This window comes from Meriones unguiculatus, chromosome 14, assembly GCF_030254825.1.
Source record: "Meriones unguiculatus strain TT.TT164.6M chromosome 14, Bangor_MerUng_6.1, whole genome shotgun sequence".
Lineage (NCBI taxonomy): Eukaryota > Metazoa > Chordata > Mammalia > Rodentia > Muridae > Meriones > Meriones unguiculatus.
The window spans coordinates 89,023,501-89,083,690 of NC_083361.1; the positions used below are offsets into that span (position 1 = coordinate 89,023,501).

General features: G+C 40.3%; 6 protein-coding genes across 7 annotated transcripts; 5 read left to right on the forward strand and 1 right to left on the reverse strand.

Moving 5' to 3' along the window:
• The first annotated feature begins 4,357 nt into the window (after positions 1–4,357).
• On the forward strand, positions 4,358–5,505 carry LOC110558311 (olfactory receptor 52D1-like). Its single transcript, XM_021653157.2, has one exon. The coding sequence runs from the start codon at positions 4,444–4,446 to the stop codon at positions 5,416–5,418; it is 975 nt and encodes a 324-aa protein (XP_021508832.2). The 5' UTR covers positions 4,358–4,443; the 3' UTR covers positions 5,419–5,505.
• Positions 5,506–10,840: 5,335 nt separating this feature from the next.
• Positions 10,841–11,764, reverse strand: LOC110558312 (olfactory receptor 52P1-like). The gene has a single exon (XM_021653158.1). It carries the CDS (start codon positions 11,762–11,764, stop codon positions 10,841–10,843), a length of 924 nt encoding a protein of 307 aa, XP_021508833.1.
• Positions 11,765–17,480: 5,716 nt separating this feature from the next.
• Positions 17,481–23,734, forward strand: LOC110558310 (olfactory receptor 52P1). 2 transcript variants are annotated; one of them, XM_060366295.1, is made up of 2 exons: positions 17,481–17,497; positions 22,762–23,734. In XM_060366295.1, the coding sequence occupies exons 1-2, from the start codon at positions 17,481–17,483 to the stop codon at positions 23,732–23,734; spliced, it is 990 nt and encodes a 329-aa protein (XP_060222278.1). The 2 variants fall into 2 exon arrangements, with proteins under 2 accessions (XP_060222278.1, XP_021508831.1); XM_021653156.2 differs by lacking the exon at positions 17,481–17,497 and having other exon boundaries at positions 22,753–23,734.
• Positions 23,735–35,169: 11,435 nt separating this feature from the next.
• On the forward strand, positions 35,170–36,129 carry LOC110558346 (olfactory receptor 56B1). The gene has a single exon (XM_021653190.2). It carries the CDS (start codon positions 35,170–35,172, stop codon positions 36,127–36,129), a length of 960 nt encoding a protein of 319 aa, XP_021508865.1.
• A 3,106-nt stretch (positions 36,130–39,235) lies between these two features.
• On the forward strand, positions 39,236–42,773 carry LOC110544790 (olfactory receptor 52N4). Its single transcript, XM_060366296.1, has 2 exons — positions 39,236–39,415; positions 41,678–42,773. Exon 2 carries the CDS (start codon positions 41,726–41,728, stop codon positions 42,701–42,703), a length of 978 nt encoding a protein of 325 aa, XP_060222279.1. The 5' UTR covers positions 39,236–39,415; positions 41,678–41,725; the 3' UTR covers positions 42,704–42,773.
• Positions 42,774–57,011: 14,238 nt separating this feature from the next.
• LOC110558347 (putative olfactory receptor 56B2) lies at positions 57,012–58,144 on the forward strand. The gene has a single exon (XM_021653191.2). The coding sequence runs from the start codon at positions 57,185–57,187 to the stop codon at positions 58,142–58,144; it is 960 nt and encodes a 319-aa protein (XP_021508866.1). The 5' UTR covers positions 57,012–57,184.
• Positions 58,145–60,190: the final 2,046 nt, after the last annotated feature.

The following is a 60,190-nucleotide window of genomic DNA, read 5'->3' on the forward strand; positions in this document are numbered from 1 at the left end:
TGGGAGCCATCTGTACTGCCAGTGACATGGTGAATTCAGATAAAGAATTCCATAGATTATGGATCAAGATCCAGCCCTGAAAACACTGACGGTCAACAGTACAAAATAGATCATCCAATTGATGTATAAGATGCAATTAAGTTTGAATAACTATCAATTTGTGATTATTCAGATAGCAAAAAGAGTTATAGACACCAAAACCTTTAATAAATCTCTTATGCCTCTTATTTATTTGACGGTATATTTTACAAATAGCTTTTGAGCCTGAATTTACAGTAACAGTGAAAATAAATGTTTTCTTAAATTCCAAAAGCAAATACTCATCAAAATATGTTTCCCCAAAGTATAAAGAAGAAAACTCTATGATAGCATTCCTTGAATTTGGAGACTAGAACACCTTAATTTTACTATTATTTAAAAATATATATGATTCTTAAATTAATATTATTTTTGAGAATTTCATAGATGCATATAATGTATTTTAACAATATTCACTCTGTTACCTTTTTAAGCACACAAACAAATATTTATGTAATGTACTCATCATGTAGAGACCCTAAAGTTTAAGTGTAAAGATCATCTTACTGGTTTTTTCTTATTTTGAAACTAGGGCCTTAGTGAAACCAACAATAAACAAAATACTAGATATGGATGTAAAATACTGTTATGTCAAGTCAAAAAATAGCTGCAAATCATGTGTTAAAAACACAAAGTCGTAAAAATTTGCCTATGAAAATTTTATTTTTGTAAAGAGTTTTTGATACAATGATTCAATATGGCAAAAACCAAGAGAATATTTAAAGATTCATATTTTTAAACTTCTATATTACTTTCTATACTAACTTAAGGTTCTAAAATTATTTTAAATATGCATGTATAAAAATAGAAATGTGTAATTTGAAATGTAGTAAGATAAGAATATAATGAACAAATGAAACTGTAAATTCAGAGCTATCAACATTGGTTTTTAAAAACATGTCCAGTTAGTTCTATCAGTATATTACTAAGACAGCATATATACCACTTTGAATTTGTAAACCCAATAAATTATTACAGCTTTTGTCATAAACATAAGATTTCATAATAAACCCACATTTTGAATTTAACTTTTTTCTGTCGTCTGTTTCTTTAATGTGTTGTGCATGTGTGTGTACATGTGTGTCCTCAAGTGATCCACGGCACATGTGTGGAGCTCAAAGGACAGCTCTCAGAACCTGTTCTCTCCTTTTACCGTGTGGCTACAGGGGACTATCTCAGGTCGTGATGGGTGGCAAACACCTTCACCTCTGAGCCTTCTCACTGGCCCCTGAGATTTTATATTATTATTATTTTGTGTGTATGTGTGCATGATATGTGGTGCACAGGCTATGATGTTTTTGTGTGTGTTTGTGAGCATGTGTGTATGTGTAAATCGGTGGACAGTTCTGTGGACTTAGTTCTTTCCTGTCTTTATGTAGTGTCAAGAGTTTGCTCAGGTCATCATGTTTGTGCTTCTGTGATAGGTCCGGTAACCCCACTGGCTCACTAAGTTGGAGTGGGAGACAATTGTTTCTTTGATCTCCCATTGGCGACCTATGACATGAATAGATGTTTGTTCCTGTCACGCAACACATTGGTGCCCAAATAGAGTCCAACAGAACCAACAAATGAGTCAAGGAGGAGTGGTTTTTTTGGCCCATGTAGGGAGTGGTAGGAAGTCAATCGAGATGTATTCCTTTAGGGTAATGCGAAGATGGGGACAGTCCTAAGGCAACGGCTTTTCCCCCTGTGGCATGGGAAGTTGCACCTCCTTGCTGTGGTGGCAGCTGCGTGTTCCCTATGATGGGTGGCCTTCCACGCTGAGCTGTCTGAGGGTGGAGCAGCCTCGGGGGTGGGGCCCCACAGTGGCCGTCTCCCTTTGCCTAACCTAGGGCAGCATGTCTGCTGGGTGAACGGGGTCCGCTGTGGCTGTATGAGGACATGGATAAAATGGCTGGTGGACTAAATGTCCTATTGCAGTCCTTGAAAGTAGCACAACTTATTCAGGACAGGATTAAAGGCAGGCGAGAGCAGCCGTTATTTAGCCTCTGTTGTGGCTCATAAGGCATGAGACCTAGGTTCATCTGCCTTTTTGGGCAGGTAGGAACTATAATGAGAAAACCATATGAATGTTTTCCTCTCTGCTAGGTTCTGATGTGGCAGGAAAGTGGGAAAATGGGTGGTTGAGGTAGTTGGAGATGTAATTTTGTTGTTTCTTACAGTCGGCAGTATGTGAGGGAAATGATGTACGAGTCAGATCTAGGCTAATGAGCTTTTCCTGGAATCCAAAACCTTTGAATACAAGTGCATAGCCGGATACCGAGGAGAAAAATACCATGGAAGTGATGCTTTGACATACAATGACATCATTTGGCTTTACACTGAGTGTTATAAATTCATTTAAGAAGGAATGGCCTTTGTGCTGGTTGTGTTTAAGCTTTCCAGATATCTGAAATGATTAAGAATGCATGAACTAAGATACACTTTTAGGTTATTTCTAAATAAGTTTACATCATTGCCTATTCATCTGCCTATTGATTAATTAGACGCTTAGCATGTGCCATTAATGTGTCCAGCATTGCACAGATGTTTGCAATACAGGATGTGAGAATTCAGGCTTGGGGTTTTATCATTAGTATGATTGTCCAAAGATAAGAACTCGGGTAAGTTGTTGTTTTCTAAAGAGTCTAGAATCCTCTTGCCTACAACACAAGATTTTCTATTTAAGGAGCTGCATTAGGGATGTTAATGGGAAGAAGCAGAATTAGAAGAAAAGATTAAGGATTCATTTGGTTGCTACCAGTCACTGGCACCCACCTGCCATTGCTACTTGTCAGGATCACCTTGTAACACACATCAGATATATGACAGAAGCCAGGATGCTTGAATGGTTTCGGAGTGTTATTAAAATCGTTACTTTCTGCTGGAGAAACTATAGCTCCTATTGTACATTGTGAGGGTGTGTGTTTATAGTCAAAGACATCTGTATTTACGGACGTCAAAGGGCATTCAATTATTCCCCTTTGGCTTTTGGTTTTGTCAAATAGTATAAAGAACAAAGGATGCCATTCTATCATCTTGAGCACTCATTATCAAATTACTTCTCAGTGTCAAAAGAAGCTATAAATCTCCTTATTCAGCCAAAATCTTGAACACAGTGCGCTGCGTCATTTCCAGCACTCAGTGGTAGCTGGAGCCTTGCAGTTCTTATCTGATGTATCTGCTATTTTGAAACCTTCGTCCACTTTCTCCCTCCACCTGGCTCCACAGAATCACCATTTCACTTCCTCTATGGATTTTGTATCTTTTCCTCCCAGATTTTACATATAAGTAAGATCATGAAATATTTTTTTTTCTGTACGTGGCTAATTTTATTTAGCATAGTCTTCACCAAATCTGTCTTTGTTGTGGCAAGAGTTAGGATTTTCTTCATTGAGACTAGCAATGTTCAGACATAAACAAACTGTAGTTTCTTTCACTATTTGTTCATTGACTCATCATTAGATTTGATCTCTCTCTTCAGTCAAGACAGACTGAATGCCCAAGATCAACCCAGTCTTATCTTCTGGGAGCGCAGGGTCAGTTTTAGGGTCAGGGTCAGCAAAAGCTATGGTGCCTTGTGGTTCTGTGTTGCAGAGTGCGGTTGTCAGGGAGCTAATTCTGGGCCCCCTGGAGGCCTTTCCTTAGGTGATTTAAAGAAGCACATTGTGGCTCCTGAATGCCCGAGAGGAGAGTGGAACGTTGCAGGGCCATGAGCTTGGATGCCTCACATTCAGGTAAGATGGTGGAGGTGACGGTAGGCTCTACACTCACAAACCACTGTACCACATCGCTCCATTGCTCACCGAACTTCAGCCGCAGGGTCACCCAGTGCCTCCATCCACCTTCATCACCGTTGCTAAATTCTCTCTCACACATACACAGAAACCTGCTGGATCCCACCTCTGCTAGAAATGGATATTCTTTAATTTTCAGATGAAGAATTTTGTATAAACTTTGAAGTGTTCTTAGGTTAATTTTTTCTACTGTTGTTTTTAATTTTTCTCGATTGTTTCTGAGAGAAAATGTGTCTTTTGCATTTTGTTCATTTTCTGACCTGGTTTAAGCTGTGATCTTTAGCTACAATGTATACATTTCATCAAATAGTCACCTACATTTAATAATGTGTTAACAATGAATCAATAGTTTTTCTCATTAAAATAATTTCTCACAACTCCATTCTCTCAGACACTGAAGCTGTCATGCCAATGCTGCACTGTTACAGCACATCGCAGTATAGTGGCATGCTGCATAGCATTATTTCACGTTGTTTTGTGTATTTTAATATTCTACTATTTTTCCATTTTAAGCACATGAATTTTTTAAAATTTAACCCCAGGTAGTTTCTCTGTTGCTCCCTTTCAGGTACCTCACCAGGGTGCCCCCATGATGCCTTGCAACAGCACTGGCCAGCCTTCTTTCTTCATTCTTGAAGGCATTCCTGGGATGGAAGACAAGCACAGATGGATATCTATCCCCTTCTCCTCCATGTACTTCATCACTGTGGTGGGGAACTGCACCATTCTTCTCACCATCTCCATGGAGCGCTCCCTGCACAAACCCATGTTCCTGCTTCTCTTCCTGTTGGCACTCACAGACCTGGGCATGTCTACAACCACCATTCCTAAGGTGCTCTGCATCTTCTGGTTTAGACAGAGTGAGATCAGCTACAGAGGCTGTTTGGTCCAGCTGTTCTTCATCCACTCCATCTCAGCCATGCAGTCATCTGTCCTGATGACCATGGCCTTTGACCGTTATGTGGCTATCTGTAAGCCCTTGCGTTATTCCACCATCCTTTCCAATCGTCACATTGGGCTCATTGGCCTAGCAAGCTTGGTACGAGCGATCCTCTTTATTCTCCCCATGCCTGTCCTCCTCCAACATATGCCCTTTCGTGCCAGTCGAGTCATCCCCACTACCTACTGTGAGCACATGGCTGTGGTGAAGATGGTATGTGTGGATACCACAGTCAACCGGATATACGGTCTGGTTGTGGCCTTGTTGGTGGTTGGGATGGACATCTCAGCTATTGCTTCCTCCTATGTGCTCATCATACGAGCTGTCATGCGTCTCTCTTCCAAGGAGGCCCACCACAAAGCAGTCAGCACCTGCACCACACACATCTCTGTCATGCTCGTCTCCTACACCCCCTCTCTTTTCTCTTTTCTGACTCATCGCTTTGGGAAAGGCATTCCGCCTCACGTCCACACCATTCTTGGCAACCTCTACTTCCTTGTACCGCCAATGCTTAATCCTATTATTTATGGAGTAAAGACTAAGGAATTCCGGGACAAAGTTACCAAATATTTATGTAGGAGGAAGGAGCCTATAATTTTTTCTCACAGTCAAAAACTTGTTTGATAATCCAATATTTGTATTGGGAAGCAATGGTAAGTATCTAGGGGAAATTGACTAATGGTAGGAATATATTGAAATGTCAGATTAGCAATCAATGTATTGACTCTTGGATAAAGAAGCTAAGACAGGAAAGAACTTCTTGGTTTCAGTAACTCAGAGGCAATGCAATTATCCCCTACAGAATAAAATAATGATATCTGCTCTTAATATTTAACAGTGTTGAGCAAACTACTTGTGATAACGTATGTAAAAATACTTCAAATGACACCACACAGTCTATCCATGTAAGAGAATGCGCAACATTTTCATTCAGAGTATCACAGAGCAAACTGTAACTTCCTCATTCGCAATATGTGGTCAAACACGATAATATATACTTTTCCAAGGCATTCACAGTCAAGCCAGATGTGAGATTGTGTGTGTGTGTGTGTGTGTGTGTGTGTGTGTGTGTGTGTGTGTGAGTGATGGAAAGGAGGTTGGGAGTTAGAAAAGGTGTTTGAAAGGAGTGAAAAGAGTCAAGGAAGTTTGAAGATGCATGCAGGGTCATTGTTTTATCATCACAGGCAGAAGCCTGACACTTGGCCACAGGATTTGCTGCTTCCTTTTGACCTTAGGAATACAAATTGGAAGCAAGCTCAAATTCCAAGAGAAACTTTGGAGGAAAGGAAGACTATTGGGAAACTCTTATTAGAATGAATGGAATGATAAGGGTATTAATTTCACACTTGCGAAAACTTCTGGAGTCAACATTTCTACTTTTTACAACCAAATTGAGTGTGTGAGAGGACCTTCTCTTTCTCTTTTTAAGGAGCTGTTTTTTAAAATTTATTTTTAATTCACTCACATTGGTGTTTCTGCCTGCATGTGTGTCTGTGTGAAGGAGTCCGTGTCCCTGGAACTGGAGTTAAAGACAGTTGTGAACTGCCATTTTGATGCTGGGAACTAAACCCAGGTCCTCTGGAAGAGTGGCCAGTGCTCTTAACCACTGAGCCACCTCTCCAGCCCTGAGAAGACTTTCTGGTGATGGAACAATGCTGAGAACACCTTAAGAGCGAAAGCTGTGGCAGTCGGCTTTACACTGGAAATCATGAGGATTGCCTGACATGTAACAGGACTTTTCAGCTTAAATCAGGATAATCCTGCTTTCACAGAACATCTAAGGGACATCTTGGCATAAACAAAGGCTTCTGCACATGGAAATACATGTGATCTATTTTTGGAAGAAAGAGAAACAGCCTTTCTGGAGGAGAAACAAAAACGTCAAATGTGTGTTCGTGTGATTCTAAATCTACATGAAATTCACAGAAGAAAACAGCATTTGGAACATTTGTCAACCAAAATGGTGCCAATTTGTAAATTAAGATGTGACCTTGTGGCCCTTTTTTCTTATGTGCTTTTTTGTATAGGAACATTTCTGTGAAGTATCCTTCCATTGTTTAGGCTTTTGTTTTGGTCATCTTTATTTAGTTTGCATAAAGTTAAAACTTAGCTTTGACTTCATGTCCAATTTTTGGCAACGCTCGGGGAGGAAGTAAATTTGATTTGAAAAGATCCTTGTAAATTCTAATGCAATATTGTAAATTCTTTTCTTGTAAACGATACCAATTTTAGTTAGGGACCATTTTTCTAGCCTGTATCTTGGTTTAGAAGAAAAGTAATGAGTAAAACCAATTGCTTTAAGGGGGTTATGGCTGCACTGTCTGGAGCTGGCAACTTGTGAGCTGAATTGTCTGTCTCTAGACAATATGGAAGTCTGTGTGTCATGTTTGCACCAAGATCATATGCATATCATCCCACTGTAAAACAACTTCAGAAATATGGGGACAGTTATTTGTGCTCATTTCTCTATGTGTGTGCGTGTGTGTGTGTGTGCTGTCAGTTGTGGACAACAGCTTCTTTTCTCAATGGGGAGTGCTGCTCATTTGTGAGCCTTCATTAACTCAAAGCAAAATGGTTAAAAATATTTATCCACTTCATCTTTGGTCTAGCCAGGCTGCCCCACCCAGGGAAAGGGATGGAGGAGCATGTACCAGAGTCCATGTCAGAGACAGGTCCTTGTCCCACATGGAGACTGAACTGCCTGTCAGCTACATCTGAGCAGAGGGTCTAGGTTCTCTCCATGCATGGTCTTTGGTTGATGCAACAGTCTTCACAAACCCCCGCTCCCCAGCCCAGATTTGTTGACTTTGTTGGTCTTCTTCTGGAGCTCCTGTCCTCCCAGCGACCTTCTATTCCCCAACTCTTCCATAAGACTCTTTGCACTCTGCCTGAATTTTGGCTGAGAGTCTCAGCATCTGCTTAGATCCACTAGTTTGTGCTCAGTTGGTAAAGGAGGAGGGCTCCGCCTTTCTGAGGACTAGGGGATGGGAATGGGAAGAAGAGGAAGAGTGAGACCAGGAAGAGATGAGAGAGGGGGATATGATCAGGAGGTAAAGTGAATAAGTAAATAAGTATATATAAAATAAATAAATAAATATATTTGTCTTGTTACACTTGGCTGCAACTTTTTAACAACTCATTAAAAAAGCAACAGAGAACAAGGCACTGGCTTTTGAGATGACTTACAGTAAGTTACGTTGTTTACCAAGCTCTCCTGCTTTCAGAACACTACTTAAATGGCAAATAAATTTAGTTTACATTAAAAATAAAACCTGCAGGCTGAGTGCAGACTCAAAATTTACTCTGGGAATAGCAGTTGACTCATCCCATGGTTGCCCTACAGACTTTCCTGGAACTTGCTGTGTAGACCAGGCTGGCTGCAAACTAAGAGATCCACCTGCCTCTGCCTTCCCAGTGCTGAGCTTGAAGAGATGTACACTCTCATCCAGTCCCACACATAAAAATTAGTTTCTAATTTTTAGTACAAAGCAACTAATCTTTGTTAAGAAAAATCAGAAACCATAACTCTAGTTCATTCAGGATGATTTAGAAAGTGTTCTTTAGGAAACAAATAAAGTAAATAAAACAGTCCTAGAAAGGGTTTCTATAGGTCAAATAATTGTCAGTCTTTACATATTTCTGAGTCTTATTTTTCATGCAATGGGTAATAAAATGTTATTGTTATTGTTTTTCATTACATTGCTACTAAAGAAATACATGTATTTGACAAGGCAGTCAAATGTGCTAGAATATTCAATATAAAAGTGTCCTAGCTATATATGTATATACACTATATATAATTGTATATATACATATATGTATATAGATATATATATACACTATATGTATGTATATATAATAGTTCTGTGAGAAAACCTGAAAAATTAAAACTAAAAGATGAGTAAGAAGACATAAATTGAATATATTTGTGAGTGGAAGAAAATTTTACTGATTTGATAGGCCAAGAACTTAAAAATATTAATACCATACATGATTTTTCTCTTCTTTTTAAAGGGAGGAACCACATTCATACCTTTATTTTTTTTTACAAAATAAAATATAATAAGATAAAACAAAAATCATCACATTTAAAAATAAAAGCCAACAGAAAAATAAAAATGCCCCATGATAAGGTACAAGAAACAGAGACTCATTTGTTTACACATTTGGGAGTTCCCTAAGACACTAAATTGCAAGTTTTGTAGTAGCTTTCAGAGGAACTGGCGCAGACCCTGTAAGCCCTGTGATTTCTGCTTCAGTCTTGGAGTTTATATGAGCCTTGTTTGGTTGTTTTAGAGGGCCTTATTCTCCTTGTTTTCTCCAGTCCCTCTGTCTCTCCCATTCCTTCTGCTTCCTCTCCCACTCAGGTTCCCGGAGCTCTGAGGGGCGATTTGATGGGGACTTCTCATTTAGAAGACATAAATGAAATATTTTAAAATTAAATGAAGTAAATAATATACAAAGAATAAAGGGTATAGCACTACGTGCTTCCTAGGACCCAAATATAAAATCTTCACTAGAGTATAGAAGATTTTGATATTAATTGTGGACTGTTGATATTAGTAACAGTGCAACAGAGTTGTCTTAAATGCAATTTAGTTTCCAGGCAATCCCATTTTGATTTACTCAAACACCCCAGATTTCAATCTGCTAAAACTTAAGCAATGCTTAGACAAGTGATAAATAGAATAGATTGCAATTTTTATAAAGTCTCTTCCCATTTAATTCCATATAAATTTTCTACCACTTGCTCAGATATAGCATTAATAGGAAAATTATTTAATCTTGTTTTTGTATGTTTTTAAAAGATTAGTTCTTAAATTTTAGCAATACATAGTATCATGACGATACTGATGCCCACTTTAATGTAACCAAAACTGTTGATTAGATAACCTAAAAAAAATGTAATAACTAGAAGTGGATCAGTGATGTCTGGGCAGACAGGATAGCTTGGGGAATCACTGTTTTGGTAGGCATCTTGAAATCTAACCGGAACCAAGAAAAATCCAGGGGAAGGTTGTTCATACAGAAAGGCTTCTCTGCTCTGTCCGAAAACAGTTGAAATTGCTATTAGAATTTACAGACTGTTTTACTCTAAGTAAAGAAGAAATGTAGACAAGTCAAATGATGGCTAGAGATAAAGATGACAAATGTCTTACTCATATTTACCCATTTAAGAATTTCAAACACAATATCACAGGTTGAAATTGGGTTCAGAAAAGTGAGGTCCTTTATCCCAACTTTAAGCTCAAGGATCACATCTGTTTCACTTTATACTATGATGATGATGATTAAAATTTGTTTTTACCTTCCATACTTTTATCCTGCGCAACTTGTTTTAGATATGACATTTTATAATTGTATTTTTACATTGATCCATCATCAGAAATTTTATTCATACAATGATTTAAAACACAGCAACAGAACAGTACTTCTTCACATAATATAATTGCTCTCTATGCAGGAGCTAAGCCTTTCTGGGTGAGTTTATGTGAGGCTAATGCCATTCCAGAAGCAAATAGTTTTCAACTCATGCATTTACTTTAGGGTAGAGGTCCCTTTTATAGGAGTATTTCGAATTATGAATCTAGACACTTGACTTAGTTTGCAAAGATTACAAACTTAGTTTACAATTCAAATAATGTATTTAAATAGTTCATGAATCCCAACTGTGCAGGGCGTATATACACACATTATCACAATCATCTGATATGCTTGGGAAAAATTCCACATTACTAGCAAAAAAAAGTCACAATGAACTGAATGAATAATTACATTTCGGTTTCCTGAGAAGTTGTTATAAAGTAGGATCCAATGAAAAGCACAGCAGGATCCTTTGAGCAAAAAGATAGTAATTAGAAATAAACAGAATGAGAACATGGAGAAAATGACAGGAGACCAGTCTCTTGTGGTCTATTCTTTCCATTACTTCCACAGTTTATCTGGCGATATTACTGGGTCTTGGATGGTTGTGAAAGGTTTTCTCAGATATCCTCGTCATTTATTTAGCTGAAGGATCATTATCAGTTCTCACATCGTATGAAGCTCATCTGCACAAGCATTTGGCCACCTTGTCCCGTATCTCCTTCATTTTTATACCATAGATAATCGGGTTGAACATTGAAGGTACGAGAAGGTAGAGATTGGCGAGGATAATGTGAGCGTGAGGTGGAATGTTACGTCCAATGCGGTGGGTGATAGATGAAAACAGTGCAGGTATATAAGTGATGAGAATGACAAAGATGTGGGCTGAGCAGGTGTTGAGGGCTTTGAGGATGGCATCTCGAGAATGGAGGCGTACCACAGCCTGCAGGATGAGGACATAGGAGAAGCCAATTAGAAGCAGATCCAGCCCCACTACAAGCAAGATCACGAAGAGCCCATACATACGATTGGGTCTGGTGTTACTACAGGCCATTTTCACCACAGCCATGTGGTCACAGTATGTGTGAGGAATGATCATGTGACAGAAAGTCAGCCTTTGGAGCAGAAGAGGCATGGGCAGGATAAGGATTACACCCTTGGCGAGTGCCACAAGTCCGAGGCGTCCAACGAGAGAATGGCTCAGAATCGTGTTGTAGCGTAGTGGCTTACACACAGCCACAAAGAGGTCAAAGGCCATTGCAACAAGTAGGGCTGATCGTACCACTGAAGCTCCATGGATGAAAAACATCTGTGTGAAACAGGCATAGACACCCGTGACTCGGTCATCAAACCAGAAGAGGCAAAGGACCTTGGGCACAAGAGCTAGAGAAGAGATGAGGTCAGCCACCATCAGCAGGGCCAGGAGTAGGTACATAGGTGTGTGAAGAGTGGAGTCTGTGACAACCAAGATGATAGCACCATTGCCAATGAGGATGGGCAAGAGCATGGAGGTAAATGGAATAGAGAGCCACAAGTGCTGTGACTCCAGGCCAGGCACACCCATCAGAGTGAAAGTCATGGCGCCGGACTGGTTGAAGATTAACATGCCAGAAACCAGTAGTAACTATTAAACAAAGTTGTGATACCTGCCAATGAGACAAGGGTTTTGGTTGTTTTCAGTGATTTTAGTTCCACTAGTTTTTTAAGTTGACTTCCAAAGAAAAATGTCATTAGGTCTTCTTACAGTCATGAAATTCACAGCCAAGTTTCAGCCCTATCGCTAAGTCCTTTTATTGCTTCCATAATCAACTTTTATGGGTCTTGGCCTTCCGTATAAAGGCTGTAGAGAAGGTCTTCATTTAGCCAGGCATGGTAGCACACCTCCTTTAATCCTAGCCCTCAGAGAGGCAGAGACAGGCATATTGCTATGAGTTCAAGGCCAGTCTACCAAGTCACAAAGAAACACTCTATCCCATGTCCCCCTCCCCCCAAAAAGTACTTAATTTTCATCTTTCACAGCTCAGAAATACTATGCTTTAACCCTGCCCACCCCACCTACGACAGCAAGATTACTTGGCAGGTAAGGCCTGCTTGCTGTGCAATTGTGATGACCTATTTTAGCTTCTTGGAACACATATAATGATGGAACCAGAAAAATGACTCTGCAGAGTTTTTCTCTTACCACTACACATATACCCACACATTCAACAAATAAAATCTTAAAAAATGTCTGAAGTTCTGAGTAATAATAGAAAATAAAACCATTTTTATCCTTGAATGAAGGCTGAGAGAACCTGATGGAATCTCATGATATTTTCATTTATATTCATTGTATATACAGAGAGAGTGAAGGGGCGGGGGAAGGACTGAACAGTTTAGGAAAACTATTGCAGGCAAATGAACGGAACTAGAAAAGATCATCCTGGGTGAGGTCACCCAGACCAGAAAAACACACATGGTATGTACTCACTCATAAGCAGATATTAGACCTATAGTACAGGACAACCATAACACAAGCCACAGACCCAAAGAAGCTAAGTAACAAGGAGGACCCAAGGGAAGGTGCTGAAATGTCACGCAGAGGGGAAATAGAATAAGCAGCAGAAGTGGGTGAAGAGAGGGAACTAGGCAGGAGATGGAATGGAGAGGGAAACAATAGTGGGAGTCAGATATGGGGAGAATGGATGTGGGAGGTGAGAGGGCTGGGAACAAGAAGGGAAACTGGGGGGGGGGGAGGGGCATGTCTTTGACAAGCTGGAGGCCTGCAACAGGGTAGACTCATAGGAGGACATAGGTGTGATTCTAGCTGAGACTCTTTAACGGGGGAGGGGTGCACATGGAGACTGAAGTGACCACCTCCTAGCCAGCAGGACTAGTTGGGGGACGGGAACAACAACACACCCACAAAACTTGATCCAAAAACTACCCTGCCTACAAGAAGTGCAGGGATAAAGAGGGAACAGAGATTGAGGGAAAGTCCAACCAATGATTGGACCAAACTTTCACCTACCCCACAGTAGAGAGCCAGCCCCTGACACTGTTAATGGTGCTCTGCTATGCTTGCAGACAGGAGCCTAACATGGCTGTCCTCTCAGAGGCTCCACACAGCAGCAGAAAGATAGAAGGACCTGGAGGCACAAGAACCCCTGAAAAGGACCAACAGAGATAGCTAACTGAGACTCAGGAGGTCTTACAGAGACTTAGACACCAACTAAGGAGCATGCATGGTCTGGGCTTAGACCCCCAGCACATATGTGGCCAATGGGTGCTTGGTCTTCATGTGTGTCACCTGGCAAGTGTGTGTGTGTGTGTGTGTGTGTGTGTGTGTGTGTGTGTGTGTGTGTGTGTGTTGTGGGGGGCTGTTTCTAACATGGACTCTATTGCCTGCCTTTGGGTCACTTCCTCCTTGCAGTACTGCCTTGCCTGGCCTCAGTGGATGAGGAAATGCTCAGTCCTGATGTGATTTGATGTGCTTGGGAGAGCTGATACAGAGAGAGGAGGGCTCACCTTTTCTGGGGGGAAAGGGAGAAGGGAAGGAAGAAAGAGGAGGGGGGATGAAAGGACAGGAGGGTGTGGGTACCCTTGGAATGTAACATAAATAAACTTAAATACAATCAAAATTAAGAAGTATTACTTTGTACACTAAGTAAAAAGAAGAAAAAGAAGTATATGTAAGCCACTATATTAAAATATGTTTCTTATGTTTTGGTGGCCTTTCCTTAAAAAGTGAATAGCAACCTTTACATTATTTATTGTTTTCCATCTTTCACTTTGTTTATTCCATCCCTTTCTCTTTGTTTCTTTCTTTCCTTCTTTTCTTCCTTCTTTCTCTCCTTTCATGTCTCCCATCTTGCCTGCCTTTCCTCTCCCTCCCTCCCTTCTTTCTTTCTATATTCTTTCTTTTCTCCATTCATTCACTCCCTCCTTCCTTTAATTTTCTTCCTTCCTTCCTTCCTTCTTTCTTTCTTTCTTTCTTTCTTTCTTTCTTTCTTTCTTTCTTTCTTTCTTTCTTTCTTTTCTTCTTCTGTTCTTCCTTTGCTCTTTCCTTCCTTCTTTTTCTTTTTCCCTCCTCTCTTCCCTCTCTCCCTTCTTTCTTCCCTCCCTCAATTCTTTTTGTTTTTTTCAAGATAGATTTTTCTTTGTGTAACCCTGGCTGTCCTGTAATTAGTTCTGCACATCAGTCTGGTTTTGAACTCACATTGATCCACCTGCCTCTCCCTCCTGAATGCTGGGATTAAGGAAATATGCAACTGCCGCCCAGCTCCATCTATTCTATTCTTCCATTCCATTCCATTCCATTCCATTCCATTCCATTCCATTCCATTCCATTCCATTCTTTTTCGAGACAGGGTTTCTCTGTGTAGCCTTGGCTGTCCTGGACATGCTTTGTAGACCAGGCTGGCCTTGAACTCAGAGTTCTGCCTACTTCTGTCTCCCTGAGTGCTGGGATTACAGGTGTGTGCCACCATGCCCACATTCTATTTCTTTTTTCAAAAGAACAAATACTCAATTTGAGCCTATAATTTTTGCTCATTGTTTACACATTGGGAAACTTAGTGTTATATTGGTGCAAAGTGATAGACTTTTTCTGAGATGTTGCAGCCATGAAGATGATTTAATGGTTCTTACAAGAAGTTTGTGTTAAGAAGAGATCTGTACTTTCCTTGGATTTCTAATAAGAAGCTAATATTTACAGCAGGGTATGAGATAAAGAAGGGAGAAGGGGACCAAACCCAGGGAAATCCTTGCCAGAGGAAATAATACTGTCACTAATATTTCAAACATGTTAGACCGAATATCATGTGCCATGTACTTAGAAGGGACCTGGCCTGCTTGATAAGCAGACATTGAAAACAGTTTATTCTCATGCATGCCACAAACACGTCACAAAAGGGTTGCCAAGGAGAATCTACAGATCCTACACACCACAGGAAGATGAAATGGAGGCATTTATCTGGCCATGGAGCTTGGAGCTCCTTTGTTATACTAGAAGCTCACTGCTGAGGTATAGGACAGTTTTTGGACTTCCTGACAAGACTTCGTGACTCTGAATTTGCTGACACTGTCATCTGAGCAAACTGTATACCTGTTGAGATTATATTTTGGTGGCCTTTCCTTAAAAAATAAACAGCAACCTTTATATTGCTTATTGTTTTCTATCTTTCAGTTTCCTTTGTTGAAACTGAAAGAATACATAAAATTTAAGTTGTTAGATTCTCAAATCTTTAAAAATGATCTCTAGTCAGAGTATTTGGACTATGGGCTAAAAATTCAGCACAAAAGTAATCAACAAGGCATGGATAAATATCTTTATTGATTATAGAGCTAAAAGGATATGAACACATAATGGGAATAATAGTATGGATACAGAAATGGGAGGTCCTATTAAGAAAGAAAAAAGTTATAGATCACGTTATTCTGTTTCACCTTAAATTTCTTGTGAGTAAAACAATAAGCTCAGGCCGTAGACTGATTATGAACAGTCAAATGATGGAAGCTTTTATGCATTTCGTTGCTAACAGACTATAGATCGCAAAAGTGGTGTATGCGTAAGATCTTGTTCTCTACTGCCAAACATTTACTTCCCTTTCTTTTCCAAATCCAGCCCCCACAGAATTCGCCAGCCGCCATTTATGTTTCGTGGGATCACAAAGTGTCTCACAGGACAGTTTTTGGACTTCCTGTTTGTTCCTTGTCTCATCCCTCTTCTGATGTTTGTCCCATTTGCCTTTCTGAATGAGGATTGATCATCTTACCCAGGGTCCTCCTTGATTCTTCTTTAGGTGTACAGATTTTATTATGTTTATCCTATATTATATGGCTAATACCCACTTATAAGTGAGTATATACCATGTGTGTCTTTCTGCTTCTGGGATACCTCACTCAAGATGATGTTTTCTAGTTCCCACCATTTGCCTGAAAAGTTCATGATTTCCTTGTTTTTAATTGCTGAGTAGTATTCCATTGTGTAAATGTAACACAATTTATTTCATTCCCCAGTTGAGGGACATCTGGGTTGTTTCCAGGTTCTGGCTATTACGAATAAAGCTGCTATGAACTTGGTTGAGCAAATGTTCTTGTTGTGTACTTGAGCATAGTTTGTGTATTTGCCTAGGAGTGGTATAGTTAGTTATACAAGCACTTGGGAAATCTGGCGTTTCTCAGACAATTAGGAATAGTGCTACCTCAAGATCCAGCTGTACCACTCCTAGAAATATATCTAGTTTTTTTTTATCATTTCATTTGAAAATTTAAGGACTATGCCTTTTTTTTTTTTTTACAACTTATTCATTACATATCCCAATTGAAGCCCCCTTTCTCAACTCCTCCCAGTCCCACTGTCCTTCCCTCTTCCCCCACCCCCCTCCTACAGACCACTGAAAGGGGGAGTTCTCCTTCTCTGCCAACTGCCCATAGCTTATCAAGTCTCATCAGGACTGCCTGGATCCTTTTCCTCTGTGGCCTGGCATGGCTGCATTGCCAGGGGCACGTGATCAAAGAGCAGGCAATGGAGTTATGACAGAGGCAGCTCCTGCTCCCCTTACTCGGGAACCCACGTGGAGACTGAGCTGCCTATGGTCTACATCTGCACAGGGGGTCTAAGTCCTCTCCAGGCGTGGCCCTTGGTTGGTGCATCAGTCTCTGCTGGACCGCCTGGGTTCAGGTTTTACCTTTGTTGGTTTTGTTCTATGATGTCTTCTTCTGGCCTCGTCTGGAACTGCATGTGTGAGGTGTACATATATTCACTGGCAAAACACATAAAAATAAAAATTAAATCAGACATGCTCTTCTCTGGGTCTACAGGGCTGACCCTGAGTGCAGTGCTTAGCCTCACATCCTGAGCATAACATTTTAGCTTTTTATGGTAGCCAACCATGCTTGGGGAGACTGTCCTGTTCAATGGCTGTAAAGGCCTGAATGGTCATGGCTGCATTACGCTGTTGTGAGACACTAATCTTGCATATACACCACAGGCAAACCAAGGAGACCAACACCAGAAGGCCTGCTAACGCTCCCATGCCCGCCCATTCATGGCGGATGATTCATGGCTGCAGCAATCCATGATGATAATCCTGTGGCTAGTCCTGTGTCCACTCTGGTAGAATTTACTGTGATAATGGCCACTCTCAGCTGCTCCATTGTAGTATCGAATTCTCCAGTCCAATTACCTAAAATACAGCTAGACAATTGTTTAGACAGATTTGCAGCACAGGAAAAAAGAGAAGAGCATGTCTGATTGCATGCGGGTTGATGCCCCAGGTCCCGCCTCTGAGAAAAAGGTATCAGATGGGTCTGATGCTCTTTGGGTGGATGACACCTAAATGAACATCAGTACAAAGTCCCAATTTATTTCTAGTATCAGAGATCAGACCTCTACTCTTGCCTGATGTGTCTAAAACAAAAAGGGGGAACTGTAGAGAGCTGCGTAATGCTGCGCCTTAAAGATGGAGCTGGTTTCCGCCTTCCACCTTCCTGATGGTGAGTGCTCTCTGTCACAAACAACTCCACATTTGGCTAAGGCTGAGGATCTGGCTTGCTTCCATGTATGTGGACCTATCTGCATTGCCCACGTGGCACGCTGGGGTTGGCTACCCAGAGGCTATTTAAGCTGTGGGCTGGCTTTCCCCAGGGTCCGATGATTGTTCAAGGTTCCTGAATAAACTGCATTGAAAAAAAATAAAATAAAAATTAATTAAAAAATTAATACCTCAGTGCTCTGTCTCTGTCTATCTGTTTCCCCACCCCCTGTATTTCTTGTGTGTATGTTTTAAAGTGTGGCTTGTTTGAGGTTTTGTTTTCTTGTTGGTTTTCTAAAGAAAGAAAGAAGGGTGTGGAGAGGTGGGACAGATAGGGGTGGAGTTGAAGGGAAATCATGATCAAATATATTGTCTGAACAAAAGTTTTCAGTTAAAACAACAACAAAGAGCATTTCCCACTCTCCAGGGGACATGATAGGGTTCCCAGCATGATTTCAGAAGGCTCACGCAGTCTGTGACTACGGCTCCACTGCATTTTATGCTCTCTTCTGGCTTCTACAGGCACACCCTGCTTGTGCACAGGAGACAGACACTGTTTCTGGTGGTTTGGATGAGAACGGCCCCTATAAGCTCACACATTTGAACTTTTGGTCCACAGTTGGTAGAACTATTTGGAAAACATTAGGAGAAGTTGTCTAGTTGGGAGAGGTTTGTCACTGGTTGTGGGCTTTACGGTTTCAAAAGGGATTAAAATTATAGACTAGTTTGGTAATTTTTACTCTCTCTCTGAAGTTAGAGGAGTACCTATATCTTATTTAAGAGATTTAAAGTACCCCAAGTCTGTTAGTTACATTCATTTAAATTTGAAAAAGGTTTTGGTTCATTTGCTAATATTTACTCAACAAGGTTTAGAGAGGAAAAACTCACTAATGCCTATTGTAGAATTTAGTGGTTAAGACCTTATTCTACAGTATAATATTGCTAGAACATGACGTTGTCTTTTGTCAGTTCAGTTTTACAGGTTGAAGGAAAGAAAGAAACCTAGCTATTCTTAGATAAATTTTTTCACGTTTTATTATTTGTCAAGTTCTGTGGAATTCCACTTGGCATTTTTACTGAAGTCAGGTTGTTTTATAGATGTGCGAGGTGAGTTAGATTTTCTTCACGCTATTATGCTTGTAAGACAGTGTCTTATTCTGTAGCACAAGATGACACGAAGCCGTGGCCATTGCACTGCCTCAGCCTCCTGAATGCTGGGTCTACAGATGTAGGCCACACCCACTTCTTACACGCTCCATATCTGGCCACCTGAGCTTCTCGTTATGTTTTCTTTTAAAGTACATTATGACCTATGATTTCTACCTATTTTCCTTAGGTTTCAGTTAACATCACATAGTACATTCATGTTTTCTGTCTGATATGTCTCTTCCTTCCTTCCTTTTCTCCTTTCCTTCCTCCCTGATACAATGAAATAAATTAGGACTATTATTAATCTTTTTGGTTTCTGTCCCAAAACTTTTCTCTCTGTGTGTCTGTGTCTCTGCCTGCCTGCCTGGCTCTCCACCCCTGACACAAACACACACACACACACACACACACACACACACACACACACAGAAAGAGAGAGAGAGGTCGGACCTAGTACAGCTGTGGTCAAAGCTCAAGATAGCTAAGTTATTTTTAGGATGGTAAATTACAAGAGGAATATTTGGACAGCTGAGATAGACCACTTGTGGTGCTTAGCAGAAAGAACTGTAATTCCACAATGGCTGTCATAGGAGCCTTTTTCAAGAGGTTGGGGTCTAGATTATGCTGGAGCTGTTTCTCTGGTATTAGAACTTTAAAATTCTTGTTTGTACTCTGAAGGGTATTTGTGATGTATGGTGGGGTAAATTATATTCATACTAAGGTTCTTTCAATGTATTATTCATATGAAGGAGTGCTGGTGGCAGGAGTGATGAGTCCTGTAAAAAACTGGCTTAGAGGCTTAAAGCAAAAGATCTCTTGGACAAAATATTTTACTGAGATGAGCAATGATGCTATAGGTATCTGTATAGATTCCCAGCAGGAGGTATACAGAGATGCAGGTCTCCAAGCAACAATGCTATTTTTTTACCTTAAACAATATGTATATAAACCTTAAAATACACACACACACACACACACACACACACACACACATATCCAGCAGAAGGTATGTGGAGATACAGATTTACAGATTTACTGATGTTTAATGAATAAGCCTTCTCCACTTTTTTTATTTCCTAAAATAATTCCATGTGGTAAAAACACCATTAAAACAATCACATAACCTACATTTTACAAACGAGTATAATTTCCTTTTGAGTTTTATCTCCATCTTGCTATATCTTTCACAGGTGATTTAAAGAAGAAAACAAATGGAGAGGCATCTCACAAAGCAAGCAACACTGAACAGAAAAGGCCAGTCTGGAGACATTATAAATAGGAAACAGAAACCATAGCAGAATGGGACAGATAATCACAGAGTGGAAAAAGAAGGGTAAGCGTGCCTTAGGATCCCAAGGGAATGGAACTGCATGAGAAATGGAAAGAGATTAGGGCCACATGATCACAGCACTGGTAGCCTCCATGGCTCTAAAATGTCAGATGCTCTTTGGTAAATAGTAATTGAGATGTGGGGAATTAAAAAGCAAAGCAAAGCAAATCAAAGAGACATAAAATTGCTAAGGGAATAGATTATAATTTTGTCTTCCCTGCCTCTAGCTTCATCTATACATTCTGACCTGGTCAATGAGGATTGAAAACATGATGCTTAATTTCCAAGGAAATACAGAAGCTCCCCAGATGGCAGCAAGCTTTAAACGCAGTGCAACTACCAAACTCCCCTGGGCTCGTGAGGTCCACTTCCTCAGTATAACAGCCTCTGAGCCTTCCTTCAGATCACTGAGGAGGTGTGCAAACAAGAGAGGCTCCTTGATTTTCTGAGGCTACAGGATGCAGAACCTTCTCCTTCATGCTCTTCCAGAGTCATGTGAGTTCTGGTGGGAAGAAACTCTAGAAATGGGGATTATCTATCCTTTGAAAAAACTCTGTCCTTGCAACTTGTCATGAGAATTTGCTTCAAAGCACAGGGAATGAGGAATCTCTTGAAAAACCATCTTTGTGTTGTTTGATTCAGAGTTATAACTAGCAGCTTCTTTTCGGAGTTCTAGTTTTCCATTAGACTGAGCCCTCTAAAACCAGCACAATGGGGTGACATAGATGTGATACATACTCTCCCTTGAATATAACCAAGTAACAGCTAGGAAGTGCTAATCATGTCAATAAGGGCCACAGATCTGATCAAGTGCCGAAATGTCTTCTTGATGTGTTTCTCCTAGAGAAGACGAGTATCTAGCTAAAGTGGATTGGACATGTGGATCTTTGGGAACCTTATGATCTCATACACCAGTGTGTTAAAAACCCTACAGTTTTAAGCACACTCTCTGATGTATGCCACAATTATCTCTCTCTTCCCTGAGTCATATGCTTTATTGACATAGATCAGTGATTAGAATGGTTTTATCACCAAGTTCCATTTCTTTTGGCAATCCCCGAGTCTTTAAGAACAACAACTGAAAACTATGAATAAGTGATCTTTCCCTACATGCTTGGATTTCTTGGCTTAGATTAGTTTTTCTTTTAATCTCTTTATATTGCAGCCAAGGAACACCTGAGGAGTAGAACAGTCTCTTCTGAGAACTTGTTTTTTTGAGTGACTATAACCAAGCAGCTAGTTGGTTCATTAAAGACTAGGAGAGTTTGTACATCCCATTTAACACGTACACAGAGTGAGGAAAAGTTGTGGCAAAGAAGTGATTCCCTCCTGATTCAACTCCCCACATGTCCTTGTCCTTTCGTGCTGACTTTCATGTCTTCCCCAGTGTCTAGAAGAGGGCCAGTTATATACAGCTTTGCACATCGCAGCTGAATAAGTACACTGAGAATTCTAGGCAGTGAGTCTCTTGTTCCTGTTTTGAAAACTGTAAGGCAAAGTGAATTTTACAGAGATGAGTCATTATCGTCTGGATGCAAATTTTAAGGTAATCTTAGAAAACCACTTCTTATCATTATGGAATGACGAGAATGGTAGAATTTGGTGACTTTCCCCCAAATAACCATGTACTGTAGATAAAGTAACAGCAGAGGGTTGATGAAGGGGGATAAAGTTGAAACTTTCCTTTCAGAAATACAACCAAGTTTAAAAGCGGGTTAGCTTCCCCGTATACAGGGAAGGCAAGGCACCTCACAGAGTTTCTGGTGAGAGTGGAGCAGTTAAGTGTTTAAAGTTCTGCGGACATTCATAGCAAAGTCGAGTTACATATAAACAGCAAGAAAATCAGTTAAAACACAGAATCTTTGAGTATTTAGAGTAGGCTAACATATAGTCAATTATAGAACCCTTCGTCACATTCTGTTCCTTTTATATTTTATTGGAAATCACAGAAACTAAACAGACAATGTAGATGTGACAGATTATGTACACAAACATCAATAACGATATATATCTGTATACACACTGTGTGCATGTGTGTGCAAACAAAAATACATACGTTCTTACACATAAAAAAAGTTACGGATTCATGAAGAGCGCAAACTACTGGTGCAATTTGAAAACTAGTTATTAAGAACCAGATTCCAAATCAGAAACTGCTTTAACTTAGATATGAAAAATGATGTCCATCTTGACTAGTGAGCTGGGTTTTCAGGACTGATGGCCCCAAACTGATATCTCCTTACACTGCATGCGTAGTATTCAGCTACATTCCCAGAATAAGGGCTGTGTTTCTTTCCCTGGAGACAAGAACTGTTAGCTAGGCTGCAATCGTAGTTCACTTACTCAAACACTTTATCATAGTTACCTATTTTGTTACCTCTCATATGCTATGCATTATGCAAACATTTTGCAAATAAATACATATATTCTCTAACTCTAGAAATACATATTATGATTTTTATGACTGCCATTTTAAGAATAATAATTTTCTAAACATTCTATAGCTAGTGAAAGTTATTGTGATCTCATTCATCTATCTCATGTTGTCTTTCCAGGCAATATGGTGCGGTGTGGGGGTTTCTGACCAGAAAGTGTCCAGCACCATAGCCAGGCCATGGAGTCTGCTAACCACACGGACCTGGATCCTTCTATCTTCTTTCTCCTGGGCATCCCAGGTCTAGAGCAGTTCCATATGTGGCTCTCACTTCCAGTGTGCTGTCTGGGCACAGCCACAATTGTGGGCAATATAACCATCCTGGTTGTTGTTGCCACAGAGCCAGCCTTGCACAAACCCGTGTACCTCTTCCTGTGCATGCTCTCGACCATTGATTTGGCTGCCTCCTTCTCCACAGTACCCAAGCTACTAGCTATTCTCTGGTGTGGAGCTGGGCATATCTCTGCCTCTGCCTGCCTGGCGCAGATGTTTTTCATTCATGCCTTTTGCATGATGGAGTCCACAGTGCTGCTGGCCATGGCCTTTGATCGCTATGTGGCTATCTGCCACCCTCTCCGTTATTCTACCATCCTCACTGACACCATCATTGCCCGCATTGGGGTGTTAGCTATGACGAGAGGCTCTCTGCTCATGCTTCCGTGTCCTTTCCTCATTGGTCGTCTGAGCTTCTGCCAAAGCCATGTGATCCCACACACCTACTGTGAGCATATGGCTGTGGTGAAGCTGGCCTGTGGGGACACCAGGCCTAACCGTGTGTACGGGCTGACGGCCGCACTGTTGGTCATTGCGGTTGATTTGTTCTGCATCGGTCTCTCCTACCCCCTCATCGCACAAGCTGTTCTTCGCCTCTCATCCCAAGAAGCCCGGTCCAAAGCCCTGGGTACCTGTGGCTCCCATGTCTGTGTCATCCTCATCTCTTACACACCAGCCCTCTTTTCTTTTTTCACACACCGCTTTGGCCACCATGTTCCACTCCACGTTCATATTCTTTTGGCTAACGTCTATCTGCTCTTTCCACCAGCTCTTAACCCCATGGTGTATGGAGTGAAGACCAGGGAGATCCGTGAAAGGGTTGTCAAGGTGTTTCAGTGGGGACGGGGAACTGGGCTCCAGATATCTAAGTAACTATGGAGTATAGAGTCTCTACACAGAAAATTTAAAAAAACACATGATTTTGCAAGATTAAGAAATTCTCAGTATTTGAAACTGGAAAAATATTTAATGTTAGGACAAGATCCTCTGTAAACACTTTTATTCCTTTATAACAACTATAAATCATAGCAGAGGGGGAGGTTTCTGTGCTTCTCTTTGATCAGGAGAAGTATAAACTTAAGAACATAATGCCATCCAGGCAGCATCTAGACACAGGAAAATCGTCTCCTGTCCTGGACAGGTTCTACTCAGTTCAGGAGGGCCTCTGCATGGCCACACTTCCTGGAGCTCACCCAGCGCCCCAAGCATGTTGTTCAAATCCAGGCTGTGAAGTTCAAATTAACAGCATCAGGAAGGATCAGAAGATCAGACAACAAAGCCACAGCTAGAGACCAGCAAGGAAATTCTTAAGCTTTCCACAAATCTTGTTTTTCCCAGTTAGATCCTCAAGCGTGGACGAGGAGTGAACTGCCAATCAACACAATATGAGTGAGCAGCTGTACAGAGCTTGAACTGAGACTACTTTAACACAAAACATTAAAAGCTCTGTGGATGAGGGTACAGGGGAAGTCAGGACATACCTTCATTTCCAACTTCAAGCTCTCCTCTCACACACAGCACCTGTCTCCAGCTTCTACGGAAACAATGTTAACCCAAATGATCTTGGATATTTTCCACAATAATATGTACTTATATGCCAGATGTTCTTACATCACTAGGAAGAACTTTGCAGAGTCATTGGCTCTTAACTCCTAAACTTGAGAAAAAAAAAGAAAACAAAAAACTCATGAACTCAAACAAAACAGATTGAAACATCTTAGCTATTCTTTTATTCACCCAATATTTATTAATCAATTTCTTTTTTTTTTCTAAAGAAAAATGGGCAAGTTGAGTCTTAGCTAACTGCAAGTGGTAAAAGTTTCTTTTCAAGAATTTCTTTTGAGTTATTTTTATGTGTGTGGCTGTTGAATCTGCATGTGTTTCTCTGCATCCCCTTTGTTCATTGTCTGTGGACACCAGAAGAGTGCATAAGATTCCCTGGGACTGGAGTTAGAGATGGTTGTGAGCCACACTACATGGGTGTTAGGGAAAAAGCCCAGGTTCTGTGAAAAAACAGAAAGCTCTTGACCATCAAGCCACCTCTCCAGCCCCTGTATCAGTGAAACTAGGATAGAAACTGGTCACTATTCACATGAATCCTTCAGGTCTCCAAGAAAAGTGATGTCAAATGGTTGGTGTGTTATTACATGCCATTAAGAATAATCACCTTCAGGAATGCCCAACCAATGCCTGGCCCAACCAATGACCCACCTTATTGGACAGTGCCAACTTCTGACCCTACGGTCCATACGCTGCTAAACCTGCAGACAGGAGTTGACAGAGTTGTCCTCTGAGAGGTGGTGCTCATCAGTGCCTCAAAACAGATGCAGAGACTCACAGCCAAACATTAGACCCTGCATAGGGCATCTTGTGGAAAAGTGGGAGGAAAGAGGTAAGAACCTGGAGGTGACAGGAGCGCCACAAGAAGACCAACAGAGCCAACTAACCAGGGCCCAGAAAGGCTGCTGAGACTGGAGCAACAGTCAAGGACCATGCATGAACTGGACCTAGGCCCCCTGCAAAGATGTAGCAGATGGTTAGCTTAGGCCCCATGTGGGTCCTCCAGTAAGGGAAGTGGAGACTACATTGGACACAGACTCACCTGTCAACTTTTGATCACGTTCTCATGGCAGAACTGCCTTGCCAGGCAATAGAGAAAGGACATTTTAAGTCTGGATGCAACTTGATGAGCTGGGGTGGATGGGAAAGGGAGCTCCCGTTTTTCTGAGGAAAAGGGGAGAGAAAGGGGAGGGAGGGAGGGCAGGACTGGGAGAGGAGGAGGGTTGGAGCTATAATGAGGCTATAAAGTGAATAAAAAATTAAAAACAAAATAAATAATCACCTTTAAATTGAACCCATTGATAGGAGACAGATTCTGCTTATAATCTTGTAGTTCTATGTAGATGAGACACAAGACTCCTGGACATTTACAGATTCTCCTGTCCTCAGAAAGTATCAGTCATGAAAGAGACCTATCTTTTCAAAATTCCCATGTTTGAAAAAATAAGTATTGCTATTTTGATACTTTAAACAGGCAGAGAAAATGGTTTGCAGGTACTTCAGTTAATGGCCATCTTTAAGGGAAAGAGAAACATCCTAGTCAATGGGGAGACCAGGCAATGTGTGGGCTGTCAGTGGTTTTCACTTTGCGTTTCGTCCTCCCATTGATAAAAACCTTAACATGATTTTAAGAATTATGTCCAGTTCAAGCTGGACATGGTGGCACATGTCTCTAATCCTTGAGAAATGGAGGCTGTTAAATCACATGTTCAAGACCAGTGTGTGCTATATAGCAAGACTCTGCCTCAATTCTTACTCCCACTCTGAAAAGAAAAAAAAAGTATGTACAATTCAAAATATGGCACTTCTTCAACCAAGACAGTTTTTCATTCTCCAAACTGACATTTTTCTGGCAACAAAGGCCCCAACCACATATCTGTAACTCTATAACTACCCCGCACTTCGTCTCAGATCTGTTACCTCGGGACTTGGAGCACTTCTGAATAAACTCCTGCAATGTACAGATAGGTGGTCCTCCTTGATCGTGACTTCTCACTGTAATGGGGTTCTCAAAGCTCTGTGTCTGTAGTTTCACTCACTGTATGTTTTATAATGATGCATTTTTATCACAAACAGCTGCCTTCTCCAACACCCTTCTCCATGCTTAAAAGCCACACTAATTTCTGTCCCATAGAGTTAAATAAAATGATTCAAACAAACTACTTTAAGTTCTAATCTTTGTACGAACTCTTGACATCTATAGCCACTATTTCTTCCTTTTTTGTTGTATTCACTTCATGTTATTTCCTTTTCTGTTCAAGAAAGCTTAAAACACACCAGTGGAAGCTAATGCTGTCATCCACTTCTATTTCTCAGGTTCACAATTTGTTTGTGCTCACTGGTAATTTTTCTATATAGCTCCTTTCCCCCTATTTCCCTTTGCCTTGGTCACTGTGTGTGTGTGTGTGTGTGTGTGTGTGTGTGTGTGTGTATCAAGCCTAGTCTTACACTTTTCACTAACCAAGTGTTTTGCTACTGAGTTATATTCTTAGCTTATAACCATTTAAAAAAATTGTAAGTAGATTATTCTCTCATATAGTACATCACAGCCACAGCTTCTCCTCCTTCCACTGCTCCCCACCCTGTCTCACTCTCCATTTCCTCTTTAGGAAGAACGGGATTCCAGGAGATGGCAGCTAAACAGGACAAAACAAGATACAATATGACAAGGCGAAAGCCCCAAACTGAAGCTGGGCAGGGGAACCCAATAGGAGGGAAAACGTCTAAAGAGCAGGCCAAATAGTTGGAGACACACCCTCTCCTACTGTTAGGAGTCCCACAAAAACACCAAGCTAACAGCGAGAACATCAGAAGACCTGGTGCAGACCCGTGCTGGCCCCATGCTGGCCCCATGTTTGCTGCTTCAGTTTCTGTGAGCCCATGTGAGCCCTGCTTAACTGCTTTGTTGGGCTCTGTTCTCCTGGTATTCTCAAAACCCTCTGCCTCGCAGCCTTTCCTCCCCTACCTCCAAGGGGTTCCCTGGTCCCTGAAGGGGAAGACTTGATGGCAACTACCAGCTTAGACTCTCTTTCCTCTGTGGTCTGGTTAGGCTGCCCTCCTTGGGGGGGGAGTGATCAAAGAGCCAGCCCCTGAGTTCATGTCAGAGACAGTTCCTGCTCCCCTTACTAAGGAACCCACTTTGAAACTGAGCAGCCTATGGGCTTCATCTGAGCAGGGGGTCTATGTCCTCTCCATGCTTGGTCCTTGGTTGGAGTATCAGTCTCTGCAGGCCCCCTCTGGGCCTAGGTTTTTTGGATCTGTTGTTCTCCTTGTGGGGATCCTGTCCCCTCTAGGTCTTTCTATCTCTTCCTTCTTCCATAAGGTTCCCTGCACTCTGCCCAAAGTTTGGCTATGAGTCTCAGCATCTGCTTTGATACCCTGATGGGTAGAATCTCTCAGAGGCCCCCCATGGAAGGCTCCTGTCCTGTTCTGTGTCTTCTCCTACTTCTGATGTCCATACTTTTTGTCTTTCTGAATGAGTATATGCCATGTGAGTCTTTCTGCTTCTGGGTTACCTCACTCAGAATGATTTTTTTCTAGTTCCATTCCATTTGCCTGCAAATTTCATGATTTCCTTGTTTTTAATTGCTGAGTAGTATTCCACCGTGTAAATGTACCACAATTTCTGCATCCATTCCTCAGTTGAGGGACTTCTAGGTTGTTTCCAGATTCTGGCTATTATAAATAAAGCTGCTATGAACATAGCTGAGCTTGTTGTATACTTGAGTGTCTTTTGGATATATGCCTAGCAGTGGTATAGCTGGGTCTTGAGGTAGCACTATTCCTAATTTTCTGAGAAAGGGCCAGATTGATTTCCAAAGTGGTTGCAGAAGGTTGCATTCCCTCTAGTAATGGAGGAGAGTTCCCATTTTAGTAATAAAAACTTCATGGTACTGGCATAGAAGCAGACTGGTGGATCAATGGAACTGAATCTAAGACCCAGAAATAAACCCACACATCTACTACAGATACTTGATTTTTGACAAAGAAGCCAAAACCCTACAATGGGAAAATAAAAGACAGCATCTTTAACAAATGATCTAACTGGATGTCTACATGTAGAAAAATGCAAATAGATCCATATTTATCACCCTACACAAAAGTAAAGACCCTTTTCTACATAAGTCTTTAAAGCTTTTCCTTTTGGTGACCCAATGTGTTTAATTAGGATTTTCCACAGAAATGTTTTTGTTGGAGTATGAGTAATATTTTATGTATTAGTGGCGATACCACTTAAGAAATATCTCTACGTTGCTTTCAGCAATTAACTGCTCATAGATGTTGAGGGGAATGGCACAGTTATTTGAACTCCTCATATGCAATGATAATTAATTGCACATATACTTGTGTGTGTGTGTGTGTGAAAGAGTGAGGCCTTGTGAGCTTCTCCCCTCTCTATGATGGAAGTTGACAGGCCCAGTCTTGTGTAGTTTATCATAGCCAAGCTCCAAGTACAATGGGCGTGTTCTGGACAGAAGACACTGTTCTACAACATTTCATCTTCATCTGTTACATTCTTTTGGGCCCCCTCTTCTGAGACGTCTAAGCCTTGTAAGGAGAAGACATGGATGTTCATGGTTGAGCATTCAATAGTCACTTTCTCTCAGCACCGTGAGTGGTTATGATCCTCGCCAGTAACCACTGTCCACTATAAAACAAAGCCTCTCTGTCCAGAGCTGACATAAGCACTATTCCAGGAGCATAAACATAAATATTTAGAAGGCAATTTGGGAGGCCCAACATGGCAATGTAGCAAAGCATCAATGGTAACTTCTCCACTAGGGTCATGTCTTCTTTAGTCATAGGCTTTTGACCAGATTTTAGCACCAGACATGACTTAGGTCCTATGGAGAAGGCCTCAAAGACAACCAGAAAGTGGTGAGTAAGCCCCCATCAGTCATGCCACTATTTCACCAGTGTATACATGCTTCTTGAAAGGTTGGTAATAAAGCGCTCAGGGTCCAGAGCTGAATGAGACAGTTGGTGACAATTCCCCTTTAACAGCCTACATAACACCTTTTGGCACTGTGAAAGCTAACCATCAGAGAGGAAGCTTACCGTCCAACCCCAGGTTTGTTTTTCTGTCCTGTAACCAAAGCATTATCACCTCTATATTTTAGTTGAGTTTATTAAAATAAATTTTATACTAATCACAACTATGTTCTTGACCCTTGCTTCTTCTGTTTCAACTGGAAGTTGATGTTTACCGTAAAACCGTGACCTGTAGTCATTTCTAACTGATGTGCTTACAGTGTATTGTATTATTGGTCCCATTTTCTTAAATTGTTTACCTTATTTCCTTAGCAACTGGAAAGGTATTTAAACAGTTCTTGACTATGTTTATATCTTTAAGTGTTTTTTTCCCTGTGTTTTCTTCTAACAATTTCAGAGGCTCAGATCTTTCAACAAGGTCTTTGGTTCATTTTGATATTTTTATAAGATAAAAAGCATGGATCTGTGAAAATCCTCTGCTATTAGATACCCAATTTTCTCTGAACCTTTTACTGAAGAGGTTGCATTTAGTCCAATATGTATTCCTGACACAAGTGTCTATAGGTATTTGAGTTTGTTTTTAGATTCTTTCTTCTATTGCTTTTGTCTATGTCTTTTTTTTTTATGCCTCACTGGGTTCTTTTGCTTTAAAACACTATATAAGTTTTATATAAATCTAATGTTAATTCCCTTATTCCCACTAGACAACAATTTTTAGGAGGATGAAATTAATGTGTTAGTTATTGATCACTAGGAAAATGTTTTCTTTTTTCCTGTTTATGCAAGGTATCAGGTTACATTAATAGAAAACATGTCTCTGAATTAGTCTCCTTGTTACACTTTAGGGATTTAACACCATAGGAATTCAGCTTCCTCTGTTGGTCATTCTCCCTTGTGCCTCCAATGGGGGCCTATTATCCCTAGGTTCTTGAATCGGTAATATTTGCCATAAATTCTGTAAGTATGTGATTTCTGTCCTACATTCAGATATGAAAACATCTTCATCACATGTTAAATTGTGTTTATCAAAATGCTGTGTTTTTCAATGGGAAACTCCTTCCATTGCTGAGATTCCAAGCTTTGAGGTTCTGCTCATAATGACGGTAAGTTATCCCTCTTCGTTAAGTCTTATTGGTTAAACCTTCGCCCATACAGTGCTTTGCTTCAAGCTCAATATTCTTCAGCAACTTCTGGCAAAGGCACTCAGCACTCCTCTTTATCAGGGCAGGTGACACAAGTTTGTAAAGCCTTTGAGAAAAGGGTTAGGGGCAAATTTAGAAAGGACCAGGCTGGTATGGAACAGAAGTCAGTTTTAAGTAAAGAAAACAAAAAACAAAACAAAATAAAAAAACCTTCCATGTTATCTTCAATATTTACATATCAAACATTTTTTGATGGAAGAAGTACATTTTATGTCTTTTAGAATTTAATTGTTAAAAGGTAAAAATGCTTGCTTTCTTATGACTTCAAACTCGTAGTCTTAATTGCATAACAGAAATACTACATAAAGAAAAGTTTTAAAAGAAAGTGGTGAACATAGGATTATTTAGTCTTAAAAAAGAAGAAATTTTAGAATTTGTGGCAACACGGATAGGATCAGAGAACATCATGCTAAATGACATAATCTCTGCACAGGAAGACCATAGCATAGGACATCTCTCAGGCAGAGTTCAAAACAATTTTATTCAGAGGGCAGTGAGGATGGCAGCTGCTGTCAGTCTGCGATGGAAGGAAGAAGGATGATGGCCCAGGAAGGAAGCTCTGAGTCAGCAGTAGGCATGGTTTTGTCTTTTTAAGTCAATTGCATAGAATCCTGAATAGAGCTGGTCATTGAGGGCTGTGCATCTCAATATTGCCAACAGAAAACATTTTCTATAAAAATATGCATAAAATATTTTGGGTGAAAGATATATTTATCAACTAAGTTTAATAATTACATAGTATTAAAAATTAAAATGCCACTTGGATACTGAGCTACCATGGGTTACATCCGAGCAGAGGTTCTAGGTTATATCCATACATGGTCCTTGGTTGGAGATCCTATCAGTGGACTTGGAAAGGAGCATGGAGGAGATGAGGGAGGGAGGGGGGACTGGGGGGGAATGCGAGAGGGGGCTACAGCTGGGATACAAAGTTAATAAACTGTAACTAATATTAAAAAATAAAATTTTAATTAAAAAATTAAAATGCCACATAATGAAAATAAATAAGTAGCATGTGTATCTTCAAAAGGAAATACTCAAAACGAGAGTATTTCAAATAGAAAAGGCTCTGTGACCTGAGGTGGAAAGAAATGAATGAGGGTCTCAGAGAAATGTCAGGTCTTGTACATACACATGGGTCCAACACTTTCAAAGTCTCAAGATGTGGATACCAGGGCTGAGTGTCTTTGAAATGCTCATCTATGACCTCAGAGTAAAACTAGCCTATTTCTAAGCCTGTTTGCATTTTTTATTCATTAAATTTTGGTGTGGCTAGACTAAGATACTTTCTGTCATGTTGCATTCATTATAAACAGACACTAGGGAGTATCTTTTTATTGAACTATGTAAGCTATGAGAAGTATCTGGAAGAATTTTGTGGTTAATAATTGTTTCTTAGAACTGGTGACATGGTTCAGCAGGTGAAGGTGCCTGATGACCCCAGCTTCATCTCCAGAACCCACAAAGAGGAAGGAAGGCTGGAATTGATTCCTGAAGGCTGAATTCCAACCACCAAGCATGAACTATGACAATTGTGTGCCCCACCCACACATAAACACACACACACAAATGCAATAACAGATCCACAACAAATAATTGTTTATTTTTGTTGGTGATACCATAGGGGAAAATATTTTCTTTCAACTTTTTATTCTATCTTTAAAATTACTGTATCTGGAGTAAACCTATATTTAGTATAACTAAATTGCTAACATTCTTCCTTAAAGATGCTTTAAAACTTTAGAACATAACTTTATAGATAGTATGTGTGTGTGTAGGTGTGTATGTGTGTGTGTGTAAGGGACAGGCTTTTCATCCATATGGTGGGCAAAAAAGCTAAAGAACATGACAAGCAACAGAATCTGAAGAAATATGACTTTATTTTTACCAGGATTCTAAGCACCTCTCTCTAGCTTCTTCAGTATGATGGATGTGGCTTGTCCATGAGATGGAGCATGATTTTTGATCCCTAGTTATGAAGATTCAGTGTCATGGCCCCCACCACTACGTTGTGTGTGAAACACTGCACTGTGTGCTTGAGCACCTGGGTATGAATCTCATATTAAATGTTTCTGATCTAATAATAAAAACATCATTATATGTGCTTAAACGCTGCTTTTATAGATCTACTAAACTCAACTAACTAGAAGTATTAAGGAGTATTTCCATTAGATCACTAGATGGCGAATTAAGGTAAAAAATTCAGCTATGATTATTTAGTGTTGCTTAACATAATTCTTTTGCAGTCTCCTTGCTTGTTTGTATACAAAGTAGACTACATACTAAAATATATTTATCTCCTAAACCCCAACAAGTTTATTTCTGCAAATCTTTACATGCTTATGGCAATGCTTTTGTATAAAAGGCTGAATAAAATATGAACGGGTAGCTACATAACCATGCTTAGCTTATTTACAAAATTAAATTTCCCATGATTACATGCTAAAATTCTAGCGATTGTTATCAGTAAATAAACAACTTAGTAGAGCAATGGTAAGAAAGACACAAGAAAACAAGGCACTCACTCGCTTCCGTGTTTCTGAGAGGTGAAGAAATGTTTACATGCTACAGTTGCATTTGTGTGATAACACTGCCTGGCATAACTGAGCATCTTGCAAAAACAGATTTTTTTTTTAAATATTTATTCTGGAATTTCCCTAGTGAGTCAAATTGTGAACTGTAATAACTTTCATCGGTGGCAAGAATAAATTCCTGGGCTGTGTATTATGGCAAGGCTCTCTACTGTTGATTCACACTCCCAGCCCATTAACAGGAAGCACTGAGGTAAGATACTGTCTATAACAGCCATTCTGCCTTCTCACTGAACTGTGCCTCATGGCGATGCCTTTAAAACATCCTCTAGAGATATCCATTGCAGAGCTTGTCTTTCTGAGATGGCTCTATTTTTATTTTTTGTAGCTCGATTTTAAGACCATTATATTCTTTCCTAATCAGTTCCAGCTCTCGTTTCAAACCTTGGGTCTCCAAATCACTGTTCACCTTTTCTTTTTTTTTTTATTTTTTTATTTTTTGCTGTTCACCTTTTCTACTTCCTGGTTTGATCAGGGTGGATCCAAATATTTCACAACTTGCCAAGTTTCCACCTTTAAGTTATTAGCTAGAAAAGTTCTATTTCTTTAGATTGTAACTGTACATTTAATAATTTCAAAGGCTCAGAGGTGTTTTTACTTATTTTGTCCAAATTGTTCTTCAAAACTTCTCTACCAATGCAAAGCTCTTGGTAAGCATGATGGGCATCCATTGCTTCTTGTATCACAGAGTTTGCTTCTTTATCTGAGCTCTGGAAAGTTTTATTTTCCCAAGCCTTTATTCTTTTCTTTAAGAAAGAGTTCTCTTTTTCTTCATCCTAAAGCTGCTTCTTGATGACTCCAGACACAGTGACAAGGCAAAACGTGAGGCAACAGACCCAGCTCCCAAATTAATTGCTAGTGCAATCTTTGCGTCTCTTTTGCGGGCTTCTTCATGATTCAGAACAGACATCATCTTGCACTAGTGTATCCGTGACAGCCTGAACCCAGGTTACATAGGTCAGAGGTCTCCCCAGATTGAGCTTGCCACATGATAATATACGCACACTGGGAACTGAAGACAGAAATTCTCATTTACATCTAGAGATCCAAGTATGAGTCAAATTATCAAGAAAACTAAGAACTACAAGTGCTGTCAAGAAAGTCTGCCCCCCAGTAGGATTTTCTGAGGATCTTAGTAAAAGGAAAGAAATTCCATTTGATGAATTTCGCTCAACAAACGGCAAATGACAAAGCTGTTTGTCATCCCGCATCTTCCCCTTTATCAGGAGTTATGAAATTTTTCACTGGACAAACAAAACAAAACAGCTTTTCAGTCACAGACAGATAACAGGAGGTCAAGGCCTAATTTTGCAGGAATGCAGCTGCTACAGCAGAAATTCTCTGTAAGGTGACTCTCCAGTATTTCCAAACAGCGCTAAATCTTCTAAGAAATCATTTGGGGACCTCAGGACATTCCAAAAAACCATTACTGTTTCCCAGTCTGTCACCTTTGCATTGCTTTAGTCAACACAAGCAGAGCTGTGTTCATAAAAGTTAATTCTGAAGCTCATCGTGATCTGATGATGAGGACACAGCTCCTTTCCGTGGCTCTCCCAAGAGAGTATTCAAACTTGAAGTGGACTTTGGCTAAAATATTGCCCAGTTCTTCAGTGTGTTTATTTGCACACACAGAACATTATGTAGCTGACTTTCAGTATGAAGTAGAACCCTCACCTCCATGTTCTAAGAACCAGATTTATGACATACAAATTAATATTAACTAATTATCTTGTGTTTCAACAAGACAACTGTGTCTTTAATAACAGTTATGTGTTTTTGCTTTTCAAATTAAGAATGGAAATGAAAATTTTAGATGCAGTTTTATAAAGTATGTGAAATACCTAAATGCCTATTTATTAAATAAAAATAAACCATCAATATAAGAGAAAAACATCATTTAATGATGCTTATGCTCAGAGAAAGCAACACTGAAAACCCCATCTTTTCCTTTCCTCACAGGAAAATGTCTGCATCCCTCGAAGACTTCAACAGTTCCAGGTTCCAGGTGTCTGAGTTCATTCTGATGGGATTCCCAGGCATCCACAGCTGGCAGCACTGGCTGTCCCTGCCGTTGACCTTGCTCTATCTCTCAGCAATAGGGACAAATGTCCTTATTCTTGTCATCATCTATCAGGACCCTTCCCTGAAGCAGCCCATGTACCTTTTCCTGGGCATCCTCTCTGTGGTGGACATGGGCCTTGCCACCACCATTGTGCCTAAGATTCTGGCCATCTTCTGGTTTGATGCCAAGGTCATTAGCCTTCCTGAGTGTTTTGCTCAGATTTATGCCATTCACTGCTTTGTAGGCATGGAGTCCGGTATCTTCCTCTGCATGGCTTTTGATAGATATGTAGCTATTTGTTATCCTCTCCGCTATTTGTCGGTTGTCACCAATTCCTTGATCTTAAAAGCCACACTGTTTATGGTGCTGAGAAATGGCTTGTTCGTCATCCCCGTGCCGGTGCTTGCAGCCCAGAGGAACTACTGTTCCAGAAATGAAATTGATCATTGCCTGTGCTCTAACCTTGGTGTCACAAGCCTGGCTTGTGATGACAGGTGGCCGAATAGCATTTGCCAGTTAATCCTGGCATGGCTTGGAATGGGGAGTGACCTGGGTCTCATAATGTTGTCATATATTTTGATTCTGCGCTCTGTACTGAGACTCAACTCCGCTGAGGCTGTCTCTAAGGCTCTGAGTACTTGCAGCTCCCACCTCATCCTGATCCTCTTCTTCTACACTGTTGTCGTAGTGATCTCAGTAACTCACTTGGCAGAGACCAAGACCACTTTGATCCCAGTTTTGCTCAACGTGATGCACAATGTCATCCCTCCTTCCCTCAACCCTATCGTGTACGCGCTTAGGACCAAAGAACTCAGGCGGGGCTTTCAAAAGGTGCTTTGTTGGGGTTTACAGAAGAAATGAAAAGTCTTCTCCAGGACGGGAGTGGACTTCAGCTTCAGCATCTCCTAAACATATGGTGGCATTCTAGACATCATCAAGGAGGGGAGTGGACGTGCCCTCGAGAGTCCCTTGTCATGATTTTTTTTTTGCACAAATAATCATGAAAACTTAAGAAATGAAAAAAAGAAAAAGAAAAAATTATTTCATAATTATTCCAAAATTGACAAAGGCTAAATAAATATATTCAAAAAAATAGAAAGACCTTCCACGAGGCCAGCCAAATAGTATTACAAGCAGAATAGTGATTTTTATAAATGACCTAAAGTGAAACCCAGCAAAATAATAAATGTGTGATTTATAGGACATGCTTGCACTTTGTTGGCTGTATGTTGGAGCAAAGTCAGCCTGCCTAATTATCATCACCCTAGCAATACGTGATGCAGAGGCAGAGAATACACTTACAATGGGCAACGCCTGGCCTGGCTGTGGGAGAGTGCTAGGTGGCCCAAGAGCAGGCGACCAGCACGGACAAGTAAATTCACTGATATGTGGTTGCTGTCCACTTACCTCTCCATATTTGCTCTCGGTCCTTCTGTAAAGCCCACTGTCTAGAGACTTGACTTTCAACTCTCCTGAGTCAAGGTCCCCATCTTGGGATGCTCAGGTGGACTGAGTTATTTTAGATGATTTCTTCTTGCACCCCCAGCCTTCCTCAACACCGTGTTCCTGATAGGATATGTCTCTTGTAACACTTCTCAGGTGTCCATCTGCTAAAGAACGTGTGTCTATCTTTTTTTTTTTTTTTCCACTTACCTTCTCATTGAGACAAAGGAAATAAAGAATTTCTGCTACTGGTTAGTCAGGAATGTGTGCTCTTCTGTTAAGCCACATACTGTCATTTCTCTTGTGTGTGTGTCTGTGGATCCATGTACTTGCATGCGTAAAGGAGGGCTGGGAAAAGGGGAGCTATCCCCCCTTCCCCCACAAAGGACGGTATTCTCTGCTTTTGTGCATGCACCCATGCTTAGATCCAGGGCCTCTCCTTAAAAGTACTGAAATAACTACGAAATGCTTATTTGCATGGAGTGAAGAAAACACACTTAAAGAGGCTGACATTCCACGGGTAGCACAGAACTTGAAAAATAATCCTTTTAGTTTGAAATGATATTTAAGATTATTTACCCTATGCTCCATGTCTATAAGAAAAACTCAGGTTCTTATGATGGTGTAATTTCAGGTTTACAGCAATATTGCAAGACTAGAACGAGAAATGCCTTGCTGTGCATGGTGGTGTATGAACCCCAGCTCCAGGGAGGCAGAGTCAGTTGGGTCTTTTTAATTCAAGGCCAGCAGCAAGTTCTGATCCAGCCACGGCTACATCATAAGACTCTCTCAAACTAGCAAGTAAACAAACAAACAAAAAAGAAATAGAAATTATATACACTATTTATAGAGATTCATAAAATGTTTATTTTATGCCCAAGTTTTAAGTTATCTTCTTTACATATGTATGTACATGTATGTATTATTTTTCTGATCTATCTAAAATAAATTCTGTTCATTTTTAAACACTTCGCTGTGTATATGAACTGATAAAAATCGGATCTCAAATCTAGGTATGCTAGTGAATTGGTGGAATTTCCATGGATTTAGTTGACAACATTTCTGCGGGCAATCATATGTATTTGAATTAATAATGCCTCTAGGGAATTAGGGAACTGGAGCCAGCCGGCTGCTCTGGACCCCTGTTCAGAGTTCCAGGCAGAAAGGGCCTGTGGATCTCCTGTTCTTTGGGGCCTGTCTAGTCAAGGACAGTCCTCCGTGATGAGCTGAGCGGCCTCAAGTCTGGGCGCTGGGGATTCCAGGTTTCAGCGCCTGCTGGGCGAAGGTTAATAGCTAACCGCAGCTCCCCCATCCACTGTGTCAGGGAGAAGGGAAGCCTCGCCTGCAGGCTGTACACGGACTGCAGAATCAGCTCAGGACTCCTGTGAATTCCTTCTCATTTAATCTCCATGATCCAAGCAGTTATTGATATCGGTATAGCTCGGTTACTGGTGCGCTAGCTCCTGCCTCAAGATTACCATCATGACCCTCACATCAGGACCATCATGGTCCTCACATGCCTATGTGTCAAGCATCTCCAATGACTCCATCACTCTGATTTTTATGTTGCGTGGGTTGTTTGTCTTCTTCGTATTACTGGGAAAGTGCAGATGGCTTCTCTTCAAGAAGTCCTTCCTGAAAATTACAATTTCTCTTCAAACCTTAAGCATCAGGAATACACGCACACACACACACACACACACACACACAGAGTCCTATGTGCCTTTGGGATCCTGGGCACTGGGTTTTAGTTCTGCCACAGTTGCTAAAGAACTGGTAGCAGCTCCCCACCAAGCTGTGAGCTTGTAGGTGGACAGACTTGTGGGAATTCTCCACATTGTTCCATGGCAGATAGTCATTGTTTTCAAAACAAACAAACAAAAAGGAGCGAAAGTGCAGAACCCCACTTCTGTACTCCAAATACTTAAGTTGGAAATGGAGTTTGGGAGCAAATGGAGAACTTGGGATTCAATAATTTTCCTCTGGGATGAGAAACGAATATGAAATATGATTAGAAATACTAAATATAAAATTATTTTCTACAATGATGCTAAACTTATAAAAACAACCAACCAGTTCTTATAAAAACAAAGGAGGCAGGTGAAAACGCCCAGTTGTTATGGTCTATGGTAATACAAGATTTTTCAAGGACACTTACACACAATTTTATTTAAAAATGTCACAGTAAGTACACGAGAAGGCAGTTTCTTCCAACACATCCAGACTCAACCCTCTTGGGACCTGAGGGAATGAGGACACAATTACCGCACCGTTTCGCAAACAAACTTGTCTAAGAGGCTCCTGTCCTCCTCCCCTGGGCCCTTCAGCCGTGGGGGATGGAGGAGTGGTGTCCTCCTCGTCTTGTGGGTGTGGCTGAAGCTCCTCAGTGGCCACGCTGCCCAGCCTGGTCAGTTCAGTAAGCACCACTTATACTTTGGACAGGGGACGACCCTGGTGCGTGGGCACGGCTGGAGCTGCGTGAGGGCAGCAGAAGTGCCCGGATACAAGTGCGGCTTCAGGCTTCATAGGCAGCACAGTGGTGGCCGGGCTCACGGTGGCGCAGGTGGCACTGGGCCGGTCTGAGCATCCTTTGGCCGCGGTGGGGCCGGTCATCCCGGTCTTGCTGCGCGTCCCGAGTAGCCGGGGAGCTGCGGGTGCGTGGTCTGCTCCCGCCCCCTGCAGCTCCAGCGCGTTCCCGGGTTAGGTGAGAAGACCTCGGGCGACGGGAGACCACGGGCGCCGGGGTGCAGGGTGGGGCCGGGATCCAGTGCCGCCGAGAAGTCACAGCAGCTGGGGCGCGGGGGCCCTGTGCAGGCGCCACCTCTGGCAGCGCCACGGTCAGGCGGGTCGCGGGGCACCACAGAGCGAAGGCTTAGGGGTTGCGGTGGGGAAAAGAGGGGCCCAGTGCCCAGGCCTTACATCCACAGGAGCTGCACGACTCTAACAAGCCTTCTGGTCCTCCTTGGTGCGGACCGCCTGGGGCTCAGCGTGACCAGCGCTTCTCCAGGCTGCGCTCCCGCCTTTGGATGGAGAAGATAGAGAAGAAAGTCAGGATGGGTTCAGTCAGTTTCCTGGTTTGTGTCCCAGGAGGAGACGCTCATGGGCTTGACCGGAAACTGCCTGGTAGCTCATGTGCCCAGCCTGGAAGGCTTTACCGAAATATAACTTCTGTTTTATATGGATCCCCTCCCCAAGAAACTAATTAAAATGGGCTCCATTTTTATGATTATAAAAAACAAAAATGTGAAAGGGCAGAGAGTATAGATCAAACAATAAACATCAAAGAGGACAACGCTTTATTGAAAAATACATGTTAAATGGAGACATATAACAGAGGCAAAGACTTGATAACCTTTAGGAAGACAGTAATACTAACTGCATATGTACAATGTATGCATATGTCCGGATATGCATACATATATGCATATTGAAGCATGTATATGAAATATGTGTGATATACTTAAGAGGCGTGGGAAATCTCAGAGGAAAGTAAGTCAGGGGATTTGTAGCAAGAGTACGCTTCAGGATGCTATTGTTTATTTTGTAGAAAAAAATAAATCAAAGGACTCACCATCCTAGGCACCTTTAGCTGCCCTTGGCCTATGATCATACATACAATTTGGAAAAAAAATTATCATAGTTCAGTACGTTAAAAGACAATAATGAGAAAGCATGAAGCATGAGAAAATTTAATAAAACATTTCATTGATTTGTGAGACACTAAGATCTACTGGGAAATAGATCATCCAACTATTTTCAGAATCCTTTGACCTGAGCATCAGTAACTAATGATAAACATCAATGACTGAGTACGAAGAATGTTAAAAGTCTCTCTTAAGTGTTTAATATCTCTGAAACGATGAGATCATTTCTTTCTTTCCTTCCTTCCTTCTTCCCTCCTTCCCTCCTTTCCTCCCTCCCTCTCTCTCTCCCTTCCTTCCATCCATCCTTCCTTCCTTCCTTCCTTCCTTCCTTCCTTCCTTCCTTCCTTCCTTCCTTTCTTTCTCTCTCTCTCTCTCTTTCTTTCTTTCTTTCTTCCACTCTCTCTCTCCCCTCCCTCCCTCTCTTTCTCTTTCTTCCTCCCTTTCTTCCTTCCTTTCTTTCATTCTTTCTTTCCCTTCCTTCCTTCCTCCCTCCCTCCCTCTCTTTCTCTTTCTTCCTCCCTTTCTTTCTTCCTTTCTTTCATTCTTTCTTTCCCTTCCTTCCTTCCTCCCTCTCTCCCTCCCTCCCTCTCCCTTCCTTCCTTCCTTCCTTCCTTCCTTCCTTCCTTCCTTCCTTTCTTCCTTCCTTCCTTCCTTCTTTCCTTTCTTTCTTTCTTTCTTTCTTTCTTTCTTTCTTTCTTTCTCTCTCCCCACCCTCCCTCTCTTTCTCTTTCTTCCTCCCTTTCTTCCTTCCTTTCTTTCATTCTTTCTTTCCCTTCCTTCCTTCCTCCCTCCCTCCCTCCCTCCCTCTCCCTTCCTTCCTTCCTTCCTTCCTTCCTTCCTTCCTTCCTTCCTTTCTTTTTTCTTTCTCTCTCTCTCTCTTTCTTTTTTTCTTTCTTCTTTTGTCTTGCAGTATATTCTAAACTGGACTTGAACTCTCCTGCCTCACTCTCGCCGATTCTGGTATTATAGGGATGCAGCCAACATGCTTAGACCATACTACTTTTTAAGAACATATCTAGTAAGACATGTATTGTTATTCACAATTGAGCAAGGCACTCTAAAAAAAGGCCCCTTTAAAAAAGTTATAATAGAATACAGTGTATTAATCTACAAGGATGAAAATATATCTTTCAAAAATTCAGAGTAAAAATCTGATCAACAATGATTTCCTGAATGAATCAATTATTTAACAATAAGTAACAACACAAACAAAATTGTTCATCTGGTTGATTAAACATTAAAATGTATTGTACAGTTTTTAAAAGCAGAAGAGAGCTATTAATAGTAATTACAACCTATCTATTCTTTTGTCCTTTCTTTAGAAAAACCTACCTAATTTTAAGCAATTGAATTATGGTACTTGCCTGGTCATGTTAGCGCAGAATAACACAGAGATGACCCCAGCTTCCTTCGTTCTGAATGGGATCCCAGGCCTGGAAGAGATGCACATCTGGATTTCCTTCCCGTTCTGTTCCATGTATGCAGTGGCTATGGTGGGGAACTGTGGACTCCTCTACCTCATCTTCTTTGAGGACTCCTTACACAGACCCATGTACTACTTTTTAGCGATGCTTTCTCTCACAGACCTTGTCATGTGCTCTAGTACAATCCCGAAAGCCCTCTGCATCTTCTGGTTCCATCTCAAGGAAATTGGATTTGACGACTGTCTGGTCCAGATGTTCTTCATCCACACCTTCACGGGGATGGAGTCCGGGGTGCTCATGCTCATGGCTCTGGATCGCTACGTAGCCATCTGCTACCCTCTGCGTTACTCCACCATCCTCACCAATCCTGTCATTACCAAGGTTGGGTTTGCCACCTTCCTAAGGGGGGTGCTGTTAATTATTCCGTTCACATTTCTTACTAAGCGCCTGCCCTACTGTAGAGGAAATATAATAAACCACACCTACTGTGACCACATGTCTGTAGCCAAGCTGTCATGTGGCAATGTTAAGGTGAATGTAATTTATGGCCTGATGGTTGCCCTCTTGATTGGGGGCTTCGACATCCTGTGCATCACAGTCTCCTACACCATGATCCTGAGGGCAGTGGTCAGCCTGTCCTCAGCAGACGCCCGGCAGAAGGCCTTCAGCACCTGCACTGCCCACATCTGCGCCATTGTTTTCTCCTATAGCCCAGCCTTCTTTTCCTTCTTTTCCCACCGCTTTGGGGGCCACACTATCCCTCCATCTTGCCACATTATTGTGGCTAACATTTATCTGCTTTTGCCTCCCACAATGAACCCTGTTGTTTATGGAGTGAAGACCAAGCAGATACGAGACTGTGTCATAAGGATTCTTTCAGGGTCTAGGGATTCCAAAACCCATGGCATACCCAAGCTTTGCTAGGGTAACAGAGAATTACTTCTAATTGCTTGTTTAGGCAAGAGCTGACAGAATCCTTGTAATTGTACTTAATAAGGCACTAAAAACTAGACCTTGCTAAATGTTGTATTCCTCAACATTCCTGGGAGGCCCACCAGTCTTCCTATAACTCTAGCTTCTCACTCTTTGGAAGAACTAATCTACTAGAGAGACGATGTTTCATTGACAAAACCTAATGAAACATGAGTAAAGCATAAGGATGTTGAATCTTGTTTTAATATATCAAATGTAATTTTTATAATATTTGTCAGTTGTTGCTTCTGCTAGAATATGTGTGTGTATGTATATACATATATATCTTTGTGTGTATACATATGGATACATATAAGTATACATAAAATTTATACAAATTACTTCTTTTATTAAATACTTCTTTCTTTCTTGAAAAGACAGGGATATTTCTCATTAAGTCATGGATACAATTCACTTTTAGTATGTAGGTATCTCGATAGACTCCTATTGGGCTAGCTAGGCTTTTCTTATCCAAACCACTACCACATAATTATTTCACAGCAGAACAATTGGCTGTCCCATTTCTTTCAAGAGTGTCTTAAAGATCATGCACGCCAGAAACAGCTAATTCTCTGAAACACATTTAAGAAAATGCATGTTTTGCATAAAAACACCATATAAGAAACTATTAAATTTTAATTTTTAACTTTTTTCCAATTGTGAATATAATAAAATCAAATGTTTCTCTAATATTTAAAGATTTGATTAAATTAGTAAAACGTTATCCAGAGAAATAATATATTTAATGTGTCATTAGTTGAGCTGATTCTTACAAGGAAAGTAAACACCATCTTTATTCTTACTATTCTTTGTTCAGCAGTAAAGAAAAGATTCTCTCAAAATAGTCATCAATTTTCATTCATTCATTCGTTCCATAAATACTTTTATACTGTATCACATTTAATGACCTGTAAGATGACGCTATCTTTAAAATAGGTGCTGAAGGCTGTTACAGAGATACAGAACTCATCAAAAGATACAGAATATGTGACTATAGGATGTCCAAACCCAGTGAGGCAACTAAATTGGAACTTATACACCCAAGGCTCAGGAAAAACAATAGACAAATAAGAAGGAATATTATTAGAAGAAGAGGAAGAGGGCACCTGCTGCTAGATAGTACCTTCTAGAGAGAACGGGAAAGCCGCTACTATGAAAGCCCAACAGTGTGGTTGCCTAAAACAAGATCTTCATAATGACACCACCAGTGGACCTCCCACGGTGAATGTGGGCAATCTCACAAGGCTATACTCCACACGAAGAACTACCAGAGCACAGTGGATCCTGAGAGAGGAGACTAAGTTTTCCTTAGGAGCTGTCTCCCAATACATTATCCAAGTGGTCAGCCTAAAACATGTACATAGTCAGCAACACTAAATGGACTTGGTGATGTAGGGTATATTAATATATATGCACATATGCATTTATACACAATTAAAGAAGAGTTCATAGATTTGAGGTGGGATGGAGACAGGAAAGGAGAGGGGTTATAGAAAGGAATGGAAATGATGTAAGTAAAGTGTAATGTGTGAAATTCACACATGTATAAAATTATTTAAAAACTTGGGATATGGCTTCCTTGGTAAAGTGCTTGTCATGCAATCACAAGAATTCTGTGACCCTCAGAACTAACGTAAAACAGCCAGGGGTAGTGGCATGAGCATGCAGTCGCAGCTTTCAGGAGCTGGAAACAAGAGGATGCTGTGACTCACTGGCCAGGCAGTCTACTCTGATTGGGACACCCGTGGATCAGCAAGTCTCTCCACCCTCATCAAGGAAGTTAGGTGGCAACTGACATAACTGGCCGCTGAGCGGGGAAGGAGAGGCTCGGCAGGCTTACCCTAGTTTCCAAAAGTACCTATTCCACTCTCAGAGCCACCACAGGCTCAGAGATTTTCACGGACAACTGTACGGAAGGATTGCGAGAAATGGTGCATGCACATAGGCACTCGTGGGAACTGTGACAGCATGCAGAAGAGCTAAACCCAAACCAGGGGGAATATCAGCATGGGCGGGGAAGACGGGCACAGAATCACAGCACGAGCTGAGGAGCTATTGAAACATGCCGGCTTGTGGGAGAGGGAGTTTTCCTTAAACTTGCAGGCCCATCACACTTCAGGGTAGGCAGCGTTTCCTTCCTTCTTTCTTTCTTTCTTTTCTTTCTTTCTTTCCTTCCAGGACAAAGATATAGTTGAGCTCTTTTAAACTGTTAGTAACATATGGAAAATGCATATTTTAAAAGAGTGAACCTGTATAGCATTCATTTGCTCATTCAGGTAATGATGTATATATTTCATTTATTTTTTATTTATTATAATTGATTCACTTTGTATCCCTACTCTAGCTCCCTCCCCTCACCCATCCCAGCCCTGTCCTTCCTCCCTTTTCTCCTCCCATGCCCCTTCCCCAGTCCACTGATAGGGCAAGTGGTACTTATTAGGAGTATTTTACATCAACCAGAAAACTTTGATTTTTTTTTTTTATGTTTGTAGCTACACCATGATTTCTTAAAGAGATCTCATTGGTTAAAAATATTACCTTGGAAGGGGAGGCAGCATTTCAAGGATAGTTGGACAGCATGAAGATGACTGGATGTTTTCTGTTTGCCATTTTAAAAAAAGAAAGAAGCAGTCACAAAATTGGGTGGGGAGGGAGGTGAAGGTGGAGGGGTGAATCTGAGAGCAGATGGAGAAAAGGAGTTGAATATTATCAAAATTCAAGACCACTAGATAAAAGAAAATTGAAATAACTCCCTATATCCTATCAGACTAGCATGGATTAAAACTGAATATCAACAACAACAGAAAAAAACAGAAAGCCTACAAACTCATGGAAATTGAACAACTCTCTACTGAAGGAAAAATGGGTCAAGATAGAAAATAAGAAAAAAAATTAAACACTTTCTAAAACTGAATAAAAAGGAATACCCAAGATGTCTAAACTTAAGGAGCACAATGGAGGCAGTTCTAAGAGGGAAAGTCATAACACTAAGTGTCTACACAAAACAAAACAAAACAAAACAAAACAAAACAAAACAAAACAAAAGAAAACAACAAAACACTGGGGAGATCTACTAGCTACTTAACAGCACACCCAAAAGCTCTAGAGAAAAATGAAGAAATCAGACTCAAAGGAGCGATGGCAAGAAACAATCAATCTCAGGGCTGAAATCAACAAAACACAAAGAGAAAAAGACAAAGAATTAATGAAACAAAGATTTGGTTCTTTGAGAAAATCAACAAGATCAACAAACCCCTATCCAAATTAACTAAAAGCAGAGAGAGAATATCCAAAGTCAGAAATGAAAAGGGCCTCATCACAAAAGACACTGAGGAAATCTACAAATCATAAGGACATTCCTTAAAAACCTGCACTCCACCAAACTGGATTTTTTCCTCAAATATATAACACCAGTTAATTAAGTTAAATCAAGATCAGACAAGAATTTTAAACAGACCTATAACCCTTTGTAAAGTAGAAACAATCATTAACAGTCTCCCAACCAAAAAACCCTCAGAGTTAGATGGTTTTAGCACAGAATTTTACCAGGCTTTCAGAGAAGAGTTAATGCCAATATTCCTCAAAGTATTCCACAAAATAAAAACAAAAGGAACATTGCCCAGATTATTTTATGAGGCAACAGTTACACAAACCACATAAAAGACCCAACAATGGAGGAGACAGAGTCCCAACCGGCGATCTTGTGTCATCAAATGAACTTCCAGTACTGGTACTGTGTTACATATGATTGAGTTGTTGGCCAAAGAAAGGATTTCTTGGGAATCGCCAAACAATCCAAGCTCTTGCCAAGCCAAAGGTTACCCTCTGAGAACTGGCATCAAGAGCCCATTGCTGAATATAACACCCATAAAACTCATTGAATATGAAGAGGTCCAGCTGGTGCTTCCAGAGAGCCTTCATCCCTATGTTCTATTTGGTGTTGGAAGGTACTCCGCAGGCTACCAAAAGGAAGACACAAACACCAACACAGCCGCGACTCCTTAGATCTATGATCTGTCCTATCATCTGTTTATTTGACGGATAATGCAAGAGCAAAGGTGGCACTGCTACACCCTCTCCAGCGTCGTCTGTGTAGCATATCAGTAGATTGTGCTACTAGACGGGGGATACGTTTTCTTTGCTACACGCTCCCTGGAGGTCCCTAGCAAGAACCCTAACATGGCCATCTAAGCCAAAAAGACGTATTCTAAAAGTCCCACGCTTGCTCGAGTGCAAGATTGGATTGATGAGCTTTTTCGCTGTTTCTCTATGATTCTTGAAACAGTACAAATAACTATTCAAGGAAACACATTTTTAATAGATTATTAAAAGCTTTAACAAGACTAGAATGGAAGAAAAACAAAATTTTAAAAGAAGTAATGAATCAGATTCAGTATCAGGAAGCATTACAAGAAAAAAAAAATGGACTCCTCTTTAGGGAAAGAGAGCATGGGAAAGTACAGCTGGCTTGAGCGTGTCCCCCTTGGCGTCTTATCTCTAAGGAGGATCGTAAATTTTTAGCAAGACATATGGGAGGATGGTTAACAAAGGTGTATTTAGATTTTAATACAGAGAAAGATTTTGGCAGGCATCTGATTTAGCTCCTGACTTTCCTCTTCACTGGTTAGCAATAATGAAACTGCAGTTTGAGGTTTTTTTTGTCCTTTGTTTGCTTTGATCAAAAGTTCTCAGGCCAAGATTTCTTGTGGGCACTGCTTTATGTTTGGCTACACTTTCGAGTTAAAATGTAAACTTTGTATTCTTGGTAAAAATCTAAGTGTTCTGAGAAGCATGCCAACTTTAAGGTGTTTCCTTGTGTAATTACTATAAAATTATTAGCCTGACTTCAGTAAGATTGCAGCAGAATTAAACACTCTTCAGTGTGGCCTCTGTCTGTCATTCGCCTACCTGTGTCTAACCTGATATCCAAAAACACTGATTCTCCCATGGTTGTGGGACCCAGCTGGGTCAGTCCGTGGCATGGCACAAAGCTTCTGTGAATAACCAACCAGTATTGGATTTGACTTAAAGCTCATTCCATGAGATGGATCCAATATCCAACACTGCATGGGTGATCATGAATCTCAGACTAGATAGTACAAAGATATAGGGTAATACAAAATACCATTGGTCTAAAAGAAAGTAACAATAAAATTACTCCTGAGGATATTGCGCTCTATTCAGGGGTAAGAGCCTTATTCAGCCATTATCAGAGAAGCTTCCTCCTGCATCAGATGGGAACATAGACCTACAGGCACATATCACACATACATATGCCAGAGAGAGAGAGAGAGAGAGAGAGAGAGAGAGAGAGAGAGACCTTTGAACACACATCTCTTAATGAGATGTCTCCAAATCTCTCCCATCAGTGCTCAGAGAAGCTTGCAGAAGAGGAACCAGAAATAGCGTAAGAGTCAGAGAGGGCAGAGGACACCAGGAAAATAAGACTCTCCACATCAGCTGAGGAAGGTTCATATGAACCCAAAGACTGAAGCAGCAAGCTCGGGGCTGACACAGTTGTGCTAGATCCTCTAAGTATATACTATAGCTTTCAGTTTATTATTTGTAAGGAACTCCTGAGAGTGTCAATGATTTGGTCTCTAGTTTTTGTGCCTTCTCTTGGGGTTGACTTATCTTGTCCAATCTTGATGTGATAAAGTTTTCATTTTATCTTATCATATTTTATTTTGTTATGTTTTGTTGGTATGTCCTAGCATCCTGTGTGAGTGTATTTGGATGGGAGGGAAGATAGTGAAGAGCTGGGAGGAGTAGAGGAAGGGGACACTGTTATCAGAATATATTATATGAGAAAATAATCTATTTTTAATAAAAGGGGAAGACCCAGTGTATAAAATTCTGTAAGAATTTATTATCACATACCTTTTTAAAAAAAAATAAAGAGAAAAATTGCTGAAGGGCTGGGAATCAGTGGTAGAGTGTTTGCCAGCATGTGCAGTGCTCTGGGCCTTGGTCCTCAGAAAGGTAAAAAGGAGAAGGCAGTTAGACTTTGGTAGTAGTTTCATTCACTATGTGGAACCTTCAGACAGCGATGTAATAACTTTTCATCCTCCAACCCTAGTAAATCCTCCTACTTCTTTTGGTCTTCTTTAGCAAGACTTCTTTTTAAGTTCCTTTTAGCAATGTGTTACAGTTTGTGGTTCTGGTGCCTTGCACTCTCTTTACAAAGCATATTTGCTACACAGGAAATTACTTCTTGATTTTACTTTTTTGACTCCTCATTGTCAATATATGGACATACAACTGCTTTTTTTGTGGTGATCATGTGCTAATTTCTAAATAGGATGTAACAGTATTACTGTGAATTATTTGGGATTTTCCTACACAAAATCTACTACACCTGTTAAAAAAAAGATATTTTCAGGTTTTTTTTTTAAAAAAAAAGAGCTTAAAAATGTAAACAACCCTAAATGTTCATCCAGGGCTGAGGTATAAACACAAATGAATATTATCAGTGCCAGAGGTTACTCAGACATAAAGAAATGAAAGATTGATATACTTGCAATAATGAGCTAGACATAAAAGTAAAGACTGCGTTATGCCACTTACAGTAAGTGTCTTGAATAAATAAATTCATGAAACAGAAAAAATTAATGCCTTATGAAGTAAAGAGGAGAGGTAATAAAAACGATTAAGTATTAAGGTTCTTTTTGAGGTAACAGAAATGCTTTTGCACTGTGGTGGTGTATGCACGAGAAATGCACTAAGTATTTCTTGGATTGCTTACATCAGAAAACTAAGATGATATTTCTGTGAGCACCACTTTTAAAACAGTGTATGGAGGCTGGAGAGCCGGCTCGGGGGTTAGGAAGACACCAGGACACCAGGGTGAAGAGAACACCCACACAGGAACCCAAACCTTCTGCTTCCCAGTCCACTCCGAGGGACCCAGCTCCCTCTTCTGGCCCAGCTGGGTTACCAGACACAAACACAACACATTTACACATCCAAGCAAAACACTCCTGCACATAAAATACAAGTACATAAGTCCTGAAAGAAAATTTTCCCCATGAAACTATTTATTTTATTTTCTTGCAATTAAAAAAGGCTATGTAAGAAGAAGAAACAGCCATGTTTTACTATTGGGCTATATAGGCTTCTATTAAAAACTGTAATTTATGTTTACTAGATTGGATAGTAGAGAAGGGCACATCAGAGATGGATCATAGTTGTGTATTGACCAGAAAATACAATTTATTTCTGCATCAGATAACTTAAGATTGTTTTCTTTCTTTCTTTCTTTCTTTCTTTCTTTCTTTCTTTCTTTCTATTTTTTTTTTTTTTCAAAAACAGGGCTTCTCTGTGTGTAGCTCTGGCTGCCCTGGGATTCACAGAGATCCTCATGCCTCTGCCTCCTGAGTGCTGGGATGTAAGGAGTAAGATATACCGAAATTGCTTTTGGCAAAATGTATTCTGTGGTTATTAGGTATTACTTTGACGTGAATGTAGATCTCTTGATGGGTATTCAGAACAAGATTTAAAATGGTTTCAACTTAGTTGAAATAATTAAAGCTGTAGTTAGAGTCATTACCTTGATAAAAGCTTTGAAAACACTCTTCAGAATAGAGCACATATATCAGAAATACATTTTATATCTTTGTTTCATATATACCTCTGCTTTCCTTAATTTCACTGTTGGCATGTTTTGTGTGGCCACTACCAAAAGTAGAGTTGGTCTAGTCAAGAACATTTAGAAACAAGTCATGATATTCTTCTCTTTGCAACAACTTGTGACATTTTAGTACGTATTACACAATTGTCCATGAAGATGAATTTAATCTTTATTTACTGGCAATCAACTATACGTGTGGATAATCTTAGTTTCAGGTGCATACAAGCACACACACATATACATAATGACCTATAGGTTTTATTTTGTTTAATAAGATCTGTGAAAGTAATCTGAAAAATGTAACATATTCAAAGTGTGAAGGAAACATATAGACAGATATAATGGCATTTTAGCATTCATGGAAACAGATTTTATATAGGCTGTTCTTGTCCTTTTGATAAAAAGTACCTTCAAGGCTCTTTGAGGTTTCTTGGTGCTTAAGACAAATTATTAATGGTAAAGTAGACATTTTAGATGTGCCAAGGATCTGATTTAAATAACAGCCCCATTCATAAATCTGTGTATTGTCAAAGTTAGGAGGGATATTTTTAAGAATGTTAGACAGACCCAGAGCTATGTCAGTGCAGTACATCAGCTGGCACTGTACTACATTAAGAACTTTCTGATTCTCTTATAGCTTTTTTCTTTTTCTGGGTATATTGTCATTATTTTATTTTAGTATGTTTGCACACTTACCCATATTTTAAGAAAAATTTTAATTTTATGTGCTTTATATTGTTTAAAAAACTAACTGAATTATGATCTGTTTGTGGTGTTAGTCAACTTATTTATTTTTAATAGAAACATTTGAATTTCTATAAATCATTTTTCTTCCTTCTTTGTGAGGAATTTTTCATTTTTTCCTAATTGTATGTGCTTTGGGAAAATTCTTTTTTCTGCTTATTTATGAGGTATAAAATGTTTTAATGATAGTTTCCTTTGTATTCCCCAAACAAAAATATTGGATTATAATTTTAAATGTTTAAAGTAACTTTAAATTTCATTAATCAGGATATCCATTCAAAAATACTTTAATACCTAATATGTATCATTTAACTTGCTATTTACTGCATGTAAAAATATCAGATAACATTTGTCATAATATTAATAATTTTAAATTTATAAGTGATACCAAAATATAAGAAGATTTTTATACAACCACAGAGTTAAAATTGCAAAATATGGTTGATCATCCTGACACTTTCCTAGCTACCTCATCCAACTTTGACATGAGGGCTTAAGCCTAGTCTTACTGTATCTTGTTATGGATGCTTGGCGACATCCCTTTAAAGCCTGCTCTTTTCTGAAGGGAAAGACAAGAGGAGTGGATCTGGAGGAAGGGGAGAAGTTACAAGGAATTTAAGGAGCAGAAACTGCTATTGAGATGTATTGTATGAGAGAGGAATAAGTAAGTATGTAAGTAAGTCAATAAATAAAGAGAGAAAGAAAAAAAATATAAGTCAGGAATCGTGTATTTCCCAAGGCAGAGGTGGAGATTTTTAAGGTGGATGAAGTTTCAGAAGAGTTTTGGTGTTGGTAATGGGACCTAAAAGGAAATGGCTTGCAAACATACCTGTGTGACATAAATGGACAATATTACATCAACAAAAAGGAATTCTCTGCCCCTCTCCATCAGGCAGGATCATAATCATATTTCAGCTCCAAGAACAATGAAACACTTGTCTCACTAGGTCCCAATGTTTTCTTTGGTTTTACATTTTAAGAATATCTGTTTTGAAGAACACTGTTACTCAGAACACAACAGTGACTCTCACAAAACCAGTCTGTTAGCATTCAGTGCAAGCCCCCAAAAGCAAACCAGGGAGAGAGGGAGAAACAGTGAGTGGCAAACGATCAGGCAGTACCGACTCATCCAGAACCCAGTGCTGAGTAATCGCTGTAGTCACTGGAGGTTTATTCCGAGAGACTATGGAAATACTACAAGTGAATGTGGGTCAGGGGTGACCAAGGGCAAATAGGAGGCATTTGACAAACTGGAGGGTTGAACCCAAGCTTCGTAATTCAGTGTGATATTCTCTGGACCTCAACAGTTCCAATACACTGGTATCCAGGTCAGCACACATTGCTGTATCAGGGAGCTCCTTCTGAAAAAGATGAAGGTTCTTAGGACAAGATCCATGGAAAATGTAAAAGATGTCTTCATCTGATATTCGGAAGATTTAATAGAAACTAAGGCATAAGGAAACAAGTCATAGAAATAAATAAATTAACTTGGAAACTTCAAGAATAATACCTACAAAGCACACATACATTATACAAGAGTGTGGTGGCCAATTTTGTCAACTTGGCAAGGCTTAGAGTCTTCTGTCAAACAAATCTGTGGGCATGTCTGTGAGGGAGCTTCTGGAATGGAAATTCCCACCTCCCATGTGGTGATGCTTCAGAGTAAGAGAATGGGAAGCCAAGTAGCACACACAGAGTAATCTTTTTGCAATTTCTGACTGAGATGCAAGGTTACGCATTGCATCGTGAGCCTAACGCCATGCCTTCCCTGCCACGGCAGGCTGAATCTGTTCCCCTCGAACTGTGAGACTAGGTAAACAACCTCTTATGTTGCTTTTGTGGCGTATTTGATCACAAGATGAGAAAGGTTAATCATGTGCTTATATATTTACTGCCAGATTCCCAAGAAATGGAGAGTTAAAATTTGCCATCAATTCTTGAAGAAGCCTCATCTCAACATTACTGTTATTTACTCAGTAAAAAGGCAGGGTACAAAAATATTGCTAAGATGGTAGTGGGGATTAAGTCTGTGAATACACAGAAAGTTCTCAATACTGTACCTGCTATGTAGTAACATAAATGTAATCTATTAATTCAAAATAAGAAAAGAAAGTTCATCCCAAACAAATCTGTTACATCATTGGGAGATGACCAATGACCTTTTCCTTGAGAAAAAAACAAAGTGGAGATAGGCATGACGGAACATACCTGTAATATGTTTAGATGCAAAAGGCAGGGAAATCAGGAGTTTAAAGTCTTTCTCAGCTCCATAGTGAATTTGAAACCAGCCTGGGCTACATGAGTCAAAAAACAAACAAACAAACCCAAAGAAAACTCACAAAATCAAAAGGAAATAAAGTAACCAAATGACAGCTAGTCCAGTTATGAAGTTATATAAGCTACAGCAGTAACACTATGAAGAAGAACAAAGCAGGTTGTTGCCCTTGTTCATAGTTACTGCTTGAACTTGATCATAGACCTTATTGCTGAAGACACTCATATCTGGGCCATAGAACATGGAGAAATAAAGCTTGTAATGACTGTGGATTTCCTTTCTACCAGAATGTGGTCCATACGTTGGTAGGAGAGAAAAGTCATCAGTAGTCTATCCCAGCTGTGAATCTTGCTAGTACAGTCATGACTGACTTGGCAAAATACTTCCCTTTGGTATCTTGGATGGTATGGGATAATCAATGGATTTCTGACTGGATTTAGGGTTCACTCCATGGGACAGAACTCACACTTGGTACTGTAAAAGTGTCCATGAGCCCACAAATGGGTACATCATAGGCACTAGTGGAGATCTTACTACTGTTTTCTTTTGTGAAACAGACATAATATCAAACTGCCCTGTAAGTACTTATCTGTATAAGCATAGATCCGTGCAGCTTTCTACCCTTACCTAGAAATCTTGGTTTAGCAGTGAACAGCAATTGGTATAACAATTGTTCAGAGCAGAGAGACTGAGTAACTGTGGGGTGTTCAGCCCTAAAGGGGAAATTATACCTGCTCCCCTCATGGCTCAGGGAATACTGTGGATGAGGGGGACCAGAAAAGGTGTAAGAGCCAGATTGGGGAGGGCAGTTGCAAAACAATGTCTTCCAGTAATGACAGGGTCATTGCTCTTATGAGCTCACGGCACCTTGCACAAGAGCACGCAAGCTAAGATTTCAACACAGATGAGAGAAGAGTTCATGAAGTGTCACCCATGGCTGAGGAGCTTTCACAGCTAAAAGGCTGCTGGAGTAGGGAGACTCAAGTGTTCTTTAGGAAAGTGACCCATACTCCGGGAACGACGCTACACATTTGCATACGGAAATTACTGATAAGACTCAGTGGGCTATAAAAAGAGGTCAAGTTGAGACAGGGTTTGGCAAGGGATTTCCGGGAGGACTTATATTGGGGAGTAGTGGATATATGTGATAAAAACCCGCGTTTGTGTGAAATACTCAACACATTAAATGTTCATAAAATAGAACAACTATAAAATTGTTATAAATCCCTTCTTTCTTGTTTTGAAATAATGTTGATGAAGCAAAGCCCTTAGTAACGATTAAACGAGTGTGTGCAAGTGGACGCTCACAAACACCCACGTGCATAATATGAATGACACCGCTCACTTACGTGTCATCAGAAAGCAGTAGAGTGACAAGCTCTACTTGTCCTCCTCCCATAGGGTTACCTTGTTTTCACAACAACACTTTTGTCTCTGAAGCTCAGCTACATCCTCTGGGATCCCGAACACAACCGTCCTTCAAAGGGTCAGTTCAATATTTCAGATACCAGGGGATTTAGAGACGAAGGGCCATGTTTGTGGATAAGCACAGTATATAGAGCAGGATCCCGATGTTTTTGGATCACCAACCTGAACACCTGGAGCAGATTATTTTTCAGCTCTCTCTCTTTTTTTTTTCCATCTGGACACTGGGTAGGCTGTCCGGGCACAGGGTGTTTTTGTGAGTAGTTGCAGATCCATTACAAAGAAGCTTTGTTACAGGGCACAGCTGCTTTCAGGGTATCCCACTGATTGTCCAATTGACTGATTCTCAGAAAGGCATTTTTTGTTCCATTCACCTAGATCAAAGACAGTCATGAAAAAAGTTGCTCATTCTTTGGGGAAGATGGTCCCTACAGTTTTCAGGTTTCATTTCTGTGTAGCTTTTCACGAAAATCTGTATTTTCCCTGCACAAACAGGCATCACTGAAAATGCTGGGAGTGAGATGTGAATAAGGGCCAAATAAGTAGCGGTGGAAGAGATGCCACTCACGCTCTGGACACGTGTTTGTCCCCTGTACTCCTTGTCCTTCAGAAGCAAAATCTAACTTACCGTCTTCTTTCAAGACATGCTTAGACCATCTGTGTGTTTCATCTATATTAGCAGCAAAGCCGAATCGGGTGAGTCTACTGTGATGTTAAGGGGAAACATGGGCTATAAAGACTGAGGATGGAAGGGAAGATGGAAATAAATCACGTTCAGTATTGTTCTGCGCACTGAGATGTCATGTTTCAGGTTATTATTTCTACAGAACTCTTGCATAAGAGAAGTCTGTTTTTGCTGGGAAAATAAAGGTGTATAATATTGAAATCATTTTGTATTTTATTGAAAAATGTTTTAATTTATACTAAGTATTGTGTTGGTCACTGTTAGACTGAATCTCTGGCTGAGAAGTTTGTAAAGATATTGAAGATGCAGAAGGTAAACCAATAGTAGTCACTAGAATTATGCTAATAAAGTAAACATGGGTAATATAAAGAGCACATTTACCTCACACATGGAAATAAACTTAAGGATACAAGACACCATCTTGGAGATATGCTTTAAATATACACTCCAAAGTGCTCGTGGATTCCTTGGTCTCCCACTTGCTTCTGATGCATGAACATAGGCACTGAGAGTTGGCTGTCCCAGCGGGTGGTGGCATGTGCCCCTATTTGCAGCACTCAGAGGCAGGTAGATCTGTCTGAGCTCAAGGCCTAACTGGTCTACCTAGTGAGTCCCAAGACAGTGAGGCCAAGCAGTAATAGCCTGTCTCAAAAAATGTTGAAAAAAATGTTGACTGTTACTATTGAGGGGGTAAAAAGTAATGATCTCTTAAAAATCTGTGACAGTTTCAAGCTAGAAAGTAAGGACATATTTCTGCTTAATTTATTTTTCAGGAATTTTCAAGGTTTTTGTATAAAAAGGCAAGGTTGATTGCAATGTTAACATTTAAGAGCTTGGCTACCTTTAGCAAGGAGGAAAGAGAAAACTGATGTCTAGGAATGAGGGGGAAGCTTGTCCTCTCTTGAGCACACAAGTCGTTTGTCTTGTAATGCACCTAGCCTCACATAAACTTATACATGTTAATTTGAAAATGTATATCACATGGCAATAAATATCTTAATGGTTAGCTTTTGGGATGTAAACCAGTGGTAGAATACCGCCATGCAGGAGGACCTAAATTCAGCTCACAACAAACCCAAAATAAAAACGAACAATATTTCATTTTAGTTTATTTTCCATTATAAGGTAAACACATATTTATTAATTACATGTCTATATTTACATACTATTAATAAAAGTTTCTTATATATGTAAGTAGAAAGACTTCTGTTCTACAACACACTACAATCTAAGACATTAGCAAAGAAAAATTTGTACATAAAAAAATCTCTGTTGTAGTCTATATTTTATGTCTCCAAAGTAACTATAAGCCAAATCTTCTACTGTAATATCAGGTTATTTCCATCATGCACAGAGTCAATGATTCACTTCATGGAAGATCATTAACAATATCTGATTTCCTCTAATATTCTATTCCTCAGTTAGGAGATTGTAGGAAAACACAGTCTGTACCATAAAATTCCGTGAATGATTTGATGGATTAAAAATATGATGTGCCACCAATGAGAGTTCCTGTGTCACAAGTGACAAGATGGAAAGATGAAGACGCAAAATCATCCCTCAATATCATACTCTGGACAAGTTGCCATCCAATCCTGTCACACAGAAAACCAGGAGTTTTAAGGGAGCATTTGTTGTTGTTACCACCACCATTATCATCATCATCATCAAGAGATGTTCCAGATCCTCAGAGATTACAACAGCTCTAAGTTCCAGGTGTCTGAGTTCATTCTGATGGGATTTCCAGGCATCCATAGCTGGCAGCACTGGCTGTCCCTGCCCCTGGCTCTGCTCTATGTCTTGGCTCTCATTGCCAACACACTTATCGTGACTGTCATTTACCAAGACGCATCACTACACCAGCCTATGTACCATTTCCTGGGCATCCTGGCTATAGTAGACATGGGCTTGGCAACCACCATCATGCCTAAGATTTTAGCCATTTTATGGTTCAATGCTAAGGGCATCAGTTTCAACGAGTGCTTTGCTCAGATGTACGCCATCCATGTTTTTGTTGCCATGGAGTCAGGGATCTTTGTCTGCATGGCCGTAGATAGGTATGTGGCGATTTGCAGACCACTGAGGTACTCTTCAATTGTTACTGACTCTTTTGTGGTCAAAGCAACTGTGTTTATGGCCCTCAGAAACTGTGTGGCTCCCTTGTCAGTACCTGTGTTGGCTGCCCAGAGAAATTACTGTTCCAGGAATAAAATCGACCATTGTTTTTGTACTAATCTGGGGGTCACTAGCTTATCTTGTGATGACAGAAAAATCAACAGCATCACCCAGCTGTTCCTGGCTTGGGCAGTCATGGGAAGTGACCTGGGTTTGATTATGATTTCATACGCTTTGATTCTTCGGTCTGTGTTGAAGCTGAACTCTGCAGAAGCTGCATCTAAGGCCTTAAGCACCTGCACTTCTCACCTCATCTTAATCCTTTTCTTCTACACAGTCATCATTGTCATGTCCATCACTCATAGTGCAAAAATGTCAGTTCCCGTCATCCCGGTTCTGCTGAATGTGCTGCACAATGTTATCCCCCCTGCTCTGAACCCCATGGTGTATGCACTCAAGAGCAAAGAGCTAAAACAAGGCTTATACAAGGTGCTGAGGCTGGATGTCAAAGGAGAGTAAAAAAAATGAAAATACAAGTCATCTTTACTATTTCAAAATAGGATGTCTGGCTCTACTGAATAATTTTTTTAAATAATTTTTATATGAATTTCAGGTTATTTACTTTGTATCTCAGTTGTATCTCCTTCCCTTGTTCCCTCCCAATAATCTTAAAGGCTTTAGAAGCAACATCCTTGATAAATCTGTATAATTTAATATTTATCATTGATATCATTTAAAATAATTCTTTTGATACAGGGCATCACTTTTATAGTCCTGACTGGCCTAAAACTTGCTACATATACTAGGCTGGCCTCAAACTCTGAGAGACCACCTGCCTTTGTTTCCTGAGTGTTGGAATTGAGAGCATGAGCCATCACATTCAGTGAAAATAAATTTCTTTAAAAACCAAATGCCATGTTATCTAATGCTTTTCTCAAAGTCACTAGCCTGGCAAAGACATTACTAAACACTCAATGGATTATACAATTCATTCAAGTGGGTACATAAAACCATTTATAAGTAGGAGAAACTTTAATTGTGCATGAGTCTCAGACATTCTTTATGTAAATTCCTTGATTCTGATGCTTTGCCCCTCCCATGTGTATAAGCAGTCACACACGTGAAAGTGCACTGATTAATATGTGGCTATCAAGTTATTCAGTTGTGTATGGTCACCACAGCGGTGGTAAGAATGGAAACCCTCTTTTCTTACTCCTGCGCAAGGGATGTTGATCCTCACTCAGGCACCTGTAACTCTAAAGTTCCTAAATGTAATGTTGAGTTCTTCCTCGTAGGGCTAAGTCAACTCAAATGCGCAGCTGTCAAGGGACTGTGCTGTGAAGGGCTGCACACACACATATATAGCAACATCCAGTGCCTTTTAATTCAGACTGCCTTCTTGGACCTGACTGCATTCAGCTCACTGATGTCCCCAAAGCAGACATCGCCCAGGGTAAGGAGGGAGAGGAAGTGCCAGCATGTTTTCACTGTTTGCAGGAGATGCATGGGAGAGAGGCTGTGTAAAAGTGAGTGGCGGCTTGAGTCCATGCTAACTGGTTATAGCATCCTTACAACTCTAGAGTGATTTCAAGAATTCAGGAAAAGACACATACACACACACACACACACACACACACACATACACACACACACATATATTTTGTAAAGTGTTTATTTACTAATTTCCAAGATGACAATTCAGGGTAGCCTTTCAGAGGGAATATGGATATTGATGTTTTCTCTGATCGAATGGAACCTTTGGAAAGAGCAGCAGTCATGTTACATTACCACAGCACAAGAAGGAATAGCTGGAGATAAATTCCTTATCATTTCCAAGCACTGTTGCTTCTCACTGACCCTCACTATCTTCAGAAAGAGAATGTAATTAACATGCCTAAGTCCAAAGGTGTATAGATACCATGTTAACACAACAAAAACATCAAGACTTTAGATGTCAAGAGAAGGTGTTTGCGGTAAAGTTAAACATAGATGCTTGCAAAATCGTCTCTTATAAATAAAGATACTTAACGTTTAAACCTATTTTATCATAGGCTTTCTCAGTCATGTAGTAATGACCTTTATTTTTCCCAGAAAAGTAAAGTTATTTACTTTTATTGAAAACATTTTACGTTTTTGTTGAAATATGTGTAAATTATTTTGTAGTTAACACTCCACTATTTGTTATTATAGCTTTTATTTGAGAGATTTGAAATCCAGTTGAAGAGAAAAAAAATCACTTGTATAATATTAAACTCTGTACTGCTTACTATGCTTGTAACTGTAAGGGAAGCATAAAAGAAATCAACAGGAAGTTTTTCTTACATTTTAAGCAATAATCATTTCAAAATATAGCACATTACCTGCTTTGCGTACCATTCCCCTTTCTAGCTCAGGGGTATAACAACCCCCCCTCCCAATTTTCCTATTTGCTGCTGTTTTTTGAAAATCTAGCAGTCTAAGATTTCCTCTTTGTCAGAATTGCTTTTTTAGTGTATATTTTATTTGGTGTGCATCAGTGTTATGCCTGTGTATGTGTCTGTGAACTGCGCGTGTGACTGGGTTTAC

Excerpts from the sequence above, each read along its gene's own strand:
- LOC110558311 (XM_021653157.2), top strand. The coding sequence starts at position 4,444 with ATGATGCCTTGCAACAGCACTGGCCAGCCTTCTTTCTTCATTCTTGAA.
- LOC110558347 (XM_021653191.2), top strand. The coding sequence starts at position 57,185 with ATGTTCCAGATCCTCAGAGATTACAACAGCTCTAAGTTCCAGGTGTCT.
- LOC110558346 (XM_021653190.2), top strand. The coding sequence starts at position 35,170 with ATGTCTGCATCCCTCGAAGACTTCAACAGTTCCAGGTTCCAGGTGTCT.
- LOC110544790 (XM_060366296.1), top strand. The coding sequence starts at position 41,726 with ATGTTAGCGCAGAATAACACAGAGATGACCCCAGCTTCCTTCGTTCTG.
- LOC110558312 (XM_021653158.1), bottom strand. The coding sequence starts at position 11,764 with ATGTTAATCTTCAACCAGTCCGGCGCCATGACTTTCACTCTGATGGGT.